At 33.8% G+C, this 72,089-nt stretch overlaps 1 protein-coding gene across 1 annotated transcript; it reads right to left on the reverse strand.

The window, feature by feature from the left end:
• Window positions 1-30,172: 30,172 nt before the first annotated feature.
• LOC120176166 lies at window positions 30,173-32,090 on the reverse strand. The gene is made up of 5 exons (XM_039182653.1): window positions 31,914-32,090; window positions 31,468-31,626; window positions 31,021-31,074; window positions 30,571-30,630; window positions 30,173-30,301 (listed from the first exon to the last, which is right to left on the reverse strand). Exons 1-5 carry the CDS (start codon window positions 32,088-32,090, stop codon window positions 30,173-30,175), a joined length of 579 nt encoding a protein of 192 aa, XP_039038584.1.
• Between the last annotated feature and the right edge of the window lie 39,999 nt (window positions 32,091-72,089).

The following is a 72,089-nucleotide window of genomic DNA, read 5'->3' on the forward strand; positions in this document are numbered from 1 at the left end:
CTTCAATTCATCATTATCGGGAATTCAAAGTCTTTCCCGATAATATAAACATCTGTAAACTCTCATTCTGAAGTCATTGGCCACTTTTTTTAACTTGTGCCATTTTCGCCAAGCATTCCTCATTTCGACCTTGTAGTACTTTTACCCGATCCAAAAGCATTGGCTTTAACTTAAGTTCAGCAATCAATGCACCATTTTCCTTTAAAGACATATGCGCATCTAAAGTCTGTAGAGTTGCAAAAGTCTTTCGACTGAGCGTATCAGCTACCACATTAGCCTTTTCAGGATGATAATCAATAATCAAAAATCAAATCATGATCCTTTAAGTGCTCAATCCATCTTCTCTGTCTCAAATTCAACTATTTCTGAGTCAGCAAGTACTTTAAACTTTTGTGATCCGTGTAAACATGGTAATGCTCACTGTACAGATAATGGCGCCAAATTTTCAAAGCAAATACTACTGCTTCCAATTCCAAATCATGTGTTGGGTAATTTTTCTCTTGATTTTTCAACTTTCTTGAGGCATAAGCCACCACTTTCCCTTCTTGTATCAACACACATCCCAGCCCATTATGGGATGCATCACTGAAAATGAAATAATCTTTACCTGACTCAGGTTGCACAAGCACTAGGGCCTTCGTTACTATTCTCTTTAGCATTTCGAACCTTACTTGGCATTTTCCCGTCCAAACAAAAGGCACATCCTTACATAACAACTTAGTTAGTGGTATAGCTAACATTGAGATGTTCTTCATGAACTGCCTATAATAACCAGCAAGCCCCAAGAAACTCCGAACTTTCGTAACATTCTTTGGGGGTTGCCAATCCACTATGGCTTGAATTGTTTTAGGATCTACTCTTATGCCATCCGCAGAGACTATATGACCAAGGAAAGCAATCTCAACTAACCAAAATTCACATTTGGACAATTTTGCATACAACTTCTTTTCATGAAGTATCTGAAGAACCACTCGAAGAAGAGTACCATGTTCCTCGCTTGACTTTGAGTACACTAATATATCATCTATAAATACCACAACATATTGATCCAAGGTTAGAATACTCTGTTCATTAAGTCTATATATGTTGTCAGAGCGTTAGTCCATCCAAATGGCATTACCAGAAATTCGTAGTGTCCGTACCGAGTCTGAAAAGTTGTCTTTGAAATATCATCCTTCTCGATCTTTAACTGATGGTACCCTGACCTTATGTCTATCTTAGAGAACATTGTTACGCCTTTCAATTGATCAAACAGGTCATCAATCCTCGGAAGAGGATACTTGTTCTTTATCATTACTTTATTTAATTGATGATAGTCAATACATAACCGCATAGATCGGTCCTTCTTTTTCACAAATAGCACATGTGCTCCCCAAGGAGAAACACTGGGTCTGATAAATCTTTAATCAAGCAGCTCTTGCAACTGTGCTTTTAATTCACTTAAATCCATTAGATCCATTCTAAACGGAGCCCTAGAAATGGATTCGATACCCAGGTAAACCTCAATCCTAAATTCTACTTCACAATCTGGAGGTAAACCCGGTAATTCTTCCGGAAAAACCTCTAGAAATTCCTTAACAATTGGAATATCGTTTAATCTCACCTCCGGCACTCGAGTGTCTATCACATTATCCAGAAAAGTTACACATCCTTTTGACATCATTTTCTTTGCAGTTATGGTCGATCTCATATTAGGTGGTGATTTCGCTTTATCACCTATCACTATAATTTCGGAGCCTTCCGCATCCTTTAAGAATAATCTCTTCTGGAGACAATCTACCCATCCACGATGTGGAGACAACCAATCCATGCCCAATATGATTTCAAACTCATCAAAGGGAAACTCAATCAAACTTATCGAGAACACAACCCCTTGAATCTTAATTGGACATTTTCTATACACCCAAGCGACCCTTGCACTATAACCCATACAGTTTACCACTATCATTTCACTAAAAATTGGTTCTAAAGGAATTCCTTTAGTTCTAACCAACTTTGTACTAATATAAGAGTGCGTAGAACCAGGGTCAACTAGAACAAAAACAGGCTCATCAAAAATATGGAATGTACCTATTATGATCTTCGGATCATCCCAATCCTCACTGGTCCTTATATTATAATTTCGGGCCACTCCCCAAGTCTCTTATCGTTGGCCAGCCTCATATTGACCGCCTAATCTTCCCCTTCCTCTGCTTCTACTAGGTGTTGCTACTGATCTCTCAGTTTACACTGATCTATCTCCAAATCTTTGTGGACAGTTCTGAGCATAATGACCCGTTTCTCCACACACAAAAAAGCGCCAGAGAGCACTCCACATACTCCCCGGTAAAATTTACCACATGTCAAACATGGATTACTCCTTTCTCCATAAGATCTACCTGAGCTAGCAATAACAGATTGTGATTGTTTAGTTTTCTGAGAAGCGGCAGTAGAACTATCTCTGTCAGTAAATCGGGAACTCAATCCCTTGTCTCTCTTAGCATGATGTAAAGTTGAAGACATTCCCACTTTTTTCCATCTACAAATTCTGCTCCGCTACTAAAGTCTCGTCTTGAGCTTTTTTAATAGCCTTAGCTCGGTTAATAACTTCTTGTAAGCTATGCAAGTTTAAGGCCAACATCATCTCTTTCAACTTAGGCCTCAGACCCTCAATAAACCAATCTCATTGAGCTTTATCATTAGGAAATACCTCGGTAGCATAACGACTAAGCCTGTTGTATTTATCCTCATACTCGTACATTGCTCGATCTCCTTTTTTCAAGTTAAGAAATTTCAACAGCATTGACCTCATAAACTGCTCGCTACTATACTTGTTCTTGAACTCATCTTGGAAGAATTGTCGGTTCATTTGTTTAGGTGATGCATACATTGTCGTATTTGACCAGCATACCCTATCTGATCCTCGAAGTAATAATACAGCTCCCCCCAGTTTTTCATGATCGAAGCACTGTAGACTTTTCAACATCACCATAACATTGTTCAACCATAAATCAGCATCCATCGGACCTTCCCCTTCTTCTCCGCGGAACTCGAGAGCTCCCAAACTTCTTAACTCCTTAGGGATTAACATTCATGGTACTGGAGGAGCAGGGGGAGGCGGAGGAGGTTAGAACCTTGTTAATATAGCACAGAGAGCTTGCATAAAAGCTCCAAACTCTGGCACGTGCATACCCTGAAGTGTCGATGCGCTGGCATTCTCAGACGAAATCGGATGTTCACTATTCTCTTCATAACTTTCACTACATGGTCCATCTTTATTCTTTCGTTCAGTTGCTCTTCTCGAATTCATAGAATCTGACATCTAGTATAACATACGTAAAGATAATACTTAAGTTAGTAAGGACAGACATCTATCATATTCTTTCTATACCCTATTAGTAACCATGACATCTTAGTGGCATGTAAAACTCTTTTTACATTAAAATACACTCGCCTGTAGCTATGATACCAAAAAATGTAACACCCATCTCCCGTATACCTTTCCATACATGAGATACATATGTCACATCACAGTTAAAATTGTTCCGCATTTAAAAACCCGTAAAATTTTTGTTCCATTTTATAAATCATTTTAATTTACTAATAATAAAACATGCATTAAACTTAAATTGATAAACAAAAAGTAATGTTCAACCACTTCACCATTTTACATCATGTTAAATCAAATGCTTTTCTGAGTATTTTTACTAAATCTATTACATGCCAACTAAATACATCAAAAGTAGACATGAATGGCGTACTGTTACTGACAAGGCGACACTTGTTTTGATGACCAATGATCTTCTTACTACGCTTGTACTATAACATATGCGTGAAATAAACACACGTTAAGTATTTACTTAATGAGGCAAGACTAATAGTACAATGAAATCATGATATTATTATTTCATATCAATTAAATATCAATTCATTATTTTCAAGTTATTATCATTTCGTTGCGATGCACACGTAGTGCCTATACAGTCATTCATAAACATATTATGAATTACGTGGGTTGCACACATAGTGCCTAAACGGTTGTTCATCAACATATGATGAATTATGTGAGTTGCACACATAGTGTCAAAACGGTTGTTCATAACATATGATGAATTCCGTGAGTTGCACACATAGTGCCGAAACGATTGTTCATCAACATATGATGAATTCCATGAGTTACAAACTTAGTGTCAAAACGGTTGTTCGTCAATATATGGTGAATTTCGTGAGTTAGACACATAGTACCCCTACAAAAATTCATAATTCATTATAAATTTCTTATTTTTCCACAAATGGTACCATTTGGTAATCACCATACATATATTAAGAAATCATACATCTATGACTATCATCACATATAAGTACATAATACAATGCACTCGCCTGGCTTGCCTCGCTATTGTATCCCAAAATGAAAATCTGATTACACAGTTACTTTGCTTTTGCCATTCGTTTTGCTTAACTCGGGAGCTTGATTTCGATCTACTCAAGTATCCATTAAAAACACGTACAATATCAATTGTTAGTACATTCCCTAACATTTATACTTAAACAATACTCAAAAGTACTATTATTAAATTTTCTGTAACAATCTCAGCATATCTTGTAATTTCTGGCTCAATAGTATTTATACCCCTACCATGGTATCGATACTACTATACTATGGTATCGATACTCTGTTACGGTATCGATACCATTTCTATATTCTGATATCAATGGTATCGATACTTTCCTCATAGTATCAATACCCCCTCTCGGTATCGATACTACTTGCATCAGTATGATACTGCTCAGCTGATTCTTCAAATTTTAAGCCTATAGTATCGGTATTGTTCTATCAATACCGATTCCCTTACCCAGATTTTTCATTTTTCATCCCGATTCTTACCCAAATTTGGTCAAATTTCCTTATGTTTACACAAACACCGCTATATGTTGTGATTTGTAGTGGCATTTTATCTATAAATGCCGCTAATTATCATGTCTTTAGTGGCATTTTTGTCCATAAATACCGCTAATTCTCTTGTATTTAGTGGCATTTTTTGCCACAAACACCGCTAATTCTATTATTTTTAGTGTCGTTTTTTCCACAAACACCGCTAATGGCAGCTGTTATTCTAAAGTTGTTATTCTCTTGTTTTTACTAATGAGTTTAAACCTTGGGCCTGATGGCATTATTTAAAGGGCTTGTAATGGAAATTGCTATTTTGTAGTAACCATATGCCTAGTTATCTCAAGCAACATTCTTTTTGGAGATAGAGAATATGAAGGTGAGTAGTTTATTAAATAAAACAATTTATCACCATCCATCGTACATGATATCTTTAAAGAATATTAAGTTCAAAGCTAACAAACAAAACTTTCATATCTTTAAATAATATATTTGCACTCCTTGTAGCCCCCAAAGCTTTAAACAGACTGAAGTATACGAGAGAATATTGTTCAGTGCATGATAAGGTATCAAGTGGAGCACATAACATTGCATAACATGGAACTAGCTCTTATATAGTCACTTGAAAACATTCAAGCGGTAGAGTCCTGTAAGCTTTCGCTCATGGTAAGTCATGTTCCATTTCAAATTAAGAAGCTACGGACACTATCTCCTCTCATCTTGAATTAACTCATCATATTCTTTACTTAAGCCAGGTGAGCAACCAGTCCTCACCCACACATTATTCTCCATTAAAAGATGAAGAGCAAGGTAAGGTCATCTACTCTGCATTCTATGAGGCAGCTTGTTACCAAGTTCAAAGATTGGTGGAGAAAATTTCAAAACCTGAAATGCCCCCTGATATTAAATAATGAAAAGTTAGAATCTTGAGAGCAAACTTAACTTAGTAAAGAAGAGTCCAACTGCAATAGAAGAGTCGAAAATTAATTAAACTTGTTAACTCAAAAATTAGTGAGATCAAGGATCTAATCAACCTAGAATGGTAGCATAGGACTAAAAAGAATACATAACCATAAGAGTATTTACTAGGAATGTGTGCAGATGGATTCAACATCCCTCTTTGCTCTCTTTTCAAACCCTCTTTCGTTTTTTTCAAAATACATTGTAATCTGCAAATATCTAATGGAGCTAATTAACCCACAGTCAAAGCCTTTTAAAATACAGGAATTATACCTCTACTTTTTGAGACTTAAATCCACAGTACTCAAAGCCTAATCCTGAGAAAAAGCCCAGTAACCAGATTTCCTAAAATATGTCAAGCTAAAACACATGTAAATGGCAAGTATGAATACTTGCATAATATGTATGTGCAGTTAGTATGTTGCATAATATCATAAGTCTTGCTCAAGAAACTGCAATTTTGCAAGGGTGGATAAAAGAATAATAACAAAACAAGTACATGAATAACAAAAACTGTTAGAGGCAGAGGGGGAGAATTTGTGGCAGCACCTGCTATAAATGCTTGAGCAAGTCTCTCGAACTCACTAGTTATTTGTGCATTGTCAATCCCAACTGAACAAATATGTGCAATCAGCATATTGAACCCATCTATAAAGAAAACTTATTCTAGTCAAACAACAGAAAAGATAATGGCAGCTTGAGGCAAAAACATTTTCCCCTTTCAATCTTAATCAGCATTTCCATGGTTTTTTTTACTTTATAAAAATATACCGCTAAAAATATAACTTGAAAGATGAGAATAGAACTATCAGACTGGACATAAACCTGAACAATGAGCATGACCTCTGAAATATCAGCCTCAAAATTTTTGTCTTCAACCTTCCCAACTGATCTTCCTTCTCTGGCCTTGTAGATTGAATATAATTTGAACATAAGATTAAACAAGACTTTACCAAAAATTTGATTTAGTGCATTGAAACAAAAGGCAGCAATAATGCTAGTACTAGCAATAGATCAGTGGACATGTTATGCTCATAGCCATTGCATAAAAGAACATATAGTTAATTGACGCCAAAATCATGTATTTTTTAAATATGTTTCAAATTGGTAAGCCTGAATGCTGCAAAAATTCCTGCAATATTGAAGCATATATGCAAGAAAGTTTTGAAACATTTGGGCAGTCCACAGGTTCTTCAACAGCTATCACACCCTCCCTGAAAGGATTCTCATCTTTAGAGGCACAATCCAGTTTAAAACAAGTTCCCAAGCAAGTTAAAAGTCATTTCCTAAAATTTCCCAGCATGAACCCCACAGTCGGTTTACCCTGATGAGAATATCCAACAAAAAAGTCACACTTGTTACGGTATCCATGTATAACTGGAGATTCGATTATACCTTCAAGTTCACATGGAAGACCACCTATATAAATGGAGATTTTAAAAAGCAATCATTTGAAGAAATTACCAAGTACCATCTAATTGCAAATTCAAATTATTATACTTTAAATACAAGTTCAATGAGAGGATTAGATTTCAATATGTTAAGAGTGAAAGCAAACATTGTTCCTTAGATTTAAGAACCCATTCAGGAAGTGAAACACCGCTAGGTCAAGCTTTGCGTGCATTTCTAGTCTGCCAAAGAATAAATAACAATAAGTCAAATATAATTAATAATGAAAATCATCATAGCTCAAAATAGAACCAAGAAAAAAGTGCTTCTAATAATTGTTTTGAGCATTTTCAAGACAGAATTCTTCTTCTACTCCAACTGATCAATATAAGGCATATGAGCAAGTAGGGTGATTGCATCACGTTCACTTTTCACCTTTGAGGTTGAATTATCATGTGCAGAACCATCATCATATGGCACACCATCTTCAGCCTCATTTGAAGCATTTAAAACACTTGCATTCACCTTAACCAATGCGTCTTCACTATTCTGTTAGAAGCTCAGAGTTGTAGCCATTGTTGATTTCACCATCCAAATGTACCAAGCGGTGGTGGGATTATCCTGTTTAAAATTTATAACCAACATGTATCTCTCTTCGAAATGTAACACTAAAAAACATTATTTAAAAACCCTAGATTTAACCAATAGCTTCTACCAATGTCGAAATGTTAAAAAATCTGATCTTCTACCGAGGGTCCAAAATCAAAACAAAAAAGAATTAGGGCTTGCTAAAATTGTGTTACAATGGAGGGATCTGTTGAAGTAAATAGACAAAGAATGAAAGAATTTTTAAGGGAAGGAAATGATTAATTAGATTAAAATAAGAAGATAAAAAATAGTGAAGAAATGAAGAACCTGATTTGATGGAGTTGCTCTAGTACTGAGGATGGAGGAATAAGAGATTGAAAAGTTATTATAGTTTAATCGTGGAGACGAGAAAAATTGAGATATAAGATTAAACAATTTACGGTGCTTGTTTCCTAAAAAAGTCATTATATATCAATTTATAGCGGTGTTTGTTTTAAAAAACGCAACTAAAGTACGTGTCTATAGCGGTTTTTTTCCAAAAAAAACCTATATATATCAGTTTATAGTGGCATTTTTTAAAAATTCCACTATATATTGATCTATAACAGCGTTTTTCATATAAACGTCACTATATTTTAGGGGCATTTTTCTAAAAATGCCGCTATATTTATGAAATTAGCAGTATTTCCTCCAAAAACGCACCTAAAATTGCCGCTATAAACTTCTTTTCTTATAGTGATAGCACATTTACCTAATGGAACAAAGCATAGTTAGAAGCACTACAGCAAAAGTGTTCTGTAGCGGCGCTTTTAGCGGCGTTTGGAGAATATACGCCACAAATTTCGGGGATATAGCGGCGTTTACAATTAAAACGCCACAAATTGATACTTTAGCGGTGTTTTTCCAAAAAACGCCGTAGTTGAGTGGTAATTTGGCGGCGTTTATAGCAAAAATGTCGTAATATAGTTATTTATAGTGGCATTTTCTCAACAAACGCCGTAAAACAGTAATACTTTAGCGGCGTTTATGAAAAAACGTTGCAACAGTATTGTATATAGTGGCGTTTATGATATAAAGGACACTATAGAGTGATAAATTACCCGCGTTTATCAAACAAACGCCGTAGAAGGATTAGTTATAGTGGCTTTTTTTCATTAAACGCTGCTATAGAGTATTAATATAGCGGCGTTTGTAGTAAAAACGCCGTAATATGGTTGTTTATAGTGTCGTTTTGGGAAAATGCTACAGTAGACCTAATTAATAGTGGCGTTTATTTTAAAAACGCCGTAAAAACATGTACTATAGTGGCGTTTTTATGTAAAAACGCCGCTAAAGGATAAATATATGCTCTACCCTTTTCTTCTTCCCAATCCCTAAAATCAACGTTGCTATCTTCAAAAAGGATTTTTGTGGTACAATAACAGTGCTCACACGATTCCAAGCGAAGTATTATTCTGTATGTTCCGTGACCAAATCAGCCCTCTCACCGGCGAACAGTTATCTAACGATTGCACGGTTTGATCCATTCTCTCACTACTTAACTTTTTCATTTACTTTTTGTTTGTATTCTGAAAATGGGTAAAACCCAGAAAGCTAACGTAATTTAGAACAATAATAGCGTTCGAATAGGAAAACAATATATATACATACATACTGTTTTACTGGTTTACTGTTTGGGAGCAATGTTTTTCTACTTTCGAATAGAAAAGTAATAGTTTTCGAATAGGAAAATAATACCTTTCGAAAACTTGAAAAAATGGTTATGGTACAAACAGCAGGTGTTGCCTTGAATAAGGGAAATTATCGTTGGAATGTCCACCTGGCGTATTTGCTCTGACGATGGATCAAATTATCGTTGGGAGCCTATGGGTCCGAGCTTGCCATCAAAACTCGATGATGAGCCGAAAGGAACTCATATTGCTCCAAATCCTTCCATGGCTGATCTCCTAATTGAAGGTAATAATAGGTGAAAGTTTATGCCTCTATATTTTAATTTTGTACTCTAAAATTTCATAGCTCGTACGCATGTAGGATGTTCAAAGTTTATTGAGAATGATGATAGAGGAGTGGATAAATACTTGATGCATAGAACTGAATTTGGTAACTCTGTGGCATTGAAAGAATCTTCAATTGCAAAAGCAGTATCTATCCTCAATAAAGACGACGTTGCCTCAACTGTTACTCCAAGTAAAAGTTTTTATCATCTATTTAAAAAAAATTTAATGTTTGATTCTGTTCGCAAGCCACTTCCAATCAAGTTTGATACTATAGGTGGAAGGTCTTTATCTGTTTCAAGTGAAGCACTGAAGCGCACAATGAGTCTTCTTGGTGAATCGAAGGTTGGAGATTTATTTGGTGAAATGGATGAAGAGTATCTCCATATAGAGTTTACACGAAGGAAAAACTTAACGATACATCGTCAAATAAGGAAAACAGCTTTCCTACGTCCTTTCCCCATGAAGGAGCACAACTAAATTCTAGTGAACAATATGGTGAAGACTGTTTTTGCATAACTTTAATGTTTGTAAATTTTAATGTATTTTGTTGTTAAGTACTTTTATGCATAACTTATGTTTTAATTAAAATGTATGGCTGATGTTAATTAGATAAAACTACATGATAGTAAAGTTAGTTTATATAGAGCAGAAATTAAATATTTAAAATCTGTTAATCTTATATAAACAAAGGTATTTAGCAGCGTTTGTATCCAAAAATGCCGCTATAGACCTGACCTTTCCGTAATAGTGTTAATATATAGTGGTGTTTGATCATACAAACGCCACAACAAAAAGTAATTTTGTGGAGTTTTTTACAAATGCCGTAATAGGGTTACTATATAGTGGCATTTTTTCAAACAAACGCCGCAAGAGAAAGTAATTTTGCGGCGTTTTTTAACAAACGATGCATTAGAGTTATTATTTTGTGGTGTTTTATCAAACAAGCACCGCAGAAGAAAGTAATTTAGCGGCGTGTTTATACAAACGTCGTAATATGTTTATTATATAGTGGCGTTTTATCTTACAAACACCGTAAAAGAAAGTAATTTAACGGCGTTTTTAAACAAACACCATGATAATCATGTAATTTAGTGGTGTTTTCATAATACGCCATATTTATGTTCTTTCGAGGCATTTTTATTATAAACGCCTCAAATATGCAATCCCAAATTTACATTTTCTTCCCATAATTTTTCTGCCGCCCATCTATCTCTCTTCATTTAACATTTTCTTCCCCTAAATTTTCAGTCGTCATCATCGATTGCTCCGTCGTTCCTTTCACCCGTCGATTCATTTACTTCAGCCTTCCCTTTTCTTATTTCCCTTTCCATCTATTCCCACGATCCCCTTTTCTTATTTCCCATCTTTGTCAGACATACCCAAATACCGAAGAAGTTGATGTTGCTCGTCGCCGCTCGAAGTCGTCAAGGCCTCCAATATCACGACATCAACGCTCGACTGTCTGCCATCGTTAGTGGTCTGACTTACGGTAAATTCTCCAGGTTCCTTTTTATCAATTTTAACAATTACTCTAATGTATGTGTTCACTCTTTATGTTTTCGCATTGGTTTTATGTCGGTGCAGCTTAAGTACTGTTGATGATAAATTGCTAGCTATCATGTGTTTTTGTCTGGGGAAATGCTGAAAGTTCCCAAGCATGGAAAGTTTAGCAAGATTTTTGTAGTAGATCAAAGACATGGTTTGCTTCTTTCATTTCCCATTCAGATTCTTAGGTGCACAATGTTGGATATTTATAATAAATCTCTTGAATTCTGATGTTTATGTGCTTCATACTTAACAGCACTGCACATTTGAATTGTGGTATATATCCAGAATTTTACATTTTCTCAACCGAATCCGAGTATTTTTGCAGACCTCAACACAAAGAATCAAGAAGAAACTCCTTCCTATGCAGTCGATGCAAATAGGAGCAACCTCAAAGTAATATTTAGGTGAGATTCAACAAACAACCAATGTTGTATAACTAGGATTGCATCTGCAGCATGTTAAGTTTCGTTTCTAAATTCATCTGAAGAATCCTATATATACGAAAATGAAAATCTTGAGAAAAGAGAAAAACTTAGATCGATGTGTGTCGTGGGCTTGTTATACATGAGTATCTCTGATTACAGATATAGACGGTCAATTATGCCACAAACTAAGATTCATATACCAACTATAAGAATATGTTGTGATGTATATGTAACATGCGGAAGTAGGTAGGAAGACTTGCCTAATATCGTGGTATATGCTATAGCATTATAAGTAAAGTATAAGCCACAACTTTAAACATCAGACGATGAATTGATTTCACACCCTCTTCAAACTAAACTGAAGAAGCATAACTGTAACAGGAAGTAGATCTCCCACTTCACGTATTTGAAGAACCAACATTGGTTCCAAATCATTATGTGCATCATATTTGGAGTGTATAAAGAAAGTAAATTCAATTAAGTCCTTCATGTGTGATTGTGAAATTTTGTACCTGTTTCAGGGGCTCTACTATCTAATATTTCATTAACTTAACTAAGCCTGCCTCCAGGTCACTTCTTTCCTAAAAAATTATAGTCTTAGTTCCCATGAAAACATAAAGCCTTCTGTTTTTCTAGATATTACATTAAACTTTAACACCTTGAAGAGAAATATGCGTTTAAACTCATCAACTGATGGAATATTTTAATTTGTTCATCGAATTGGCCCTGTTGTGTTTTTTGTGGAAAACACTCCTTATGGAGTTATGGTATGTGCAACAACAACATTAGTGTATAATTTAGTGTATAATAATGGCATGTGAAGCAGTAGATTAGTTCTATAATTTAGGAGTGATTAGTTATATACTATGTTTAAGTATTATGGACTATATCTGATAGTTTAATGCTTCTGTTTAGGTTCTAAAGTTATCTATAATATTAGCAATTAACATTTGAAATTGAAACTCCAGAAATACGAAATGGATAAGAGTTGGATTGATTTCTCAAGGGTAAGCGTCGAATATCGAAATAGAGTCAAAAACTTTCTAAATTTAGCTTTTCTAAATGCAAGCCAAGAGAATATGATTCTTTTCCCTTGTAAGAATTGTGTGAACATTAATTGGAACATTCATGAATTTGTGTATGAGCATCTAGTTATTTTTGGATTTGTTCAGGGGTATAGAAAATGGATCTTTCATGGAGAGTTTGTATCAGATAGATCTGCATCCACGAGTTATTCGACTTATCCTACTCCTTCTCACCATCCAACTTCTAGAGAAGATGATATGGAAGGGATGTTACGAGATGCATTTAATATGCACACTCATCATCCGTATGCATCTTGCAGATTCTTTAGCTTGGAAGTCATTTGATAACAAGTATCTAACTTTTTCGAGAGATCCTCAAAATGTCAGGCTCGGTCTTGCAACTGATGGGTTTAATCCGTTCAAAATCATGATTACTTCGTATAGTACTTGGCCTGTTGTCCTTGTTCCATACAATTTGCCTCTCTTGATTTGCATGAAACAATCATCTTTCATTTTATCCATGATAATCCCCGGCGAGAAAGGCCCCGGGAATGATATTGATATTTACATACAACCGCTAATTGCTGAGTTGAAACAGTTATGGGAAGGGGTCGAAACGTATGATATGTTGACGAAGGAGAACTTTAATTTACGCACGACTTTATTATGGACAATTAATGATTTTCCTGCGTATGCAAATTTATCTGGTTAGAGTACCAAAGGTCGTTATACTTGTCCTTGTTGTGCTGCACAAACATGTTCGAAGTGGTTGGTTAATGGAAAGAAGTTTTCTTATATGGGACATCGTCGGTGGTTACCTGATAATCTTAAATTTAGATGTCAAAAGAATATGTTTGATGGTGATGAAGAGTTTCGAAATGCTCCTGACCAAACAACCGGCTCTGAAATATTCAGAATGTTGAAAAATATCAATTTTACTTATGGAAAGATGAATCAACCAAGTAGTTCACGCTCAAAGAAAAATGCAAAGCAAGTCAATGAAGAGGTTGAAGTTGACGAACAAACTGATGATGAGTCTGATGAAGATGATGATCCAAATGAGTTAGACTTGTGGAAAAAGATGAGTATATTCTTCGAGTTACCTTATTGGAAAAAGCAGATTCTGAGACATAATCTTGATGTAATGCATATGGAGAAGAATGTTTGTGAGAATATTATCAGGACCATTCTGAATGATGGTAGAAAATCTAAAGATAATCTTAAGAGTCAACTTGATTTAGTGGAGATAGGAATTCGGCATGATCTTCATCCGCAATTACATCCGAATGGAAGACATTTCTTGTCGCCTTCAATGTTTTCTCTATCGAAGAAAGAAAAAAAAGTGTTTTGCACGGTGTTAAAGGATATAAAGGTCCCAGATGGGTATGCATCAAACATTTGTCAATGTGTTAGTGTTAAAGATCGAAGACTTTATGGTTTAAAGTCACATGTTTATCACATATTAATGCAATATTTACTACCAATAGATGTCCGCGGTTGCATATCGAGTAAGGTGACTTCTTATCTCATTGAACTTTCTAATATAATGAAAGTCGTCTGTGGGAAAGTTCTAATGATTGAAGAAGTTGATAAACTACAAGATCGAGTCGCTTTGACTTTATGCAACTAGGAAAAGATATTTCCACCTTTATTCTTCACAATTATGGTGCATCTGCTAATTCATCTTCCTCACGAAGCAAGAGTTGGTGAACCAGTTTTCTATCGATGGATGTACCTTATAGAGAGGTGTTAATTGAATTACACCTATCAAATTACTACTGATTATACCTTTTAATAAAATGTATTTACGTAGTATGTTGTTTTGTGTATAGGTTCTTGGGCAAGTTGAAGTCTTATTGTCGTAATAAGCGTTATCCAGAAGGATCAATTGCTGAGGGTATTTGGCAGAGGAATGTATGACATTTTGCTCTAGATATTTGGAAGATGTTGAAACAAGATGGAATAGACCAAATCGAAATGATGTGTTAAGTACTAATGACTTACCTGAACATTATTTGTTTGGAAGTTATGGTCAACCATTAGGGAAAGTTGAAATTGTACACTTAGATGACACGTCTTGGGTACAAGCACAGCGATATGTTCTTTTCCATCACGATTCAATAGATCCCTTTCACACGTAAGTCTTTCGGACCCAAGCTATATGAAATCTCTTAATCTTTTATATATATCAATTTTTAACGACATATTATACTTTATAGTGAGTTTAAAGAAGTATTGAGATATCATGCATGCTCCCGAAGATTAAATCAGCGAGAGTTGCATAAGTTATTCACAGAAACTTTTCATGAATGGTTAGGTCAGACGGTAAGCAACTAAATCTTACGGAATACTTATAAATAATATATGTCTTGCTTTTTATATTGACATCAAAGCAAATTAATTCACCATTCATATGTAATAGGTTTGGAGTTGGAGAGAAGTTAGTGAAGATGTTAAATGGCTTTCTCAATGTCCGAATAGAATAGTTAAAAGATATAATGCCTTCCTCATTAATGGGTTCAGGTTCCACACGAAATCTCATGAAAGATTAAGGAGAACACAAAATTATGGAGTCGTAGTTCCTTCATCGACTACAAGTTATGCTACTGTCAGGGACAATAATACGCAGGAGGGAGAGGTCGATTATTATGGAAATCTTACGGACATTATTGAGTTAGATTATTATGGAAAACGAAAGGTTGTGTTGTTTCTGTGTGACTGGGTTGATGTAAACAGATGCATAAAAAGAGATAAATTCAGGTTTACAATGGTGAATTTCTCTCGATTAATTCACACGGGTCAACATTTGATGGATGAATCATATGTATTTTCTTCGCAAGTGAAACAAGTATTTTATTGTCACAATCCAATGGATGATGGTTGGTATGTTGTGCTCTAAAATACACCCAGAGACTTATTAGACATCGGGGATAGAAGTAGAGATGAAATTGAGACAAGATCAGAATGTTTACCTCTACTACCACAAAACTTAGATGAAACTATCATAAATACAACATAATTTCAATGGGTTTGGGAGGACGTTGATGAAGATATTTATAAGGACTGACATTACATAAGAATTTCGTACGATTTTATATCTTCATTTATTTATTTATAATGTTATAACCTTTAACATATTGTCCTTCAATATATTCATTAATTAATGAGTTTTTTTTATTACACATGTTTGTTTATTACAGATATCATGACGAGGAGAAAAATTACTGATTTGCGGGTTGTTCGAGCTTTTGAAGATAATGAAGAAAGAAATAACGAGGAATCAAATGCACCTGATTCCTCCGAAGTTCCTGAAACTGTTGAAGAAGAAGTAGAAATTCAATGTAATCTTCTAAACTTTATTTACTACTTTGTTCATTTTCAAAACTGACATTTAATAATTTCTTATATAGTTGAAAATGCTATAACGTGCAAGACTTGAGGACGTACAAGTTTGAAGGAATTATATCAACTTCCTCCTGGGCATCGTGTCAAATTTTCAAGAAATGATGATAGTCAACCTATTGGCCGAGAAGCACGTCTTCTAGCAGGTTACTTAGGCATAGTTGGATGTAATGCGAATCTGTTACCGATCAATTATGAGTCGTGGCGTGAAATGCCTAATAGTAACAAAAATCAAGCGTTGTATTTTGTTAAGGTAATAATGTCATTATTATGATATACTCTATACAAATTCAATACTAATGTATACTTACGATGCACACTTATTTGTTGTATATGAGAAATTTTCTTTAGAGGTCTCTGACAATTATGTGAAGCAAGCGTTAGGGTAGAGATAGAGGGACCAGAAGAGCTCCTTAAAGAAGAAATACTTCAAGAATGATCTCAGCCTAGAAGAAAAGCTGCAAAAAGTCCCACCTGGAATGCGCAGGTACCAATGGGAAGATGCAATCAGATTTTGGAGTTCACAAAAAGGACAGGTATGATGTATTTTTCATTAATAATTGTAACGAATTATAAATCATCATTAAAACTGTTTGTTTGACATTGTAGGACCAAGAGCATGTTAGTGTTGCTAGCAGGCAACAACAAAAATTTACGCATACGGCTGGATCGAAGAGCTTTGCTTGTATAGCTAACGAGGAGGTATTATAGATTATTGATATTGTTTTTTGTATTCCATGTACATACTAACTCATAGTAATTATATTATGGTGCATTGTAGGAAAATACATACGGTTCTAAAGTTGGCCGAATCCAACTATTCGACATGACACATACGAAGAAGGATGGCACTCCTATGACTACTGAAGCTACAGAAATTATGGTACGTTTATTGGGTAGATGTTTTAAATTTACCTGACTTTATTTATATTTGTTCCATGACATTTTTTCTATTTTAATTATTTATTCACCTTATTATTAGGAAAAATTGAGGGAGAAAAGGGCGGAGTATCACGCTACTAGTTTGAGTCAAGGTCTTGTTAATGATGATGACATTGAAAAGTGAGCTATTAATGACGTTTTGGGTCCTGAAAGATATGGTCGGGTGCGCTGTCAAGGATCATTTGTTACTCCCACCAAATATTTTGGATCCAGTTCATCACAGTACATGTTATCACAGTCTCAATCTTCCCAATTAGAAGTTGGTCGTTTAAAACAAAAGTTGGCTGATATGGATCAACAAATGGCTAACATGAAAACGGAAAATGAAGCAAGGTAAGCAGCGGCAGCACAGAGGGAAGTAACATATCAGCAGAGATGTGAAGACTTTGAAAAACGACTGAATGATATGATGCAGATTCTACAGAAAACTCAACCTCAAAATCCACCATCATAGTCTCATTTATGTTATTAGCATTCTGTTAATGTTACTGAACCGTGTTTAACTGAACTTATATTACGTAAATGAAAACTTTTATTTATTATATTGGATTTGATGTTGCTTGTTATTGATATAGAGTTTGATGTTATTGTTGTCATGTTTCTTGGATAATGAAACAGGTTGAAAAAATAGATTTGGGGTAATCGACAATAATTTTTTAATTGGTTAAGTTCTGTGTTATTTAGCGGCGTTTGTAACAAAAATACTGCAATATGTCATATATATAGCGGCGTTTGTATCTGAAAAACGCAGCTAAATATTAACACTTTTAGCGGCGTTTGTATCATAAAAACGTCACTATATACCAGACCTATTGCGGCGTTTGTATCCTAAACACGCCGCTATAAACCAGTCCTATAGCGGCATTTGTACCTTGAAAACGACGCTAAATACCATACCTATTACGACGTTTGCATAAAAAATGTCGTGAAATATCAACACTTATTGCGGCATTTGTGAAAAAACGCCGTTAAATATTAACACCTATTGCGGCGTTTGTCAAACGCCGCTATATATCGTTACCTATTGCGGCGTTTTTGGTTAACAAACGCCGCTAACTTTAACGGTGCTATTTTCAGCGGCGTTTTTCTTAACGCCGCATGTGTTTTTTGCGGTGCTTAAAAACTACGCTATAGGTAAAAAAACACCGCAAAAAGCCAGTTTTGTTGTAGTGAAGGCTCTAAATATTTAGATGGTTAAGACGGATGAGGGGAAACTCACAATCAGTACAACTATTTATTAATAATAAGTAAAAATGATATATATCAAAAATTGAAAGCAAAGACAAAAGGAACATAATATAAATACCTCTCAAATTTATAATTTTTGAATATAAAGATGAGGTGTAATCAACTACGGCCTGACTCCCTAAAGTCCCCAATGGTGTCACCAAGCTATCGGAACGATCCTTAAACTTTATATGGAGCTAGGCGATGATCGATCCAACTTAATTTTTTTAATAAACCAGTGTTTGAAAATAAAGTGACTTGGGGTCATCATTGACCTTTGGGTTAGGTAGGTCGAACACCTAAAAATGTCTTTTAAAATATTTCTTAAAGAAAAATCAATTTAAAGATAAAACTAGCCCGCATTTAACCAGAAACTCATTTTGAAAAAGGGTTCAGGAGTCAATTACGCGTGGGAAGGATGAGCACCCCCATATCACCCAAAATTGGTACATATCGATTATACGTCAGATTTATATTTGAAAAATTATAAATTTGAATTGTATTTAAATTATGATCCATTTTTAGAAAAATCAAAAAGGGTTCCATTTGTACGAACAATCCTTGGAAACATCTTCCTTGTCAGTTAAGGCGCGTTTCCATAGATTCCCTGTTAAACTAATATTGCCCTGATTTTTAAAAAATTATGTAAAAATAATCATTTGAACAAAAATACTACTACTTTCTACGAACAACCCTCGGGAACACGATCCTTGTTAGTTAATGTGTATTTCCAAAACTTCCTTGCACAAAATGATATTGCCTCGTATTTTAATAAATATCATATACATGCATTTAATATATATATATATAAACAAAAATACAAGTATAAAAAGTATAGGGACTACATGGGCTATTAAAGCATTAATCCATATTATTCTATGATGATTCAACTAAAATAAATACATGACAACATTACAATGGCCTAAGGCATAAATAAAGCAGTTTCGAGCATGTAGCAACCATAAAGAACCAAAATAAAATGGACTATAGATTAACAGTCAAAATCATAAATTTAACCAAAACATGTTAATGGGAAAATAGTGACCAAAACGTAATCAAAATTAAAAGCTTGAATCAAAATATAAAGAAATATGATTGACGAAAACGAAAAAAAAAAGAGTTCTAGAGAACTCTCTCCCAAATCTCAAACGACCACCGTAAGTCGGTGCCTTCAACGACCGTCAACAATGGCTGGCACTCAGAATAAATGGTTTAAAATAATCCTCTCACTCCTCTAAATTCAAATCCTATGTAATTTTTACCTAAAACAAATCCCAAAAACCTAGATTTAACGAAAAAGACTGAATAATCTACCTTCATCCGTCGTAAAAACCATCATCGGATGATACCGTCTCTAAGTTATGTTGGTCTTCTTCCCAAGAGGAACTCCTTCACCGTTTGAATGTTAAACAGGGTGATCTGATCATCGGATAACTAGTTGTCCCCTATCAAGGTGACTGGTGAGGAGAGCTTCGAAGATATGGACGCAGATCTTCACGTGAAAATGCAAGTGTGGCTTCTAGTGACCTACTGATATGGTTGTCTATGTGGAGCTCAAGTGACCATTAGGTGTAACACCCTTAACTCGTATATGTACCCGAATACGAGTCAAAGATGGAACATAGCCTTTATATACAATCTATAGTTGAAAACCCAATACAAATTTGTACTTTCAAAATTTAACCCTTTCAATAAAATAATTTAATCACTTAAAATAATAATACAATATTTAAAAATTCAAATCAATATAAGTTTCAGGCAGCAAGTAGACAGTTCTATAATATTTCATATCATTAAGTAAACTTCCTAAAAACTATCTAATTTAAAAATATTTCTTTATTCTAATTAAAAATATAATTTTTATCTAAAACATTAAACTTAAATTCATTTTGATAACCCTAATGACATATCTTAGACATTTCTTATTCGTATGCATGTTATCTAGAAAATTTAAAAAAAAATAGGTTGTCATTACTAATACCAGTAATTATTCAATTCGAGGTTTGATGCCAAAATCAACTCCTTACTTCACTTACTCTTCTTTAACTAGCCGTAAAAATCATCACACGCTAAGTATTCACTTAATGAGACATTATAAATAAACTAAAGTGATGTAAAATGTTAAACAACTTAACAACGTTAAAACAATATATATATATATATATATATCCTTATAAAAAATAAAAATATCATAACAATTTAAAACGTTAAACTTAATTCAAATAAAATCATAAATGTCCAAACCGATTTATTCAAGCCATTTTTCTTCATCATGGACCTGAAAATCATCATCTCATGATTTTGTCAAAACCATGATAAACATCATCATACATGATAATCATATCATATTCTTTTTCATTCATATACATTTCAGAACTTTCATATTTCATTTTCACCTTTCACTTTCACATTCATTCTCACATCTCATTTTCATAATCAATATCTTCTTCACATTTCAGAATTCATTCTCGATTCAGAACTTATTTCCAAATTCATAACTTATTTTCAAATTCATAGCTTAATTTCAAATTCATAACCCAATGCATATTTATGAGAATGCAAGGTACATAAGTCAAACATAATGTACGCACTAGGAACTACATGGTGCCAAATCATCATCATACGATGCACTCCAAGTGCAAATCATATCATATGCACCAACGGTGCCATACGTAATGTACACAAATGTATCATAACTTACTTAACTTGAACTTTACTCAACTTCCTGGCATAACAAGTGTGCCTACGACTCTCAATGCAACATACAATGGGTTTTTTGATTAATTATTATATGTTATTGAATTATCAAATATATCAATATATCAACATATTCAACTTTTCATATCATAACATAATGGGCGGTTCATACACTAAACTTTTTATTTCCACATAACATTTATATATCATGATCATCATCAATTACTTTTCTTTAAAATACACACATCATATTCATCATGTAATAAATATCATAATTATCATGCTAATTATAATAAAGTTGACCCATTTCGAACATTTATAATAGCATATAACATAAGAGCAACATGAAAACATAGTTTATGACAAAATTTCATATGTTGGTAGTTTGATCTACCTTCAAAAAATATTATTATGTATTAATATATATACTTAAAAATTATTATTTTTGTACCAATAGAAACTATACTCGAATAAGGATCTAACCATATAAGCCATTTTTTCTAGTTTAACTTGTACAATTTATAGTAAATTTTAAAATCTGACTTACAGAAGTTGTTTTGAACAAAATATGTTGCCCTAGTTTTTGGCCTATCATCGGTTAAAAATTCATATATTTTGTATACTTCTCAGAATCAATACTTGTTTCTTTTAAATAAACCTAGACTGATATAAAAATCCAATGATGTAAGAATCGTCTTTTAATCATTTCTATAAAATTTATGGTGATTTTCTAAACTTATTGTTCAAGTCACAAGTATAGGCAGATTTCACTAGTTTGCATCCTTAACTTATTTACTAATTCGATTAACTTTCCACTTGAACATATATACATGAATCAAAAAAGTCAGAAAATATTAGGAGTCACTTATTATCATAGTAACTCCATCACTGGATTATCGCAAGCATATCTTTGCACGATGAGATAAATACAAATTAAATATGCACTCACCTGGTGTCCATAGCTTGCAAACCTTCCTTAAAAATTCACATTCATCCTTAAGCTTCTCCTTAACTTTAATATTGTCTAGTCTTGATTGAAATCAAGATCCAAATGAACACCATTATAAGAGATATACATTTAAAACCACGTGTAAGAATCTCGCTAACATAGACATACATTAGAAAATAAATTCCTTAAAATCTTTCAATGTTCATTTGATACAAATTCTATGTCACAACATAAATGTTGACCTTAACACTTCAATTTGACCATTCAACTCCCTTTTTATCCAAATTCACCCAAACTTCACATAACATTTTCAACTTTACGTATTAACTACTATTTATGAATTCTTTTAGAATTCATCTCAACTTTTCCATTTTATTCTAAATAACCCTTTGCCCTTTATCTTCAATTCAAGTCTCAAACAATTTAATTAAATTTCCACTATCTAATTTCCAGCCCAATACCTCAACAATTCCACTATTACCACTTAAGTCACTAACTTTCTCAATCTTTTCCATTTAGTACTCAAACTTTCCAACTTCCCATAACCCAGTTTCACATTCTAACATCAAATTCAACGCTCTAACACTAATGTTTAGCTTAGTACAACATCTAGTGAACAATTACATATTATCCCCATAACTTTTCAAAATTTTTGAACAAGTCCCCCAACTTTTACGAAATTAAAACTTGGTCCAAATAACTTTCTAAAGATTTTAGAACCTTTGAAACATCATTTCTAAGCCTAGGCAAATTTTTCATAATTTTCCCCCAATTATTTCCTTGAGGCTGAATATTCTAGGTTTTAGAGTTCTTGATTTTCACTTTATTCAAGCATGGATTTCATCTTTAATCAAAATTCCAAGGCTTCTACAATTAAACCCCTAATAGAATTTAACCAAATCACAAACTTTCCTAAACCCTAGGTCATGGTTGAACATCATATTAACTTCTACTCATAACTTTAATCATCACACATGCTTTAGAATTAATCTACAACATCAATAACATAATAATCTTTCATCAAATCTTCAAAATCAAACATGTCCTTCATAAACCCTAATATCAAATATCATCATATAAGTATGATTTCCATGTAATTTGTATATTAAATGATAGATAATTTCAAGAGGATTAATTATCTCTCTAATAGCTAAATCCAAAAATCAAAATCAAAATTTCTCATTACCTAGCTATGTGGGTGCATGACTTGAGCAAGAAGAGGGGCTGAATTTTTTTTATTTCTCTTCATAATTAACATATACACTTGTCTTAATTTAATATAAATGAATTTAAATTTCATTTAATTAGAAATTACCATTTTAACCTTACTAAAATATGATAATTTCCACTTTGCCATTGCTATAACGTCATCCATGACACCATCTTATATATATCATCTTTAAAGTCAAATATGAACAAATAAAAATCTACTTTCCACCTTTTCCCTTGTAAATTTTTGAAAACTACAATTTAGTCACTAAATTTTTCAATTTCGGCTAAACATGGAAAATTGACTTCAAATCAATTAATCCACATTAAATTTCACTATTCTAAAATTTGGAAAAATATTTCTAACCCGTATACGTCTCGAAATATGAGTTAAAGATTTTATATGAGCATTACATACATTCACTGATCATAAACGCTTAAAATTTGTTTTACTTAAAAACATTTTGTTATCTACTTTAAAACCATTTCATTAATTGTGTATAATCATAAAATAACAATATTTGAATGTTCACAACGAATAAAATTTTAAGTAGTAATTAGGTAGTTTAGTGATGTCTCATAAGTTATATAAAATTTCCTAAACACTTGCTTAATTAGGAAAACTAGTTCTCACATAATTATATATAAACTATTCATATATAAATACGGACCTAACTAGACTAACTAAAATAAAATGGCTCTAATTTGCTATTATATACCATTGAAAAACAAATCCAATAAAGCAACGTACATATATAATATACATGTCACTAATAAGTCAAAGATAAGATGTCTTATTGGTATTGATATTAGGAATGATTTTCTGAAAAGAGGCTTAAGAGACTCCTCACTTCACTTTCCTTTCTCTATTTGTACCTATGTATGAAAATCATCACGTGCTAAGAAAAACTTAGTGAGGCGGTAGCATAGCTAAAGTGATATAAAACATAAATTTTATAAAGTATTATAACATAAAACTATAATTTAAATAAAACATTAAAATTTTCAAAAAGAGCTATTCAAATTGTTTTCCTCTTGAAAACCTGGAAATCATCTCATGATTTTATCAAATATCATAAACAATTCATATTTTTTATTCGAACATTCTTCAGAACTTTGAAAATTATTTTTATTCATCATCGAACATTCTTCAGAACCTGGAAATCATTTTTTATCAAATATCAAATATCGTAATAATTTAATAATCAACATTTAAAAATGAAAATCGTTTTTAATTCATCATCATAAAACATAAACTTTGACATTTCATATCTTAAATCATTCATAAAACCTTATATAAACATTATGGAAATAATCCATTTTTAAAATTGAAACATACTTTAAATAGTACGAGTTTGACTTATCAAAAGTCGTCCTCAATCAGAATAACTAAATAAATAAATTACGCTCACTTTGACACTTTATTTATAAGTCGAAATACAAGTCTCACTAAGCTTTAGATTTGATCCTTTTCTTTCGATTGCTTTAACTACATACTTTATCGAAATTCCATACTCTAGCAGTTTACACTACCTTCAAAGATATATTATTATGTATTAATATACATATTAAAAATTATTCCTCTTGTACCACTATAAAATAGACTCGAATACGAAAAGAATCATATAAAGCACACCTTCTAGTTCAACTTGAACAATTTATAGTGAATTTTCAAAGTTGACTTATCCACAATTAAAAATTCATATCGTTTTGTATACTTCTCGAAATCAGTATCCGTTCGTTTTAAACGAAACTAGACTGATACAAAAATATAACGCTGTAAGAATTATCTTATAATCATTTTTATAGAATTTATGGTGATTTTCTAAACTTACTGTTTGAATCATAATTTCTAGGCAACTTTCCTTAATTAGCATCCTTAGCTTTTTGCATAATTCGATTACCTTACTAAATGAACATATATGAATGAATCACAAATCACATATTATTTAGGAGTCACTTACCATAGTATCTCTGTCACTGGCTCATTGCAAGCCAATGCCCATACGATAACATAAATATAAATTAAATATGCACTCACATTTGCCTCGCTATCAAATCTTCTCTACGATAATCTTCTCAATGCCGCACTTTTCTTTCCCTTTCAAATTACTTGGATCATAGATTTATCGTGGTCTGATGTCGCCATAAAATAACATAAAATATTCAAACTATATGTTAGTATCTAACTAACATAATTTAAGTTTAAATATAAAATTCGATAGAAATAAAATCGATACTTAAATCTATATAAAACTAAATCATATTTTCCAACAAAATTTCAAACTTTTCGTTCGATTCCATAAATATTTATTTCCTTCATCAACTCTTCAACTTTTTCCAATTGCATAATCAAGCCACTAATTATGAATTCTTTCTAGAATTATCCTTAACTTTTTCATTAAATTCCTAATGATCTTTCACCATTATGATCATTGCACATTAATTACTAAAATTTCCAGCACCTTAAATATTAACTCAATTCAATACTTTAACCTTCAAAAACTTGCAATTTCATCCTCTATTTCCTTAGACTTTTCAAATTCAACAACCCAGATTAATAATCTTGCAATTCAATCCCAAATCCAATATTTAAACTTAAAAATCAGCATGGTGATATAAAATTTCCAGCATTGAAATTTCATACTAAAGTAATACCATCACATTTGAAAATTCACAATTAAGTCCAACTTTTGAGACTATTTGAATTCCACCACCAAATTTATCCAAATTTGCACTTTGAACCCAAATTACTTATTTAACTTAAAATTTTGGCATTTCAAATATTATAATTCAACATTGAACACTCCAATTATCACATTTATGAAATAATATCCTACAATTCTCAAAACTTAAAAATTATCCCTTTTACTATCTCAAGGTTCTAAATTGATTCAAATTGATCTCCAAATCATATAGAACACTTTTAATATCAATTCTAGACCATAGGAAAATTTTCAACATTTTCCCCCAATTTATTCCCTGTGGTTGAATATAATTAGTAGAATAGGACTTGATTTTTATTCAATTTCAAGCATGAATTCAATCTCCTATGATCAAATTCATGTCATTTCAATCATCATAACATCAAATCCAATTTCAACCAATTTCTATAAACTCTTGACCAAATTGATTATAAGCATTTCTACTTTAATCATCACAAAGGCTTGGAAATTATTCTACAACACTAATTACATAAAAACCATCATTTAACTCTTCAAAATCTAACATGTTCTTCATGAACCCTAATCATGAACATCATCAACCAAACATGTTTTCCATCAACTATTTATACCAAATGATAGATAATTTCAAGTATATTAATTCTTTATCTAATTGCTTAAATCAAAAATCAATCTAGTAAGCTTAAAAATGAAATCAAATTTTTTTTCTTGCCAAGCTATGGTGGTTCACGTTTTGGGGCTGGAAGATGATGCATATTTCTTTTTTTTTCTTCAATTAATATCATATTACACTTGTATTTATCTAATATAAATGAATTTAAAATTCAATTAATGTGAAATTATCATTTTGCTCTTAATGAAACATGATAATTTCAAATTGTCATTGGAATATCTTCCATTTTAATATTCCAAAGTCAAAGATGAACATATAAAAAACCACTTTCCACCTTTATTCTTGTAAGTTTTTGAAAAATTATAATTTAGTCATTAAAATTCACAATTTTGGATTAACATGGAAAACCGACCTTAATTCCATTGATCCATGTTAAATTTCACTATTCTAAATTATGGAAATAATATTTCCAACCTTTATATAACACCTTAAAAATTTTGTGAAATTTCGGTTCGATCCGATTATTCGATTTCTATACCGAACTTTATCGTTTTATAGCTTTTAACACAAATCTCGTACCAAAAATCTGATTACCATGAAATTTTTTGTTTAGGCTAAACTGTTCATTTACGGGATAAAATATATAAAATTTCAAAATTACATTTTTATCCCTAAACTTTTTCAAAATTTATACTTTAGCCACCAAACTTTCAAACATACATTTTAGTCACTAACCAAAATTTGGGTATTAAAAGAGGATTAATTTTCTCACTAGTAGTTAAATCCAAAAATCAATTGAATAAGCTTAAAAATTAAAATCAAAATTTCTCATTACCTAGTTGTGGGGGTGCACGACTTGAGCAAGAAGAGGGGCTGAAAATTCTTGATTTATCTTCATAATTAACATATACACTTTTCTTAATTTAATATAAATGAATTTAAAATTCTTTTAAATAGAAATTATCATTATAACCTTACTAAAATATGATAATTTCCACTTTGCCATTGGTATATCATCATCCATGACACCATCTTATCTGTATCATCTTCAAAATCAAAGATGGACAAATAAAATCCACTTTTCACTTTTCCTTGCAAATTTTTTAAAACTACAATTTAGTAACTAAATTTTCCAATTTTGGCTAAACATGTAAAATCGACTTCAATTACACTGATCCACATTAAATTTCACTGTTCTAAATTTTGGAAATTTTAAATTTTACTGCCTTATAGATTTTAATACAAATCATGTACCAAAATTATGATTCCCACAAAAACGCCATTCTTGGGATGATCTATTCATTTATGGAATAAAATTTCTTTATGGGAAATTATTGCTTTTGGTCCTTGAACTTCTCTAAACTTTATACTTTAGCCAATATACTTTCAAAATTTATTTTTTGGTCACTAACCAAAATTTGGGGTATTACATTAGCATTGTCTCGTCGAATAGTGAACCGCTCACGAGTTTTGAACCGTCAGATGCTTGGGGGTACTAGATTGGAACCGCGGCCGCTAGAGGGGATTATGGTTAGGGCTTAAGGAACTCTAACCCACTGTTCGGTCTATTGGGATACAACTCCAACCGGGCTTCACAAGGTGCTGGACCTTGTAATCTACTGACTTTTGGATTTTGTTTAGAACAAACGGGCTGCTGGTTATGTGTTTTAGGCATCATTTACTTTGTATATGGATTTTTTAATGAACTTTTGGACTGCTTTATAAAACCTGTAAAATAAAATAAAATTAGTGTACATTCTTTTAATTAAAACATGTATATATCAATATATAGCCATAATTTAATATATTACTAAAATCGTCCCTTATTTACTAGTTTAGCATAATTACTAATTAATATATTCTAATACAAACTGAACTTATTATTACAAATATATATATATATATTAATATAAAATTAAATTATAAAAAATGGGACAAAACGTGTGTCTACAAATTTTTTAACAAATTCACAAATTGTTTTATTATTTTTCAAAGGGGTGGAATTTTTCAAAAATATTTTTTCAAAAAGTTTTGTTATATCAGAAAGGGGAGATTGTTGTATAAAAATTTTGATATAACAATAATTTGTAAAATTGGATTTTGGACTTAATCAAATTTGTCAAAAATTTAACAAAAATAATTCAAAGTCCAAATTAACTTGAAAAATATGTTCTAAATGTTTTCCAACTTAGCGAACATTTTAGAAAACATACTCGATCATTTTCACACTTTAAACTCATGTTTCCAAACATTTTTAGCTAAAATGATCTATCCCTTATTAAAACACTACAACAAAATAGAGTTTTAGCGGCGTTTTTTTAGTTCTATGGCGGCATTTTTAAGCACCGCTAAAAAGCACTCGCGTCGATAGTAAAAACATCGCCCATACTAGCGTCGCTAATGTTGGCAACGTTTGTGATATAAAAATGCCGCAAAAGGTCGAGATCTATAGCGGCATTTTTGGATACAAACGCCGCAAAATGTCAAGTTCTCTAGCGGCATTTTTGCCAAAAACATCGCAAAAGGATAGATATATAGCGGCGTTGTTGGATACAAACGCCGCAAAAGGTCAAGATCTATAGCGGGTTTTTGGAAAAAATGCCGCAAAAGGTTAGATATATAGCGGCTTTTTTAGATACAAACGACGCAAAAGGTCAGATCTATAGCGGCTTTTTGGATATAAATGCCGCTAATTACCATTCTTTAGCTAAAATTAATTGATATTTTACATATTACATTCTTCCTATACATCACCTAAATTTAATATCATGTAACTTTATATAAATAACAATCACCATAAATTTTAACAACAAAATAAATTAAAATTTATAAACAATAAAATATATTCATTACTTCGAAAATATTGAGTTCAAGTCCACATATGGAAAGAAAAATAAATTAGTATGCATATAATATAAGCTACAAATGCCATTTGACTGGATTCCTGACTTAAAAGCCATTCCAAATTTTCTTGGAGATTCAACTTCTGCAACTCCTCCCATTTTTCTCTGTCTGCAACCATTTTCAAGGTTATTGGACATTTCTTAATGGAAAGCATAAGCAAAGGATGATCTCTTACAACTTCCCTCTATCTACTGGCCAAGTCTTCCAACATTTTTGAAATTCCAGTGAATACGGGTCTACAAGATGGATCTTGTTGCCAGCATCTCCACAAAATTTGGGTGAGTATGCGTAGGAATAAAAGGCATTAAACCCTGAAATTCACACAAGGAAATATCTCTTTTTCTTCAAGTCTACTATGCTGGTATGAACTAGAAATCTCATAAAGCCAATAAGCAAACTGAACTTTCCAAATACTTTATGCATGTGAATCAAGCGATATATATATATATATATATATATATATATATATATAAGGATAGTGGATATACATGGATATGCATGCTACTAAAACAAACGAGTTCTGCTAAGCTCTACCTTTTAAAAGAATACCTTCTGGACTACGTCCACAGCTTCTTGTAAGGGTGTTAAATTCTCGTATGGAAGCTGGCATCAGTTACAAAAATTAGATTGATTTTTCCTAACCTAAACCATAAACTACTAGAAGAAAAGATAAACCAGAATGAATCAAAATAAATGAGCCAGAGAACTTAAAGGACAAGTTTTTCAAAATCTAAATACGACATCTACGCAAGAATGCCTTCTTCATCATTGAAGCTCAAATTCAATGTCTGTAACTTGAATACTGCACCATGTATGAGCTGCACCAAATTGGATGCCACTCCGGTAGCTTGGACCGTCGTCTGTTTAGTTAACTGAGAAAGAACGGAATAAAGATGGGAAAACTCTATGAATGAATAGAATGTAGAAAACTCGATGAATGAGCCATGGATCAAAGTTAGGAGTCCTAGAGAAAAGGTTCTTGTAATAAAGACAGGAAAAGCATACTGATTGTTTTGTTTAATTTTTGTTCGTTCAACTTTGAATTCTAGTTTTATGACCCGATAGATCAAAGGTGCTCATGGGAAGTGATTTGAAAGCTTAAATACAAGACATATCAATCAACAACAAAAAGAACACTCACCTCAACAGTATCAATACCCTCAAGGACTTGAACCTTCAAGTTGGAAACACCTTCGGCTCCCTACAACAAACAAATAAATCATCCCATCAGATTCAATTATAGTATATACTTTAAACAAAACCAAAGAACCTGCCATCAATAATATCGACAGAAACATAGTAGTACAATTAAACAACAATATGATTATAGATTTTTCTTATTTACTTTTCGATGAGAGATAATACAAGGCAGCCATGTGAAATCTTTTCCTCTGTAAGAAGCCATTTTCTAAGGGATCGAGTGAAACATTGGACTATGATCGGGACACCGGATGAAGTAAGAAGTTAGATTCCTCCCCTTCATTCAATCTGAAGATAAATCTACCAAGTTGCCTGTCAAAATGATCATTTTTGTCTGTAAAACATAAATGTTGCTATAATTTGCTTGAAAGTCAAAAGGTTGATTATATACCTCTAATGCCTTACTCACCTTTGGAATTTCAGCTTCATTCAACATTCCATCTGCCTTCAAACAATCAAGATTGATTGTCAGTGACCTATGAATGAATAGTTCCAAGGGAAAAAATTTGTAGACAAATATACAATTTCAAGCAAAAACTAGTCAATGGAACCGATTTCTGCCTAATTTCAAGAATTCAAATTATATGCAATAAGTAATTGAAAGATGCACCCCTAGTGGAGATTCTTTAAGCACTACTATGAAACATGATACATTTTTCCAGAATTCAGTAACAAATAGATAAACATCTAAGCAAAACTCAAAAAAGAAGTTCAAAATCCAGCATTATCTAAAGCAACCCTTTGACAAAGACAATGACAATTCCCCCTTAGTTAATGAAAAACAAATTGAACTTTTTTTCATAATTTAAGTAGCAAAGTGAAAAACAAAAACCCATACCTGGAAGTACATTCTGAGAGTGTCAAAGGGAGAGATAGGAACAGAAACAAAGTCTTGTTGCTCAGCAACAGCTGTTTCTCCTTCTTCAGTAGACTTGAGTTTCCAAGTCCCATGAAGAGTTTTGGTCGTTTTGGAGGACAATGATAAGTTGTTGGACGACTAGATAAGAATAAACTTTAATATAAACAAGATCGAATATATAATTTCATGTTAGGGATCAGAATATAATATTTTAGGGGACAAACTTATAATAATTCAGAAGAGATAAAAATAAATTATTAATAAAAATTATATAAAAATAGATAAAATATATGAGAATTTAAAATTTTCATGAGAGACCGTTCATATCCTTTTTAGCAATTCAATAATACATTATTTCTCAAAAAATGAGAAAAATATACTCCATTTATAATATTTATCAGTCATAACTTCACATTGTCAATTACCTGAATATGATTCAAACTGTAGTCAAGAAACTTCTCAGTGCGCTTGACGAAGCGATTGAATAGCCCTCCTATCAATGATCGTGGTCCAACTATAGTATTAGATATAATCAGTCGAGGCTGATCAGAGAGAGATATTAAACAATGAGTTGTAAACTGAATGCTGAATTCTAAAACCATGCTAATTAGGAATACTGAAAGAATTTATCAAGAAAATCTACTCACTAAAACATTGAGCTAACTGTGATATGAGGTGAGTGGGATTGTGTGGCCATTCCAACTCTAGACGGTCTTTCTTTTATCTCTAGTGAACTTCATCCTCATCAACCTACATTTCAATTTTAAGCAAACCATTCAATATCAATTAGTTGCATATCAGGTTCAAAATTTGGATGCTAAACTTTGTAACTAAGATTTTAACTATTCATTATATAATGTAAATGAATTCACTCCGAACAAGAGACATAATCATTCAACACAGAAATGGAAGAGTTTTCCATGATTAAGATTAATGAAAAAAATAGATTAAGCTAACAGATATGCGTAAGTAATACACTTGTAATTACTCTGTGAAGAGAAGAGCCAGAAGGAAAGCATTGGCGACGCTTCCTTAATCTCATGAGAGAATCATGAACAAAAGGATTAGATTTTTCAAATTCCTTTTAACCAAAGGAAAAATGGGCACCAAATGATTGCAGTAAACTCATGCGCCTCCATCCAATTCAACCCTTGTCATCATTAGAGATAGGCCGAATGAATATAATAATGACAAACACAAAGTTTCCTAGAAAAAAAATGAAAAAGATGAATCATTTTTCATCTCAAGTGCGCAATCAAAGGCCACTTTTTGCTGTAAGAAACTTTTTTTGCACCCTAAAATAAAAAAGCTTTACAATTTGTAAAGAAAAAAGTCATAAAAGGTAACACCCTTTCGTCTCTGGTTCGACAACGACATGAAATGCAAGACAAAAGGGTAAAAAGTAACCTTTTTTGTTACCTTGAAAGTGATTATCTACCTGTTATTTCATGTATAACAGCGAAGTAGATGGGTTTGAGGTCCGGTAAAGTGAAAGAGCAAAGCAACGAAGCAGATGGGCAAAGCAGCGAAGCAACAGATTTGGAGAAAGGAATTTGCGAGATCGACGAAGCAACCAAAGAAGGACTAAGATCGGCAGAAATTAATTTATGGGTTTGGGGTAAACGACATAAAGGAAGTAAAGGAAAACCATAAAGAAAATAAGATGAAAAAGGGCTAGGGTTTTAGGAGATAAAATTACAAACTTTGCGGCGTTTTCAATTTCAAATGCCACTAATATATTGTCAAGTGCGTCGTTTTAACAAAACGACACTAAATGTTAACCCTATTACAACGTTTTTAGTTACAAACGCCACTAAAGTACTACTATGTTGCGACGTTTGTTGAAAAATGCCACTATGGATGAACCTATTGCGGCGTTTGTACCGAAACGCCGCTAAAATGCTACTTTATAGCGGTATTTTTATAAAAATGCCACTAAAGTACTACTCACATTGCGGCGTTTGTTGGAAAAATGCCACTATAGATGAACCTATTGCGGCGTTTGTATAAAAATGTCGCTAAAGTGATACCCTATCGCGACATTTTTATAAAAACACCGCTAAAGTACTACTCATATTGCGGCGTTTATTGGAAAAATGCCACAATAAATGAACCTATTACGACGTTTGTATAAAAATGCCGCTAAAGTGATACCCTATTGCAGCGTTTTTTATAAAAACATAGCTAAAATTACCATTTTGTGGCGTTTAGTATGTAAACGCCATAAAATGTTTAAAATCAGTGGCATTTACTCCTAAAATGCCACTAAAAGTGCCGTTGTAGAATAGTTTTGCTGTAGTGAAAGGATCAATCCCTTTGACCAAAAGATCGATCCCCTTTAAAAATGATGGATCCCTTGGATTCCAGTAGGTTTTGGATCGATCCTTTTTGCAAATGAATCGATCTCTCGAGGAGAAAGATCGATCCCTTCCCCTAAAGGATCGATCCCTTTCTTGCAATGGCCGAATTATTTGAAAAATGATTAATCCATTTCTCCAAAGGATCGATCCCTTGTGCATTAAATGTTATTTTTTTGTAGGTAACGATTATAATAATCCCCCAATGGCTCCAAACGGATAGAATTGATGGAGAAGTTATAAGTTGACGGTTAAAGCATCCCAAGGTCAACAAAAACCATATTGATCAAATATACCAACATCGAAAAAGTGTCTTGTGCTTTATTTTTTCATTCTTTTCATTGTAACGCACTTGTTAGCTACATTGTTTACTTTTCTCAAGTGTGATTTGGGTTAGTGCTTAATTTGTGCAAACATATTTTCCTTGTGAGGTTTTCTGATTTTTTTTGTTTTACTTGTATTTACTCTTTGGGAGAGTGTGTATTCAAGGTTTTGGGGTATAAACCTTAAAGTGCTTGTAAGGTTACACCTTGTTTTTAAAGGTAAGAAAATCTAGTGGATTGGAGAAATCCTTAGTCTTGATGCTCAGGTAGTGGATGTAGACATGTTTTAGAAGTTTAACTACTCTAAATCGTTTTGCAAATCTTTCTATTTTTCGGTTGTTTCCACAAAATTTTTAAAAAGTCAATTCACCCCCTCTTGGCATATTTCAGTTGTTCGTAAGAGTTAACATAAATGGCTCTTTTGATACAAGTCGAAGCATTACTGCAGTGGGAGTTGTTGCTTGGTACCATAAGGGCTAAGTGTTGGGCGGACTTGCACAGACTACAAGTGTGGTGTTTGATCCTACTTTGACAGACGTTCATGCGTTCATTGATGCGATAAATTTGGTCTCAAAACGGGGTTGGGTTCATGTTCATTTCCGTGAATCAAACGTGCTCCGACCTTATTTAGTTGAGTGAAAAAAAATTAAAATATAAAGTGACAAAAAAAGTAATGTTAAATGTGCTTGATAAAAAAATAATAAAAAATGAGAGAAATATTATTTATTATATGCATAGATAAATCATTTTAATTCATAAAGAAGATAAAAATATAAAAGAAATATAAATTAATTATATTTTCAAAGTTTAATATTATTTTTATTCATTTTTTAACTAATTAATGAAAAGAAAAAGAACGAACCAAAATATCTTAGTGGTTAAAATAAATATTGTTATTTATAGATGCTACGAATTCTAGCACTAGCAACTGCAATAGGGTGTTTGAGCGTTCATTGTCAAATGATTGACAATATTTAAAATAGTTACTACTTTGTAATCACTTTAGTTTAATAGAAAAAAGAATGAAAAGAAAAATTAATTCTCTTTATACCGGCTAAATACACTAATAAAAAGGCGTAAAGTATGCCTTCTTTTTCATATAAGTACCTAAAATTATCTTTTTTTAGCAAAATAGGTATTTTAAATATTTTTTGATCAAATAGGTACATATAGTATTTAAAATTTTCATTTAAGTATCCAAAGTATTCTTTAGTTAATGTCACATGTCAACCTTTTTATAACTTAGGTGAAAAAGTTTGAATAGTTTAGGTACCTGTTTTGACATAAAATACTTTTGATATTTATTTTGATAAAAAAATAATTTTATATATTTATTTTGATAAAAAAATAATTTTAAGTACTGAAATGAAAAAGAGAACATACTTTACATACTTATTTTTAATATAAGTATAACAAAAACAAGAACTTTTTTGTATTTTTATTTTTTAAACTTGATTTTCATTTTAAATTTGTCCTTGTAATTTTCTTTCCCGATAAAGCCATTGTAGTTGATATGAATGTTATTTCATGCCGGTTGCGAAATTCATCGGTGGTAAGTTGGAGCCTTGATGATTTTCTGCATCATGATTATTTTAAGAGTAGGACTCTCATTTTAAATAAATCCATAGGGATAATCCGATGGCTGCAGGGGGAAGTGTGTTGGTATTAATTTGGGTCCTGTAATTTCTATTGAAAAAGGTAATTCAGATAAAGGAAAATACTGGAATTGAGCATGTTGAGGGAGAGTTTGAAGATGTGTCGCTCTTGCCAGATCAGTCCATGAAGAAAAAAAAGAAATTGAAGAAATTCGGGTCTCTTATGGATATTCAGGGGAAGGTACTCTCGAAAGCTGAGAGGAGAAGAAGAGATCGGGCGTTGAAGAGTGCCAAGGTGAAGAAGTTTGATTTTTTATCCTCTGAATTATCAGGTACATCACTTTCAGATTCGGATTTAAAGAAAATGTGGGATACTGCCTATGTTGAAGCGGATGAGACTCTGGCAGTAGCTAAGTTGCTTGGTATTAAGTTTGCTGGTCCTGATAGTAAGGTTATCGAGAAGTTTGTGTCGTTAGAATTGAGTTGAGGGTAGCGAGGGAGTCGTGGAGCATGCGTTAGGTTTTGGCAGTTGGAATTTGTGATCCATGTCTTGATTTTTTGTAGAGGTTCTGGAGCAGGTTTTTGGAGGAGCATTTCGTGAATTTGTTTCGTCTTGAAGTGGGGGTTTACGATATGGGAGGTTTTAAGTTCTTTTCTAGTGCGATAGTCATCTAGATTTTTTGTTTTTTCTGTGTTGGAGTGAGTTAAAGATTGTAGTTAGGCTTCTTTTTTGGGAAGGATTCTGTATATTCATTTCCAAGGCGTCTGGGTGCTGATTTTTTTATGGTTTGTATGCTATTTTCTAGGATATATGTTCTTGATGAAAGAGGAGTGAGGGTGTCTCAGATTTGGTGAAACAAATGGTTTTTAAGGGTTCTAAGTTTGTATTGTGGGAGTAATTTAGAATTGTAGGGGATTTGGTGGAGGCATTAGATTGATCTGTTTGGAGTGCATATGGGGGTATTGTTCATTTCCTTTATCTCTATGCAGTGTTTTTTGGTTTATGCTAATAAAGATCGTTTTAGGGAGGGTTCATGGCAACTTAGATTTATTGTTTTGCTATTATTATAAGGTGGTTTTTAGGTTGTTCCTTGCGCATTTTCAATGCAATTACAGTTGTTGGATGTGTTGTTCAGAGATTTACTGTGGTGTAGGAGGACGTTTTAGTATCGGTTTTGGTATTTTTGTGGTGGCATAATGGGTGGGAAGATGTTGTTGACTGTGGAATTTATTGGCTTGTGTTCACTGTCCATGGTAGATGTGGTTTGTTGGTGTTGTAATAGCTGGGTTTGATGGTCTTTACAGTGGTTGATCGGTTGGTGATTGTTGATTTGTTGTGATTGTATTCTCTTGATGGTTGGGGCCTTTATATAGAGCTTAGTGATGGATTGCTGATTGCATCTTGGTTCTAGTTCGGTAGCGGTTTCTTCATCAAGTTTTCTCTTTTGTTGTCCGCTCGGGAATTTTGGATCCCTTTTGCTATCTCTGTTCGCTTTTGGTGATTCTGTATGCGTAGACGTTGTCGAGATAGCCTTTTCAGTTGGAATTGTTTTGTTGTTTTCTAGTTTTTGTATGTTCAGATGGCTATAGTTTCTTGCTCATGTTGGTCGGTAGTGCTACTTACTCTTTAATTGCTTTTTTAGGTTATGGTGATCCTCGTATGTATGGCTTTCGTTTCTTGTATGTTTTGTGTGTCTTGTTCTCTTATGTAGTGCTCTTTTCCTCCGACTAGTTTAGGGAGATTTTTAATGAGGCTCATAAGTTGTATGTTGACTTTTGATTTTTATAAATCTTCATTCTTATCAAAAATAAAATAAAATTTTATTTGTTTCAATTTCTTTCTAAACTATAACTATCATTTTAAATTAGTCTTCAAACTTTAAAATATTTTAATTTCATGTATATATTAATCACGCATCTTGTTAATAAAATTGTTAAGCCAAGTTATATTATTATATATTTGAAAAAATATAAATTTAAGCTAAACTATGATTGAAATTAAATATATATTTCATGTTTGCATTAATTGAAGGATGAAATTAAAAGATTCAAAAGTTTGAAGACTGATTTAAAAAGAGGATCATAATTTAGGAATGAAAGTAGACTTTTAAAACTCCAAGGACTAATTCAAAATGAAATTCAAGGAATAATTCAAAATGAAAGTCATAATTTATGGATGAAACTATAGATTAAAAGTTCAAAAACCAATTTAAAATGAGAGTTACTAGAGGTGGAAAACAGGTTATTCGGATCGGATTTGATTTTGGTTATTTCAGTTTAGACTTAATTCAAGTCAGGTTTTTGTTGGATCATGTCATTTCAAGTTTTGGTTTTATTAAGGTCTATAGTAAGTCGAGTTGAGTCCGGGTGGGGTTGGACTATTTTGAGTTTCGATTTTATTCGAGTCTATAGTAAGTCGTTCGGTTTGGGTATCGGGTCAGATCAATATTAGATTAGTTGATTTTTGGGTCAGGTCAATATTCGATCGATTATTTTCAGTTTGGATCAACTATGGATCTTTAGATCAATCCACGTTGAGTTGGGTATAAGTTAAATCAAATATATATATAATTATTGATATATTTTTGTAAAAAAAATCATGTTTGGGTAAATTAAATTCTAGTTAATTTCGGTTCAGTTTATTTTTTGTTCTTGTTACTTTCGGTTCGGATTACTTTCGGTTCATGTTACTTTTAGTTTGGTTAAATTTGGGTCAATTTCGGTTCAATTCAGGTTACTTTTAGTTTGGCTAAAATTCGGGTTTGTTTCAATTCGATTTTTTCGGGTTTCGGGTCAAATTTTGGTCATCATATTCGGGTCTATATCATATCTCAGTTTAGATAAATTGATTCGAGTAATCATATTCGAATTAAATTTACCACGTTTAGTTATAATAAGAAGATATATTGTGCAATTAAATCTTATTTTAATAAAGATTTTTTATTCTTGGGTATTATATTGTGGAGTTTTTTCTTTTAATGGTTTCTCCTTTTCCGGGCTTCAAATAAATGTTTTTTCAGTCATTTCTCAATTACTAAAATCACTAAAATTTTCAGAGAATCACGTACGCATAAAATACAGGTATCAAACAAAAATAAAGGCTGATCAATGTAGAATTGCCGTATTAAACAAAAAGAAAATAGACTAAGATATAAACTAGGCACTGATTTAGATTAGTTCTATATATGAAAGGACGCATATGGATACATAGAATAACTAAACAAATGATACCCAACTCTTCATTCAATCAGTATAAGAAAAAAATGATATCCAACTCTTCATTCAATTCATATAAGAAAAACTTTAGAACTATTTCATGTTCAAATAACTGCATCTACAAAAAATATATACCATCAATGTTTTAAAAAAATTATAAAAAAATAATATATCTTAATCACCTTATATTATTTAAAAAAAACTTTAAAATATTAAATATACACGCATGGTATCCAAACAGGTATTGCCCCAAACATGTCATACGTAAAATATTGTATTAAATACCCCTATTAATTATTATTTTTTGTACAATAACCTATTAGCATTTTACAAAACGCTAGTTTAGCATTTTACGAAACGCGAGTTTCATACATTTATTATCTCAATACAAAGTTCATTAAACGAATTTTATAAGGTACGAGATAATCTTACATAGATAGTTTGAGGTTATTTTTCTAACAAATTTATTAAAGGATTATTGTTCAAAATAATAATAATTTATGGGTTTTTTATATAATAATGCCTAAAATATTGATATGCATAAGATGTTAAAGCCATAAACGAAGTTAAATGTACTTCCCTTTTCACCTTTCATGATGGAAGGGATTTTAATTACTAAAACATACATGCATGGCCCCTTGCACTGCTCCTCCATGAAAACAATGATTAACCCCCGGATCATATCTATCTCTTCATCATTTACTTGATTCATACATTATAACACAACTGACCTACTTGATGGAGAAGAGTGGAAAACACAATCAAGGGAAACGAAATGATCCTACAGATGAACATCATAAGGTTTCATAACAGTAAACTTCATCTTATTTAACCAATAAACGGGTACTTTACAATTTGTTTTGTTCCCCTTGAATAAGACTGAAGATAAACAGTTTTGTTTTTAAATCAAAGTCCTAGATTTCTAATTGGATCAGATTATATATATACACAGATCCATCAGACAAGGATTCTGTAACACAAAGATGAAATATAAAGGCAATATCATAATATTTCTTTTCTTTTCTGGATTACACAGTTCTAATTACCCGATATCCTATAAGTGTTTTAGTATAAACACAAAGAAAGAGATTAAAAGAAATATCGTATAAAAGGAAGACTGATCTGATAGCATGTGTACAATGTATAGATTGATTGTTTCCGTCAAGTTATTATTTGTGTCAAGCTCATGAATCATGATGTGATGAGTTTAATCCTAAGATCAACGACCAAAATGTTATACTTTTAGGTTTTTTAATAAAAAAATTGGAAGAAGATAGGGTTGAACTTCAAAAACCCTAAAAAACTACGGTTTCATTTATGATAAACATGATAGATCCGTTGATATAGGCACACAAAAAAAACCCCCCACTTCAATACATACACATACATATATATGATGAAACTTTAGATCAAGAAGAGATCAGAGTGTATAAATAGCAGAAAGGACGTTAAAGAGTTCATATGTAGAAAAGAGATATCTCGTATATAACACAGAACACAACTTCCAGTTCCTAGTTTTCTTCAATAACACAGCTAGAAAAGCAGAAAAACCAAACAAAAACTTAAAAGATGTGAGCTAGTACTAAATTTGCTTCGATGGAAGCAAATCTTTAGAACCAAGATGCTTGATTCCCCCAACAAAATACTGAAAATCTAGAAGAGAAAAGACCCATCACTCAAAACCAAGAAAAAAACCTAAGAGGTTGAAAGAGAAAGTCCCTCCTTTTGCTTTTCTCCTCCTCCTTGACCCCCCATTGAAAACAACATCACCTTTGCTTCTTTAGCTGCTTCTGATATATTATTTTCATCTTCTTCTTCTTGGTTTGATGAAATGATGACAGACTTTGAAAATGTGAAGAAGGTAATGATCATAAAGGCAGGTGAGTGGGAACAATGATGGCGATGGAGAGGATACACAGAAAGAGGACTTCACCATCATTGCGGTTGGGTTGAGAGAGAAAAATAAAGTTAGGAAAATTCGAGGTTTTTTGTGCTTTTATTCCTTTTGTCAGATGAGAGAAAACAAAAGAGAGATAAAAAAAAAGAAAATAATAATTGAAAATATTTTATAATATACGATTTTGATCAATTTTTTTTTATTTGTTAAAATGACCAACAAAATCGTAATGTGATCTCTAAATCGCAATGCGATCTCCAGTATCGCAAATCAGTTTTCATATTCGCAACGCGATTTTTACTATCGCATTGCGATTTTCCAAATTCGCGTTGCGATTTTAGAAAATCACAATGCGAATATGACTATCGCAACGCGATAATACAAAATCGCAACGCGAGTTTCAAAATGCCATTAGTATCGCAACGCGTATTTTATTTTCAAATTTCAAACACGAATATTAATATATCTCGTAATCGCAACTCAAAACCTAAAACCCTAAATCACAACTCAGTCCCATCTCCATCTCTCACTCTCTACGGCGACATCCGATCCCATCTCCGGCGAAATCCGTCTATCTCCATCTCTCAGAGCCACCCTCACAATCATTCACGGTCAGAAATGGAAAATCAACCAAATCAACCACCGAGGGTTAGTTTTTTTAATTATTTTTATTTTGAAATTTTTGCATTATTATTAGGTTTTTCATATTGAAATTGATGATAAGTTTACTGGTAATTTCAATAATATATTAACCATTTCACTTAGATTGCTTATTAAATTCATTCGATTGCTGTCAATACTGCTAAAATGTTTAGTCTTTAACCATGTGAAGTTAGTATTTGTCTTTGTTTTGTCTTTTGGAAGTAATGCAATTCATTCAAGTTTCAATTTTAGACAATGACTATTTGAAACCGAGAATCGCAACGCGAAATGAAAATCGCAACGCGAAATGAAAATCGCAACGCGAAATGAAAATTGCAACGACAAAATTGCAAATCGATTTTAGTTTCTCGTTGCGATTTTCATTTCGCGTTGCGATAGTTGTTTTCGTGTTGCGATTTTCATTTTCGTGTTGCGATTTTAAGTTTCAGAAACTATTCTTCTTCTGCAAATTGAAACTTGAATGAATTGCATTACTTCAACCAAAAACACAAAGACAAATACGAAATTCACAATGTTGCAAATTTAAGTTTGAAGAATAAACTACTACTACTCTTTATGTTTATTATTGTTTTTGGTATATCTTCACATTGTAGTTTTTGTATATCTAACTTGGTAAGTTTATTGTTTTTGTAGAACTTTTTTTCGGCTCAATTGACCTTAAGGAATAAAATAAGCCTAGTCACTACAATTGCGTCGAAGCTTTCACATGTACAAAGAAAATTGTTTGAGGATACTTGCTTCGGGCAATGGCTGAAAGTACAACATCCGGGTGGAGATGCTATGTTGATCCATTTGTGGCTTCAGACCATGACTAGCGATCTACCCGAGAGTATAAAACATGGTAATGAAGAGATATGGTTTCATTTTCCACCGGCGTATACGTGTTTTGGTGGGAGGAGTTTTGCTTAATCACTGGTCTACGCTTCAGACATGATGATGTAGGTCCATACACTAGTCATATTACCCGCCCATCATGGTTATCCCGGGTTTTTCCTGAGCTGTCAATGGAGAAGCCGAATTTACACATCAACGACTTGACGAGATTATTTAATAAGAAAAATAGTTTTACTCGGATGGATGACGTCGATGTTGTCCGAGTATGCCTTTTAGTACTTTTGCATGCCGGCTTTTTAGGAAGAGAGGCCAGACAACCTATTCCTAAGGACCTAATATTATTGGTAGAGGACCTAAATGCATGGAACCTGTTTCCATGGGGTTCGTATCTAGGGAAAGCTACCTGGAATAAGTTGTCGTCTGCCTTTGATGACCGAAAAAGTTTGCATGGCGATTGTTCCAAATACACTTTGTCAGGCTTTATTTGGGCCTTTAAGGTAAGAATTTCTATATAATGTTTCCAAAATTATAATTAATTATTTAATAATTACTAATGTTTGTGTATTATATTGTTTGTAGATTTGGATATTTGAGGCTTTTCCCGGCATGCAGACATATGCATTAAAAACTTCAAATGATATTCCTAGGGCTATTTCCTAGAAAAGGAAACGGCGGTTGTTGGATTGGGAAGAGTTACTACGGTATACGACAATAAATGATGTAAGTTAACATAAATACTACCATATATAAACAAGTTATTACTAGTACACGTTTAACTTTGTTTGAGCTTTTATATTGTTAGGAGGCCAACACTCCATTACAGAAGCTGACACCCACGGAGACTGAGCTTGCCACTGATTGATAGCAAGCTAGTAAGCATTTTTTTGATGGCACGGATGATGAGCAACCTCCACTTCGAGAGCCATCACCTCACCCAGAGCCATCACCTGATCGACCACACTATACACCTCTACAATGAGAGCCATCACCTATTCCATCACATCATGGAGCCTCTTCTCCACCATCACCTCATCATAGGCGACCGGCAAAGATACCACGATATTTATCTCTCTGTTCTCCACCTCCACGGGATGAGTTAGGGGAGTTACATGATGAGGTCAATGCCTTGCGTGAGGAGGTCGGTACTTTACGCGATGACAATGGTGCATGGCGTGATGAGGTATCTACTTTACGTGGTGAGGTAGCTGCTCTACGTGAGATGGTAGCATCGTTACAGAATGAGGTTCATACTCTACGCAACGAGGTAAGTTTAAGATTTTTCATATTTAACTTGATTTACTCGTAATTTCACTTAGATTAACCATTTCACTTAGATTACTTAGTAGATTCATTCGGTTACTACCAATATTGCTAAACAGTTCTAAAATAACCATGTGAAGTTAGTATTTGTCTTTGTTTTGTCTTTTGGTTGAAGTAATGCAATCCATTCAAGTTTCAATTTGCAGAAGAATAATAGTCGCAACACGTAACTTAAAATCGCAACGCAAAAATGACTATCGCAACGCGGAAATGACTACCGCAACGCGAATTTGACTATCGCAACGGGATAATCGCAATGAAAATAAAAATCGCGACGCGAATTTAGTTTCACGTTGCAATTTTGGTTTCGCGTTGCAATTTTCTCATTGCGATTTTTATTTCGCATTGCGATTATCTTGTTGCGATAGTCAAATTCGCGTTGCGATAGTCAAATTCGCGTTGCGATAGTCATTTCCGCATTGCGATAGTCATTTTCGCGTTACGATTTTAAGTTTCGTGTTGCAATTTTAAGTTTCAGAAACTATTCTTCTTCTGCAAATTTAAACATGAATGGATCGCATTACTTCAACCAAAAGACAAAGACAAATACTAACTTCACAGTGTTGCAAAATTAAGTTTCAAGAATAAACTACTACTCTTTACGTTGTCCTTGAACATGCACTAAACCTATATGTTGTCCTTGAACATGCACTAAACCTATATGTTGTCCTTTTAAATGTTTATATAAGTGCTTACTTCTGGAATGTTATCTGATGCATTTTGTGAACTATGATAGAATAATGACTTGGGTGAATACCGTGCAAGTTTGAAACATATTTGTCTTTGTTTTCAATGTTTAATATCATGTCTGTTTATTTACTGATTTATGTATTAATTTATTTTTAGTGGCCCGATAAGGTGGATGATTAACGTCAGGTTTTTTTTGCACGACGGGGTTCACGCATCAGACGGCGTGCACGTGTCATTACGTCTCCGTTCACCCCAATAGTGCGAAGACTCTGTAAAAAGAAGCCCGACTCACCTGTCATCGTTCAAGAGGCCTCTCCTATCGTTCAAGAGGCCCCTATCATCCCTCAAGAGTCCCCTCCCACCGTTCAAGAGGCCCATGTCATCGTTGAAGAGGTCCATCCCACCATTCAAGAGCCCGATCCACACGGCGTAATATGTCGAATTATTGAGAAACCCTCTCACGTGCCGGACATGATGGATGAGTGTTGGCTTTCGTATGAGTTACCGGCTAGTACCATTCCGGCAGATGAAGTGGATAGGAGAAAACTACCGGAAACAATTCTGGATAATACCCTTTGGGCTAAGACCGCAGTTGATTTTTATCTACATGAACGAAGCCAGGGGTGTTACACTGACATATACAAACTCAACAATGATATGCATTTGTTGCTTGATCGATCTTGGTAGGGTGTGTTATTAGGGGTTGAAGACAATGGCTATTTCGATGAGGGGTAAGTCTTATATTTTTCTTATATTTCATTTTGATTAATTTTTTTTTAAAATTTATTTAATTCACTAATATATGTCTTTTTTTATAAAACAACATATTGATGCATGGGCGTCACGTCTTCTAATAATAAGGAAAATGAGGAAAAAAAATACGCGATATACAATTATGCCGACGTCTTTTCACGTAGTTCACTTGAAGAATCAACGAGATGAATCATATGTGTTGGGTAATGGACAAGCTAAACTTTATCCTGCATGGTGGGAGGTCGATAAGGTTAGTATTTATTTTTTAAATATTTTAAAGGTGTTCATAAATAAGTGCGCAATTGAATTATTACTTATGATTGCAGGTGTTTATCCCTATTTTGAAACATAATCATTGGTTTCTCGTCGAGCTTCAGCTCACATCCTTGAAGATAATAGTATATGACATCATGATAAATTACATATCATTGTCTGATTTGAGAGATATTATTAAGGGATGGAGCTCTCATTTGGCTAAATTCTTGGATACGATTAATTATTGGACTTATTCTGGAAACAATAAGCCAAAGAAGTTAAATGTTACAGTTATCAGAGACGAGACCACGCCACAACAAACGCAGGGAGCCAGAGGGGATTATGGTCCTCTCGTATGCATGTGCTTGGAGCGTTTGACGACAGGAAGTATACAGTTTCTACCTCCCACCGATAGAGATAGAGGTGCAGTAGGCTTGTGGTTTCGGCATTTTATGGCTAGAGCGATATATGCGAGACGCTACCTACCTGCATCCGCGTTATGAAAGTGTCCATAAACAATTGGTAAGTCAAATGAAAGTGTTGTTAAGTACCTAGAATTCAATAATTTGCTGTTTGTTGGTTTTAGATGTGTAGAAAGTGTTGTTTGAGCAAATGTTTGGTTTCTGCAGGTTAATCCTGAAGTGAGCTGCGTGAAATTGATGTATGGGTGCATAAACAACTGTCTGGGGTACACTTTTTTTTATTGTTTAATTGATTCTTAAAAGTTGATTTGTTTAATTGATGAGGAAAATAAGAATTATTATTATTTTTTGCTTGTTTAATTGATATGTAAAAGTTGATTTGTTTAATTGATGTGTAAATAATTCTTATTTGTGCTTGTTTAATTGATTGAAATGTAAAAGTTGATTTATTGATTTCAATCTGCATCATATTGAAGGTAAAAGACCTGTTAAAGGTACACTTTCGCAATGCTAAACTCAAAATCGCAATGCGAAAGCCAAAATCGCAACACGAAAGTCAATTCGCATTGCGATTTTCACGTTGTAAAAGTCAATTCGCGTTGCGATAGTCTAATATACTTTGCGATTTTCTCGTTGCGATAGTCAAATTCCCGTTGCGATAATCAAATTCACGTTGCGATAGTCAAATTCGCGTTGCGATTTTTGTGTTGCGATAGTCAAATTCACGTTGCGATATTCAAATGAATGTGTAATAAGTGATAGCAACTGAACAGATCATAGCAATGTTCAAACTCAAGTTACTAATACATGCCTAACTGAAAATGTTAAAAGTTTACATATAAAATACACATAATACAACGTTTGCATTTAAAAATCACCTAAGTTAATAGTCCCAAAAGGTGAAGCCGGTTGTGATTGGGATTTTGATTTTGATTGCCTTTTGCTTGACACCATATGAGCTTTGGACTTTGATGAGGATCCATATTTTGGTAGAGGAAAAGATAATTGTGATGGCACTGGTGATCCACATTTCAACCTTGTATGACCACTTTCCTTGTAGTGACTACATGTTGATCTCTTCTTCTCTTCACCCTTAGACGGTATACGATTGTGACTTTTTGGTCGGCCAGGTAGCCTTCTGTCCATGGCTGGTGGCAAAACTGTTTGTAAGTCATCTGGTATGTCCCACTCAGAAGTATGTGGAATAGGGTAGATAATCTCGACATAAGTCTGTCGATATACTTTTGTAGTGTAGCAATCCATAGCGTATGCGCTTGAATCATCTTGGTTTAGATGAAGAGCAACTTTTATAACATGGCCACACGGATAACCAGATGTTTGCCATTTCATACAACTACACGTCTTTGCATTTAGATCGACAAGCCCATTTAAATTATTATCCAGTACTTCAAACAAAGTGTTTGAACATGGTTCAACTCTCTATGACGTTGACTTCATAACACGTTTCGTTATCTTTTTTTCAGTCTATGGTGTAACACGATGTTCCAATGTTCCTGTAAATTTAAATAAATAATACTTAGTAAAATATATGATAAGTTACGAATTTAAAGAAATAATACCTGCATGGTTTCTTTTCTTGTAGTACCACTGTTGAATAGAGGCTCAAAAAAACTCCATTAACATAGTAATGGGTAATTTCCGGGAATGACGACTTAGAGTGTTGATTGATTCTGCACTATTAGACGTCATGAAACCATATCTTGCTCCAAATTGATGCACTCTTGACCATCTTTCAAACCCGACATCTTCTAGTGTTTGAGCACACTGAGGCAAAACACGTCTTAAACAATTTATATGCTTATTAAAATCCACTTCCCGATAAGCTTTTACAATCTTCCAGTATGTCCATTTGTGATTTTTTTATATCAGCAAACCTTGATTTTAGATTTCTATACAAATGAACACCACAAAGTCCATGAAAAGCATATGGGAAACACCTTCTAACAGCGTTGTCAATTGATTTTACCCTATCGGATATTATTGTCAGATTGCTAATAAGACCTATGCAATCCCTAAAATGCCCCATAAACCATGTCCATGAATCAGAGGTTTCAGATTTGCCAACCCCGTAAGCTATTTGCAATATCCCATTGTTAGCATCCATGCCTACTGCTAATAAGTTTACTCCAAGGTATCGACCTTTCAAATGTGCTCCATCAACTATAATAACTGGGCGCATGCAAGTAATAAATGAACGAATCTACAAAATAATATACACAAGAAATATAATCATTTAAATGTGAAATGCATGTAACTAACAAAAATGAGTCAAAAAAAATTATATTGATTTACTAACCGCAGAACCAATGGCGATAAACAGCAACTCAAAGCGTCCATCTCTATGTGTTTTGATATGAGTTAGCGACCCAGGATTTTTCAGCTTTAAATTGTGACAATAAGCCGGCAGTTGGGCAAACGATGCTTCTGGCGACCCCCTAAAACAATTCAAAGGCATAACATTTGGCTCTCCAAGCTTGAGAATATGAGATACTAATCTTAAACCGAGCATTCATGTCAGTCATAATTTCATGTCCCCGATATACCCTGCCATTCAAAAACATTAACTCAGCCAGAAAACCACCCAACGCCTTTTTGTTTGCCTGTCTATGGTGAGGAAAAACTTGGGTTCTTGAACATGTATGTTTATCAATAAAAGTCCTAACTTGAAACATTTCTCAATCTTTTATCCTCTTTACAATCATACGCCACATACAGTTTTTGTCAATCATACACCTTGTTTCGAAACGATCTTTGCTTGATTTGTTAACTTTTAGTTGATAGCCATCTTCCACATATTTCGTATACAAAGCTATCTTCAAGTCTTCCTTTGTATCAAAACAATCATCTTTCTTGATACGAATAATTTTTTTGTAACAATCAACTGCTATCTTTACCAACTCTTCTTCCGGTATCTGAAGTAATTCTGGCATATTCCAGTTATACTCCCGTGGCATTTCCTTCTTTTTTTTTTTCTTCAGGGACTTCTTCTTTTTCTTTTTCTTCTTCAGGGTTATATGAATTACATAATGGATGTTCAACATGTTCATTCACAATCGTAACTTCCTCCTCATTATCATCAACAACATCTTCCTCGGCAGTGGTTGTTTCATCATCAAAATTCGGGTATTGACCAATATCAAAATCATTACACGCAGGGTCTGTTTCTTCTTCTGAAACATCATCAAAAGTATTAACCAAGATCAAAGTTCGGGTATTGACCAATATCAAATTTCGAATACTGACTAGTACTCACAAATTTTTCTGTTGGCTCATCATCGTCTAACTGGTCAATACGAAAACTGGAATTTGGTGCTGAAAGTTGATTGGGATTTGGATTAGGGAAAGGTTGTGGGTTTTGAGATTGTTTTTGGTATTGGAAATATGGTGAAATAAAATTTGCTTGGTAATGAAATTGTGGTGGAACCATTAAATTTTGAGCACCATAAACTGGGGTTGAAAAACTTAGTTGATTACTACCCGCTACTGACCCAACTTCACTACTTCTAGGTTCAACAACATACAATGTAACATCATCTTGCGAAACACTAATGTAAGCAATGAATGGTTCAATATCTTCTTTTATCCAGAACCTTAAGTTAGCGATATCAACCCGTGTCTGGCCGTATTTAGGCGAGGTTGGATTCCATCACATAGCTAGATATGAAAGTTATTGTAGGATAGAATCAAACCTGATTCTGTATTAGTGGAGCGGTGGAGGCCGGAGACTCACACATTCCATCTTCCGTGCGGAGAGTGTACGATTACGCTTAAGGATGTTTCCATGCACTTGGGGCTTTCGGTGGATGAAGATGTGATTTCAGGGATGGTACACAGTAACTGGACTACTTTGTGTCAGGATTATTTAGGAGGTGTCCCGCGAAATTTTAACGGTGGTCGGATACCGTTAAATTGGTTAGATGCAAATTTTTAGAATTTGAGTGAGAACACCTCAAAGGATCAAGTTAAAAAGTATGCACGAGCATTCATACTGCAATTGATAGAAGGGTTGTTGATGCCGGACAAATCGCGTAACCAAGTTCATTGTATGTGGTTGTGGCATCTTGGCAATTTTCATATGGTCGGATCACTGAGTTGGGACTCTACAATTTTAGCATTCTTGTATAGGGAGATGTGTCGAGCGACTGACTATAGGAAAAATGCTATCGATTGATGTCTCCTTCTGATGCAATCTTGGGCATGGTATTGCTTTCCCTTTTTATGTCATGTTGTGAAGAACTCGTTCGTATTTCCGCTACTATTGAGGTAATTACAAAACTGATTTCGTATATTAATCATTTTATCCAATGTATAATAAAAGTTATTTCCTTGAATAGGTGGTCTATTGATAGGAAAAAATATCGGGATCTACCTGATGAATTAGAAATAATCAGGCTACTAATCGATCAGAAGGCTGACACAGAGGTATGTATTTTAATGTTTGAAAATCTATTTTGTATTATAGTTATATAATTAGATTATTATTTTGATAAGAATTATATATATTTGTTTTAGTTTGAATGGGCTCCATATTGAAATGATGATATGCGGATGTGCATCCCACCTGCATTGATGAGCCCATTAGATGTTTGGATGGCGGTGGTCCCTCTCATCTGTTATGCGATTGTCAAGCGGCACACACTGATCGCGTGCTCCAACAATTTGATTTTGTACAACCAATTTCGGAAGCACCTCACAATATGGACCAGTTGCATAGCACATATCGACGCGGCAAGACAGATACAGATTGGCTGGTGAAGCATTATGAGTGGGTCATTATATGGGAGGATCGAAATCGGCGTATTCCCCATAGAGAACCCATTTATGTTGACCATTTGATGGTTGCATATGGTTATTATGAGTTATTCAACTGTAACGGGAAACCGTTTCTACTTTCCAAGGATGCACGAGGACGGAGCATTCATCGACGTCGACAGAGACGTGCACCGTCACAACCCCATCGTCCCCCGACTCATGGACAAAGAGCAGGTGCTTCCGCTTCATCGTCAGCTGCACCACCGAAACCTTCACAACAACCACCGTCTGCAACGACGTATACCCAGCAGCCATATCTAATACCGTTACCGCCTTTCCCTCACCAGATGCCACCGCCTCCACCGTCACAGAGTTATATGACCCCTCTTGGAGGATATTATGGGTCTATTTTTGTAGATCCAACTTGGTGTTCATATGTTAGCTATTTGGTGGGTGTAACCTCATTACCGATGGCCACCGCATAGATACCTCCTATATAGTTTTCTCATTCATCGATGTCTGTGTTTTCTAAGTTTTTCCAGTTTTCTATGAGTGGTGCGTTAGTCAGCCATACACCTCCAGGGTCCTTATTTTATGGAGGTGCTATATCATCATCAGTTCCTCATCAACAAAATGTATCTGCTCCTGACGACGACGACGACAATGATGATGGTGATGATGATGACAGCGAGGAGTCAGAACCAGTTATACGAAGAAATCCTCGAGACAGACAACCACTGTCTTGCGGGACACATTCGCACCGCATACATCGATAGTTTTTGATATTTTATTATATTTTTATTTACTTGTTTATTGGACTTTCTTTATTGTAATTTTTTTATTATTTATCATTTATTACTTAATTTATTTTTCTAATTTTGTTGTACTTTTTGTTAATTTATTTTGTTAATTTTGTTTATTGCCATTTAATATCAGTTATTGTAATTTTTTTATTATTTACCATTTAATACTTATTGTAAGTTTGTTTTATTTAAAATTATATTCAAATACCAAATTGCTATTAGTTTGATAAACAACAACTATTATTTGTTTATTATTCATCAGTGGTTATCAAATGACGTTAACTTTAAGTAAATGTAAATTAAACTACAAGAATTATTATTTGATAAACAACAACTACATCAATTCTTCATCAATGGTTACTTGATGACAAAAGAAGTGGACATGTTCTTCTAGTGTGTCTTGAGTTTCTATAATGCCCACATTTTTGTCGTGTCTAGATGTTTCTCGAATATCCATATCACAATGAATTCGAGTGGATTTTGGACGACCACGCTCCCTCAATAAGTCGGAACTGGTACAATCAGAACTAATTTTGAACCTCATTAGGGTCTTTTTCATTACCTATGGGGGGAACTCAAATTCGTATACCTTAAACACTTTTGATAGTAGGTATACGGGATCCACAAAACGGTTATAGTCTTAATGGGTATGCGAGCAAGCTGCTATCATATGAGAGCATGAATACTTCAGAGCTTGAAAAAACTCACAATCGCACCATCTGTCTCGTAGAGTTACTCTTAACGACACAGCTTCAATCCTTGAAGTGGTCATAACAACTTTTTGACACGAAACAATTCATGCATTCTAGAGAAGCTTGTTAGAGACATTCCATTTGATGCAAAAATTTTTTTAGATCTGTAACTAATCTAGGGTGATAGACATGACCGCCTTACATCCATGTTTTAGCTTGTCCCCCGAGCTTCGCAAAAAGTGCCCCCAAACAAAAATATGTAATTTTTACCAAAGCCGCTACAGGTAAGTGACGTGCACCCTTTAAGGTTGAATTGATTGCCTCAGCCAAGTTGGCGTCATGTATCCATATCGATATCCACCATCATATGCGTTTGTCCACATTTCTTTATCGATGAGGCTGATGTAATCGTATCCTTCCTCGTTCTTCGCCCGTAAATCTTGAAGCATGAATTCAAATGTTTGAGGTAGTAGTTTGTAACCTGAGCATAAAATGTAGAACTTACTAACTTTGTTTCTTTAAAAAATGAAAATGATCGAAAGAAGAAGAAAAAACTACATCAGTTTCACTTACCCATGTGCACAAGTAATTGGCGCTCATCATTCTTCTTGAACCTTCTATGGTAGTTTGCAAAAATGTGTCGGATACAATACCTATGTTGGAAAAAGGGTGGTTGCCACATTGGACCCAAAGACTCCATTGCTGCTTTGATCCCAGTTTCGCGATCTGAAATGACACAGATTTTTTCCCTTGTGATAACATGTGAACGTAAGTTTCGGAGGAAAAAATACCAAGAATTTGTATCTTCTCCTTCAACAAGAGCAAAAGCAACTGGAAGAATGTTGCGATTACCATCTTGGATAACTGCCAATAGTAAAACTTGCTTGTATTTTCCATACAAGAAAGTCCTGACGATCTGGACCACAGGCTTGCAGTATTTGACAACATTAATTCACTGTGGGTAAGTCCAAAAAACCTGGTAGAATTGGAATCGATCGTGAAGAAATCGATCATTATGGTATGTATGGAAGGTTTCAAAATCCACAATTTTCTCAGGATTCAACCTCCACATCACCCTAAACCAACTTGGAAGTTCATTGTAAGATGCATCCCATTCACAGTGGAGTTTTTTAATGCCATTTTGCTTGGCCTTCCATGCTTTTTTTTATGAGACGGAATACCCATATTGCGATTGTATAGCTGAAACCAACACAACAATAGCTATATGAGAGCTTGCTTTTACCATGGGCATGATGGATTGGCAGATCACTTTAAATTCCCAGTTGGGATGATCTTGGTTGATCCCTCCAACACAACATGTGTGAGGACCGTTGTATACCGTTAGTTCCCATCTATTGTTTTTCCTCTTCCTCTTCGATACGTGAACCATCCAATTGTATCCGTTTTTACGTCGGACATAGTAGCATACATATTTTTCTGTCGTAGAGCGGTCGACTCTGGATTTAACATAATTACGGATATTGTAATTTTTTTATAGCCATCATCGCTTTTTCTTTTCTTAAAAACTCCATGCCTAAAGATAACTAACCATTATTTATTGATGAGTAAAATCCATAGCCATTGAGATTAGGTATATCCGCAAATTCTGACCCGTACATTGCACTATAGTCAGCTTCATACATGTGTTGGAGGTTCAGTTTGTGCCACATTTAAGGGAACTTCATCTACATCATCATCATCATCAGAGTTGAATTGCGGTGATTCTGGGTGAATGAATAGTCCAGTCTCAGCACCATCCGCACATGGCTCACGAAGCGGTTCATCTAGTGAAGATGATGATTCCTCCATGCTCTCCATATTTAGGTCGAAGAACCTACTACTTGCATGCCTTCTCCTTGAACTAGAAGGCATATAGACATTGAGATCGAAAAAGCTCGCAGTCGAATGCTTCCTCCTGGAGCTTGAAGCCATCATGTCAAATGGAAATTGCACAGATTGTTGCATCGAGGGCATCTCCATATTAAGGTCAAAGAAATTGGCATATGAATGCCTTCCCCTTGAACTGGACGCGATGTTGCCATACTGATTGTTCGTGGATCCACCTCGGTACAGATCGTAAGGAGTTGCTGATGAATGTCTCCCCATTGAAGTTGATGGGAAGAAACCATGATGCGGATTTCCCATTATGGAATTAAAATCATTACACATTAATGTAGTCGGGCTGTCAACTTGATCAGCTTGTTTAGTCAGCCCATAGTGGGAGCTTAATGACAAACCCCGAACATCACACACTTCAACAAAATTAGCATACATCTCCGTATCGGCGTCTGAATAATTATTTTGAGAATCAACCATCATTTCAACATCATCGTTGTTTGATAGTTCGAACGCTATATAAGTTAACGGAAATAATGATGTTGGAAATCTGTACTGAATGGACGACATTCTTCTAGTACTTCCAACATGAACCTTCATTGAAATCTTCATTATTAGCTCCTCAAGAGTTATATTTCTCTTGAAGGATATTTTAACATAATGATTGGATACGAAAACAACGCTAGTTTCATCTTCCTGAATTTCTCCATCATAATAAACAATAGCTGAAATTCGCGCCATTCTTAGAGTTTGAAAGTGAGATAATCTTATATCTGTAAAAAAACCCTAAAACAAGCCTAATTAAATATATAATATATGAATTAAAATATAACACTATAAAATTGTTACAAATAAATGTATATAATTTAAATAATATAATTTTATATTATTACCTTATTGGAAAAAATATTTCGACGTATGCTTCCGTTTTCCAATTTTACAACCATAAAAATTAATTGAAAATAATTAATACAATATTGTTTTCAAATAATTATATATAATTATAAAAATATTATAAAAAAATTACCTTATAACGAAAGATCGAACGAACTTCTGAATCAAAGATAAGAGGATTGTCGGGTGATATTTACGGGTTGAGAGGATTATTGTATTAATTTTTTGGTTGAGAGGTTGTTGTGTGAAAGTTTACGGGAGAGAGGGGTATTTATAGCCGAGAGGAAACGTTTTAAAGACGAGGAGTGCAGATACAATTATACAAGGTGCGACCCATGCACTGCGCCATTATGACGCGTGTCATAATTATAGGAAGGCGCGACCCATGCACCGCGCCTTACCCAACGTGTCTCCATGTCAGCATAATGCGCTGTGCATGGGCTGCGCCTTACCCCACATGGTGCCACATCAACTTAAGGCGCGATGCATGGGCCGCGCCTTTCTGCAAAGGGTGTTAGTTTGAGAAATAAAGATGGAAGGGTGTCTTACGAGGAAATAAAGAGGGAAAGGGTGATTTTTGGGGAAATTCGCCAAAATCAACTGATCCATCATAAATAAGATGTTCAACTTTTATCTTCATTTGTATGAATTAAATTCTCTCAGCTGCACACTGCAGATATCCTGCAGTAAATATTTTTGGGATATTATCCGAAATAAGAAACATGGGAGGGGCTGAATTTCAAATGCCAATCCCTTTTTTCAATGTCCAAATAGTGTAATTCTTGGATCTACTAAGCTATGAGAGGGCATGAGTTAGAAGTTTTTTTTTTAGGTTTAATATAAAAATAAGTGTTCAAAGTATGTCTCAAAAAATATTTTAGTGTTTAAAGAATTTTTAGTTAAAAATATGTATTTAATATTTTTTCAGTTATATTTTTATGTGACTATTGTTATATTTTTTAATTTTTAATAATAAAAGTATTACTTTTAAAAAGGAAAAAATTTAAAAAAACTTGATATATTTATAAAAAACCCCCAAATTTCACTAAAATTATAAAAAAAACCTAAAAACTAAAATTTCTCATTTTAACACATTATCAACCATCTTCAACAATCATCGTCTTCGTTGAACGGTTGAGTTTTGATCAAAATTGCACAGTGGCTCGAATGGTGGAGGTGATGTGGCTTATAAACGTCGAAAACGGTCGGAATCGACGAAGAACAATGACGGTGGCTTAAAATCTGATAAACTTTTGAACACTTCTCCACGACAAACGGTGGCAGATTACGAAGAAAGGCTAAGGGGAGTTTGATCGGGGGTCGATGTCGGTGTTCATGACTTTGGCGGTGACGGTCATGGTTAGCTAACTGGCGCTATAGAAAGGGGAAGAAGGAGGGGAGAGGGGAGGCACGAGATGTTGTTTGGGTTTTTTTAAATATATATTTTTTAAATTATAAATAAATTCTTAAAATTATCAGAATGTGACACGTATCACTTAACGGAGATTTTTAATGGCAGTTAACAACCGAACACCTAAAAATGTAACGTTGGAAATATTAGACACCTATTTTTAACAAAAACAATTATGTACTAAATCGTTTTTCATGGTATAACTTGAGCACTTATTTTTGTATTAAGCCATTTTTATATATGAAAATTGTCGGAATACGTCCAATAAAGTATTATGAACTAGTCTTTTAACGATTTTATTTATGAAAACATGTCTTAGCCGTTCAAATCAGGTCAACGACTGGTAAGGCTGTAAATGAACCGAATGTTTAGTGAATTGTTTGATGAGAAGTTTATTTATGTTTATTTATTTTTTAAACAAATGAACATGAATAATATTTTTATTCATTTAATTAAATGAACGAACATGTATAATGAGATCGTTCGTTCATTTATGTTCGTAAATGTTCGATAATTTGTTCGTTTATGTTCGTTTACATTTATTTATAGGTATTCACATACGTAATTCCTCTCATTTAAAGATATATTAAAAAAACATTAAATCTTTTAAATTGTTGTTCATTTACATTTATTTATGTCCGTTTGTGTTCGTTTATCAGCTTAACAAACAAACATGAACGAACGCGAACAAACAACAATCTTTAACGAATGAAAGCGAACAATAAATTATGTTCATTTAGTTGTTTGTGTTTATTGTTCATGTTCGTTCATTTGTTTGGTTAAAGTAATATGAACGAACGTAAACATACCATCATTCGCAGGGATGAAACTATATATATAGAGAGAGGCTCTTGCCCTTCCCAAAAAGTTTTGGTTTAATAGCATTTTAGGTCCTTATTAATTTAAATTTAAGTAAATATAGACTTATACACCCCTAATGTTTAGATTAAATACATAATATGTCATTATTTTGAACTTAGAGACCTTACTCCTAATATTTGACCCTGACTTCATCCTTATTCGTTCATATTCGTTCAATTAGTTTAAAGTCCTAATAGTTGCTACTCAAGCAGTTAAAAAATAATGTTATACCTGGAAAGATGGATTTGTACTATATTCTTTCCAACCTCAATTTCGTTCAACAATTTGTTAGTAATACAAATAGCGGAAGACTAACTTTAGGGATTAAGTTATTTATATTTAGTAAGTGGTTATAGAGAATAATTGTTATTATCCTTTTATCCCTTTTATAAAAAAGAATTGTTCACTCTAATCAATTAGAATTTTCTTTTTAAAAAAATATTTTAAAACCGAACGAAATTTAAGAGTGTACGATATTTGAAAAGTTGTGGGATAATATTTATTTTCAAAATTACACTAATCCGAATGAAATTACTTATAAAATTATAACTTTTACCATGATAAAATAAATCACTTCATTCCCTCTATTATTTAATTATTATTTTCTACTCAATACTATCGATATTATTTTACAATACTATTATTTTCTAACACAATTAGTTCGTCAAATTAATTGGAATTTTTTCTATGCACATAATAATGGATTAAAAACATGACAAAAGCATGCTCTGGCCCTTGCCATGTTCCTAACTGTGCCCACCTATCCATATTTTTAATGAAATAATTGTTGAAGTCACATCATATTCAAAAATCTTTTTCCCCCCATCGAATTTTATTTTAATAAATATAATTATTATTATTATAACATCTAAAAATATATATTCAACAACAAAAATCATCAGACCCCTTGCCATGCTCCTAACTGTGCTGACCAATCAGAGTTTGAATCGTGTATTTTTATTTTCTTAAAAGTTATTTCATTTTATAAACATTGATTATAAAATCATCCAAAGCCATCTTATTTAACTTTGTCAAAACAATGTAAAAGCCCTCATTACTTGCTTCAAGGAGAAACATTTGTACTCCCACAAAATTTCCAATGATGTTATCACATAAAAAGGTGAAATGGTATTTAGCTCCTTCGACCACCTGTAGATATCCCCTAGTCTCCACCAAACAAAACTCGTAGAAACTGTCAGCTCTCCATCCATCAAAATCTTTAGACTGCGACTCTCTACTTAAAAGAAGTGAATCACATACATATCATTTATTCCATTAAGTGATCAACAACATTAGTCAAGATCACACCCAAAAATGAAAACAATTATCCTCACTCTTTTATAAAATCAAAGCAACCATCTTCATCTCTGGCCAGTCCATTGAAGCGGGCCAGCGATGCCTAAGAAGGAAATAGGAAAAGGTGAAAGGGAACAATACTAACCACACTATAAGTCCATTTCACCATGGCCAACCTTTTCATGGACTTTTTTACTTGGACCTTATACGTTTCTGTTTAACTAGGAGTCAAAGCATAAGAATAGAAGATTCAAATTGCAACAAGGCACGCCGACCGAGGAGCATCATACACCTCATCACCGACCTTGGCAAGGGGGAAAGGCTCTGTGACATGCACGAAGAACCATCAATGAAGAGACAAGGACTTACGAGCATGGACAATATCGTCTACAAGGGAAGCATAGAAAAGTCTATATAGCTGTTACAACGACTCTCCTAACGACTCACGAGCATTGAGGAGCCTTGCCTACAAATATGTAACAAAAGTTATGGACTAACCCCTTTCTGATAGAAACACCCCTCACGAGAAACTGTCAAACTACTACTAGTAAAGTACTAAGAAAAACTTTTCTGTAACCCTCTACACTCAGCCTAGACGTTACAATCGAATCCCAAAGGTTATATTGATCACCAAAGTGATCCAGAAATCAATTCAAAATTTTTAACAAATAATAAATAACATTTTCAAATAATTTATTCAACTATCTTAACTTTATCAGAAAATAATTTAACAAAATATAAATTTTAAATTTGAGATTCCAATCGACGAGATGACGATCCGATTCTAAAGTTCTAAAATATCTAAAATGGATAAAAAAATGGGGGTAAGCTATAGAGTTCAGTGCGATCAAACTATTTGGATAAATAGAGTATTTAGAAAATCCAACAAACATAATCACAGTTCGAGTCAAAATATCATGGTACCATTAGTATGCAAATGTAAATGCACCCATACACTTTACACTGTCCGAAGAAAAGGTTCCCTAGAACCACTCTATCTACACATAACATGTAAAGGGGGTCTGCCACAAAGGCAAAGGCCACTAAATCCAAAGTGAAATTCACCCCGTCGGGTGAATACATTGAACTTCCCCTATCAATCCTAACCCAATATTACATGGCAACGTGATATTCATATTCGAATTCTGATCCAATCTGAATATGGAAATATTTACACAATTTCAAAGTCTGAATGCATAACATAAATTCTGAAGATGATAATTAGTATGCTGCTAGCTTTATCGATCAACCGAAATATGCCAAGAGGAGGGTGAAATGGCCTTTTAAATTTTTTTTGTAGAAGCAACCAAAAAATGGAAAAATTTGCACAACGATTTAGAGTGGTTCGACTTCTAAACCAAGTCTACATCTACTACCTTAGTATCCACACTAAGGTAAAGCTAGAAACTTTTAAAGAAAGGCTGAAACCCCTTAATTATTTGATGATATCACGTTTGTTGCATTCTTCCTCTTTTTCTTTACCTTGCTTTGTCTTCTCCCCCTCTTCTTCTTCTTCTTCTTCTTTTTCATTTTTTCCCTTCCAAGTCAAGCTAAAGCTAGAAACTTTAAGAAACTCAAGCCTCATTTGAGAATTCTAAAGTAAGAACATCATCATACACTTCCTAAGCTTCAAATTAAGCCCTCTTTTGCAAGGTTTGGGTGTCTTATGCAAAAAGGGGTTTTAGAGGGGTTTATGGAACCTTAGGATTCAGTATGTTTTTTTGGTGAGTTTTAGGTTATAGAAATGTTTCTAACCTCATCCTAAGTACTTTCAGGAGTTGACAACTCCCAATGTAGAGTATCGATATTGTCCATAGGAGTATTGATACCAAGGTATTTTTCAAAACATTGAAGCCAATTTTGGTATCGATACTCACTTGAGTATCGATATTGTTGGTTCAGTATTAGTACCATCGCTAATTTTGGGTAATTTGGTTCATTTGGTTCGGGGGTTTAGGCTGAGGTGTTTTGAGTTCGTATTGCTACAAGTATTCAATGAAAGTGGAAACAAACAAGTTAACTAATTTCTTACCTAGAAATTAAGCAAGATAGGATGACATAAGATTGGCCTTTGTATGATGCTCGAGAAATGACTAGGACACCGGAGTTACTCTAGTATTATGACGATCGTCTTTTGTTATTCAATATATGTATATTGTATATTGGTACGCATATGATGTACGTAAATTATGGGTCATACCGATATGAATTCTGATACATGTAAATTCTGGAATCATACCTTATGCTTGATTAGGCTCGGAATGTAAACTTCTGATGTACATAAGTTTCAGACCTCACCCTGACCTCTCGAGTATCCGAGGTAGACTAAGGGCTATAAGTTTTGATGCACGTACATTTAAGTTCTTACCCCAAAACTATCACATTCTAGATAAGTTAGTGTATTGTCCGAGATGCACCTAAATTCCTCTGACCACACCACTTGCCTATCTCATGTTTGCTATGTACTTTTGCATGTTTACGACTTGCACATCGACATGCTTATGAAATGAATGCATATAGTATTGCATAGTTATTTTTGTGGCACTGAGCTTGTGAGCTCAGCGTATGGAATGTGTTTTCATGTGCACATTAGTAGAGGATCGTCAAGGAGCCTATCGCATCAGTACATTCCAGATCAGACGTTGCAGAGTATGTCTTGAGTCTATTTTAGAGGGCATGTCTTTTATATGGATCTTTGTATGATCGAGTCATAACTCTGTTTTGATTTAAAACTTACTAGTTGTATTTGTATGTATTGGGGGACTCCCATATTTTGTAAACTCTAATTATGATGTTTTATTTACATTGCGATGAATGATTTTAGATGTTTTATAAATGCTTTAAAAGAAATTTTCAGGTTGACCATTTCGGTGGTTTTGTGTGGCGTCGTAATCCACAAATCTTTGGGTCGGATTGGATTAGGGTGTTACAGTAGCTCACAAGTGATTTTGCAATAAATAATTTGATAAATTAAGCACAAAGAATACTTTGATGTTGGTAGGTTGGTTCAATATGATTCTTGTTGATCTTTGGAAGCTTTGACCTTCAATTTATACCTTTTCTATCAATTCTAGACATTTGGAGCCGTTGGAGATCATTATAGCCATTACCTATAACCAAAAACAATATTTAATGCACAAGAGATCGATCTTTTGGCGAGAGGGATCAATTTTTTTCTCCAAATAATTCGACCATTGCAAGAAAGGGATCGATCTTTTAGGGGAAGAGATACATCCTTTTAATCGATGAATAGATCTTTTTGGTGATGGGATTGATCTTTTTCCTTTAGGGATTGTCGCAACCGTCTTTCGGTTGGGCCCCAGAATTGGGCTTCGACTTGAAAAATATGGATTGGAGTCGCCACCGATCATTTATTTAAAGATAAATGGGTTGATCGGATACCCTATTTCTTACCTGATCTGCGTCTTACCAGAAATATGTCGGGCTCGGGAGTCGGTTACGGTCAAGGAAGGATTAGCACCCTTGAACCGCCCTTTCGATACTACGTAATTTCCAGTTGTCTTAATTAAGAAAAATAACAAGTTAAATTAAAAGATAAAATAATGATCCAAAATTACTTACCTTTGACGGATTTACAAATATACCCTTTAAAAGTCAAAATATGGGTTAGAAGAGATGAATAAATGATAAATAAAGTAAAACAAATAAAATAAGGAGATTAAGTAAGAAATAAAGTAAATATAAAATGAATAGAATATATAAAATAAAAAACAATAACACTAATATATGCACAGCAAACAACTAAATAAAAATAAAATGATAATGCAAATAAATAAATAAAACAAGTAAAAGAATATAAAAACATAAAATATAGGATAAATATAAAAATAGATAAATAAATGAGTAAAATATATAAAAAAGTAAAAGCATATATATAAGTAAAATAATAATAATAAAAAAAAGAAAATCAAAAGTAATATACGTATATATACATGCAAAATAGGAAATATATAATATATATATATATATAATAACACTAATAAAAAAACATATATACATATATAATAAAATTAATAGAAAGTAATATGCATATATAACAAGAATAATAAAGTAGGAAAAAATGATTTAGGGGGGAGAATTAAATATTTTAAAAAAATGAACACGCCTCGGGGGTAGATCTAGGTTCGAAACTTTGAAATTCCACCCTTTTTTAGTCATCGGCGCAACCCACGTTTTAGGTTATTCGAACCAAATATCAAGAAAAATAACGTGCACATGCGAGAAATGAACGAACCAATGTAAAAAAAGATGCTACCTTTTATTTCCTTTTCGAATCGTTTACAACAACTTTGCATTTGTATTTTCCGTGCTTTCCTCTATGTTTTGTGTGTAAATCGTGTCTTCAAATGGTGAGTTACAATGGCTATTTATAGTGCTTGTGGATCCTATCTTTAGGAATTTAAATAATAGTAGAACTCTATCCTTTTTTTAGGAGTTTGAATCCTAGCAAAATTTTATCCTATTTTTAGGAGTTTGAATCCTAAAATTCTATCATATTTTTAGGAGTTTGAATCCTAGTAGGACGAAAAATGTGTGTTGACAGCTGCCCCTCTTTGCCCATAGTCGTGTAACGGGGATAGGGCAAAGATTAAAAGACACACTTTTCGTTCAGTGGAGTTGAAAATTAACTCTGATGTTTCAATAACTCCCTGTCGAATTGAGTTACGGATGACTCATCCATCGTGAAGTCGAGTTCATCTTGAAATGATATGAAATTAAAGCCGTAGTTCGGAATTTGAATCGGCACGTGGCTTCCCGTTACCCTTCGGTCTTCTTCTCGGTTTAAAGACCTTGGATTGGAATTGAACTCAGAAATCTTCATTGACAGATAGCTTTTTCTTGACTTAAGCTATGTTGTTTGAAAATGGTTGCTTGTCACTAAGGCACGGCTAACCCAGGTCCTCTTCTCGACTTGAAAACCTCGACTGTAACCGGAAAGTAGTGCGATTGATGTGTCATCGAGTTGAATGGAGTCGAACTCGACAATTTTGATGGCAGATAATCCTTCTTTGAGTTGGATATCCTTCTTCGTGAAGTTGAAATCCAAGTAGCATTGTTCCAAGTCCAATATCCTCCGTCGTGAAGTTGAAATTGGCTCTGGAACCGGGAAATTGTTTGTTGACAACCAGCCGTCCCTTCGTTGTGAAGTTGAACTTGTGATGTCTCGAGTCCAATATCCTTCGTTGTGAAGTTGAAATTGAATCTGAATGAAATTTTGTTGACAAGCAGCGGTCCCTTCGTCGTGAAGTTGAACTTGCGTTGTCTGGAGTCCAATATCCTTCGTTGTGAAGTTGAAATTGGCTCTGAGATTGGGAAGTTTTTGTTGACAAGCAGCGGTCCCTTCGTCGTGAAGTTGAACTAGCATTATCTGGAGTCCAATATCCTTCGTTGTGAAGTTGAAATTGGCTCTGAGATTGGGAAGTTGTTGTTGACAAGCAGCGGTCCCTTCGTCGTGAAGTTGAACTTGCGTTGTCTGAAGTCCAATATCCTTCGTTGTGAAGTTGAAATTGGCTCTGAAATTGAGAAGTTGTTGTTGACAAGTAGCGGTCCCTTCGTCGTGAAGTTGAACTTGCGTTGTCTGGAGTCCAATATCCTTCACTGTGAAGTTGAAATTGGCTCTGAAATTGAGAAGTTGTTGTTGACAAGCAGCGGTCCCTTCGTCGTGAAGTTGAACTTGCGTTGTCTGAAGTCCAATATCCTTCATTGTGAAGTTGAAATTGGCTCTGAAATTGAGAAGTTGTTGTTGACAGGCAGCGGTCCCTTCGTCGTGAAGTTGAACTTGCGTTGTCTGAAGTCCAATATCCTTCATTGTGAAGTTGAAATTGGCTCTGAAATTGAGAAGTTGTTGTTGACAGGCAGCGGTCCCTTCGTCGTGAAGTTGAAATTGCGTTGTCTGGAGTCCAATATCCTTCGTTGTGAAGTTGAAATTGGCTCTGAAATTGAGAAGTTGTTTGTTGACAACCAACCGTCCATTCGTTGTGAAGTTGAACTTGTGTTGCCTCGAGTGCCACGATATCCTCCTTCGTGGAGTTGAAATCGCAGATGGCCCCTTCGTTGTGAAGTTGAGCCTTGACTTGAATATCCTTCGTCGTGAAGTTGAAATCCAAGTATTGTATGTTGCGGGTGGACACAATTCCCTTCGCCGTGAAGTTGAAACCGTGGAGACCCCTTTATTGTGAAGTTTGGCTTTGAGCTAGATATCCTTCGTCGTGAAGTTGAAATCCACTCTCGAGCAAATCGTGTCGCTTTGAGTTCAATATCCTTCTCCGCGAAGTTGAAATTGACTCTAGCTAAAACCTGAAAAAGTTATGCATGTATGTGATGCTATGGATGCAATGCTCTTAGGTGAGCCTAAAATGCATATGCAACATATGTTATCTTGGGGCTCTGGAGAGAAATCTCGATCTCCAGTTGCCTGTCTGGAATCTTGATTCTTGAATCTTCAAATTTTGATCCCTGATCTTGAATTCTTCAAATGTTCAAATCTGATGTGCACATTCTATTTTTGATTTGAGAAATGCTTCTCGACTATCTCAAGTATGTGCCTGAGTTGAGTGTAACGGTTCAGATGATGCTTCAAAAGAATTTGTCTTGAAAGAGATAGAATTCGTTTCAAGGGAAACGATCTCAAAGATATATGTTGTTTCATGAGAAACGGTCTCAAGGGAAACAAAATTATGTTTTAAGGGAAATAAATTTGAAGATTTTGTGTTTCAAGAGTAACTGTCTCAAGGGAGACAAAATTTGTTTTAGGGGAAATAAATTCAAAGGTTTTGTTTCAAGGGAAACTGTCTCAAGATAGACGAAAATTGTTTCAAGAGAAACTGTCTCAAGAGAGACAAAACTTAGTTCCAAAAGAAACTGTCTCAAGGGAGACAGAATTTGTTTCAAAGAAAACATATTCAAATATTTTGTTTCAAGGGAAACTGTCTCAAGAGAGACAAAATTTATTTCAAGGGAAACTGTCTCAAGATAGACGAAATTTGTTTCAAGAGAAACTGTCTCAAGAGAGACAAAATTTGTTTCAAGGGAAACTGTCTCAAGAGAGACAAAACTCTTATAGTGAAAACGGTCTCAAGCGAGACAAATCTTGTTTTAAGAAAAACAATCATGAGTGAAATAAATCTTCTTTCGAGTAAAACAGTCCCAAGTGAGACAAAGTTTGTTTTAAAAAAGCAATCTCAAGTGAGATAATCATCTGCATTAAATGAGACTGTCTCAAGCGAGACAGAATTTATATTGGAAATGTCAAATCTGAAAATGAATGTCGATCTTTCTGTCTGTCGAGTTGGTTGAAGTGTAGTTTCTTGCTGCTGAGCTAAGCAACCGACATCAATCTGTAAAGGTGCTTTTGAATCGAGTATCCTTCGTCTTGAAGTCGAACTTGACTCTAAAGCTGTAAAAATTATATACGTGGAAAGAAAATGATAGATATGACGCTCTAAAATGTATGCATAAGATGCATGTAACATGAATTGGTTATATTTTATCTCCTGAAAAAGGTCTGATAATTCGCATTAGGATGTTGAATCCCCAAAGATGCCTCAATATCAAAAAATACCCCAATATTTGATGTTGAATCTTCAAAGATACCCCAAATGTTCCTCATTTCTTGCTTCATCATTGATTCTAAGCATGAGCTTTGTGTTTGAGAGTCACATGTCATTTACCAAGATCCACTCTAGAGAGACTGTCTTGTTTGAAAAAAAAATGTTTTTCTTTCTCTTTTATTTTCAAAGTCATGAAAATATCAATTAAAAGAGTTTCAAAAAATGTTTAATCTCAAGTTTTAAAAATATTGCCCCTATCACGGTTTTACAATTGAGACGAATCATAAAACTAGAGTTCATCGGATATTAAAGAATTAATTACAATGTTAATCCTTCAATAAATTATAGCTATTTGACAACTGCCAAGATCCAAGCTATCTTTGGGAGATAGTCAAGTAAGGAAAGGATAAAAAGTCTCAGGTTATTGTGTTTGGTCAAAGGTTTGGCATTTGATGCTCAAAGGTTTGACATTGGATGCTCAAAAGATTGATGGGGTAGCTTGCATGCTCCTCTGCTGGAAGTGTTCCCTGACTCCCAACCTTTGTTGTCACACTCGGATTGTGCGATGCCTTATCAAGGAATTTACGTGATCGCCTCAGTTGCACAATTTTTATATTCGAGCCGCCTTTTCAGGTTTTCAACTCGAACCCTCCTTTGGTTTCAAGACGTTATTCAGGATTTACGTCTTGAACCCCCCTTTGTTATTTTTTCTACCATGCATTAATTACATTGTTTTTTTGCAAACAAAGAATAAGCCTGATGGGCGGGATGAAATCTGAAGATAGTATCTTCTGTTTAGAAATCCATGTATGATTAGAAGGGACTTTTAAGGCACGTAATGTAGGCCAAGGCTCATGGTTATGAAAGAAAATGATAAATAGGCCCAAACAAGTGTTTCAGGGTGTTGAACCAAGGATCAATTCATTCTGATGCCTTCAATCCTGTCTTGCTCAATTTGGATCTGCTCATATGTGTTTCTCTGGATTTTCTCTGGATGTTCCATGATCTTCGAGTGAAGTGATTCAGAGATTCGGGAATGATTGTGCTTGATCAATCTCATAGTTTGAAGCTTGATGTGCCATTTGTCTTTAGGGAATCTTTGCATGTGCTTTTTGTCCCTTTTTCTTTTTGATTTTTGCTTTTTTTTTCTTTTGTTCTTGTTTCTCTTTTTCTTTGTTTTTTTTTTTTGCTTTTTTGCTTCTTTTCTTTTTTGTTCTTGATTGGATCTTCACACTTTCCATTTGGTCCACCTTTTGGTGTCTCCTTTTGATTGATGTCTTCACTCATGTGAGCAGATTTCTTCCACCTTGCCCTCCAATGTGGAGGGTGATCCTTGGTTAGGGTTGAATCAGAAGAAAAATACTACAGGCTCAAAAGGGGACACAATGGATATATATTTTCTCCTGTTGTAAAGGGATAAAGAAAGAAATCCGTTCATCATTTCATACTTGGAAGTCCTCACAGAAGAGGTATCCCCAGGGGGATAGATTTTCATGATTAATTTCATTCACATGAAAACAATGTAGTTAATGCGTGATAGAATTATTTCGAATGAATTGTTTTTTTGCTCCTTGCTCCCAACATATCTCAATGTTCAGGCTCCCGGCGAGATGCCCCAAATTGTGTCTTAGAAGAATGCTCATGTTCAAATGAACAACTCAATACCTTGGGTATTAAAATTTCAATTTTGAGTCTAATGGTGTGACTTTATTTGACTCAAAGAAAGGTATGGGTGTATCAAAAAGATAAAGACAATGTTCAAGAATTTCAAAGGGAAGTTATGTCAAAATTTGGTCTTTTTGGTAATGATCAAGGTATTTCATTTTGGGGTTTGAGACATGATAAGAAAGGTCTAATCTTGTCATATTTCAAAAATCTATAATTCTTGAAGAGTTAAAAGAATCCTTAATTCATTTAATATTCGAAGAACTAAAGATTAAAATTTGTTCAATTGCTCAACCTTAGAAAGTATCATAAATTCAATCGTTTAAAAGATTAAGCAAACATGAAATATCAGTGACGTGTTCAAACAAAACAATCCTCTAAGTGCAAATGGTATATGTCATGCCCCCTTCTTCGGCTGTCAATGCCCCTGAATCCATCAGGTTTTGGATCTTGCGCTTCAGCGCCTTATAGTTCTCAGAGGAATGTTTGGAGCATCCTATGTGGTAACTACAAATAGCTTCAACATTGTAGCCCTTAGGATATGTGGACTTTTTTCTCAGATCATCTTGGCAGGTTTAGTCGTACAACCAGCTGATTGGGCTCATTCGTTGTGATAGTTTTTTTATGATGTTACAATCTTGCTTCTATGTGGTGTCATGTGGTTAAAACCACTTCATCGAATTCTCCATGAAGAGATTTCATGTTTATGAAAATACTTAAAAAATGAAATGTATATGCAAAATGCATGAAATGTTCGAGGCATTGATCCAAAAACATGTATGTTATTGTAAATAACCTTTATTGGGACAAAAGTGTTTTATCTTTTAAGAGACAATAAACATATTTAAAGGTACATCCGGACTAAATCCTCTAGGCCCGGAACCGGTTGACTAGTCATTTGCCTTCGTCTTTTACCGGTTGAATAACCTGTTGAACCGCTCCGTCCTCTCTGGATGAACCGTGAAAATGTTGAGTTTTTTTGTATTGGTTCCCAAAAAGTGTCGAATGACTTCATCTCTGCCTTTCATCCTTTGTTGAATCGAAAATTCCATTGAAATCCTCCATCAAAGGGATTATTCGAAGTTCATTTGCTTGTTTCTTGAATTTGTCGACAGTGACTTGCCATCTTGTTCTTGTTGTCTTTGAATGGACTCTCGAGGTCAGTAACCTTTTTCTCGTCTTGCCCCTGCCACCTTTGTCAACCCATTTTTGAAAAGTTAACTTTTGATGTACTTGATTGTGGGCACCATGAATGTGACACATAGTTGTCTTGCAAATTGTCCTCATTTTCTTTCTGAGCCCTTTTCGGACCATAGCCGGACCCCTGCGTTCTTATCTCTTGTATTACAACCCCTTTGTCCATTAATGCAGATTATTCATGTTTTAACAAACAAGTTTTTGGTGGATCAACACCTCTTTTAAATGATGCAAATAATGAAAACAAAATAAAAGAGAACAAAAGTAAAATAGAGTTAGTGAGATAAATCAAAACAATAATAAAAACGAAAAATCCTACCCCACATGATATCTACCCCGCATGCTTTAATTCCTACCCGGACATGATCTCTATCCCGCATGCTAATTTCACACAAATCCTAACCGCATATTTGTCTAGTTCGCATGCTTTGAACAGAAAGTAAAGAAGGAAATAATTCCGGCATCCTAGGGTTTGAAATGAGGTTTTGGGGTGGGCTCTAATTCTCCATCATCTCCCGGTTTAGGTTCTAAAAAAACGGTACCCGAGTTCTTCTTGTTGGTGCCCCCTTTGGCTTACCAGACCCTTAGTCCTAAACCCATCACAGGCTTGTATGGACTAAGTTAAACTCGAGAGGAAACATTCCCTTATGCCCACACGGAGAATATATTCACACGAAGGTATAAGGTATATGTATCCCGAAGGCTACTTGCTAGGCCCACACGGAGAATAAATTCACACGAAGGCGTCACTTTCACCCCCACTTAAAAGGAATTGGAGCTCGGGTATAGAGCCTTAGATGAAAAAAAAAACTTTGAAGGCTGAAATCATGAGAAAACGATTAGTCCAACTATTTACTCGAAAATATAATCAAAAGTAAGTAAAAAGGATCGGAATATTACCTTAAAATTTAAACTTACCCTTTTCATTAAAAAGACAACTGGAAATTACCTTAGCCTGACTCACTTACCTGTGTCCCCAGCGAAGTCGCCAAGCTGTCGCAACCGTCTTTCGGTTGGGCCCTAGAATTGGGCTTCGACTTGAAAAATATGGATTGGAGTCGCCACCGATCATTTATTTAAAGATAAATGGGTTGATCGGATACCCTATTTCTTACATGATCTGCGTCTTACCAGAAATATGTCGGGCTCGGGAGTCGGTTACGGTCAAGGAAGGATTAGCACCCTTGAACCGCCCTTTCGATACTACGTAATTTCCAGTTGTCTTAATTAAGAAAAATAACAAGTTAAATTAAAAGATAAAATAATGATCCAAAATTACTTACCTTTGACGGATTTACAAATATACCCTTTAAAAGTCAAAATATGGGTTAGAAGAGATGAATAAATGATAAATAAAGTAAAACAAATAAAATAAGGAGATTAAGTAAGAAATAAAGTAAATATAAAATGAATAGAATATATAAAATAAAAAACAATAACACTAATATATGCACAGCAAACAACTAAATAAAAATAAAATGATAATGCAAATAAATAAATAAAACAAGTAAAAGAATATAAAAACATAAAATATAGGATAAATATAAAAATAGATAAATAAATGAGTAAAATATATAAAAAGTAAAAGCATATATATAAGTAAAATAATAATAAAAAAAAATAAAATCAAAAGTAATATACGTATATATACATGCAAAATAGGAAATATATAAATATATATATATATATATATATATATATAATAATACTAATAAAAAAACATATATACATATATAAAATTAATAGAAAGTAATATGCATATATAACAAGAATAATAAAGTAGGAAAAAAATGATTTAGGGGGGAGAATTAAATATTTTAAAAAAATGAACACGCCTCGGGGGTAGATCTAGGTTCGAAACTTTGAAATTCCACCCTTTTTTAGTCATCGGCGCAACCCACGTTTTGGGTTATTCGAACCAAATCTCAAGAAAAATATCGTGCACATGCGAGAAATGAACGAACCAATGTAAAAAACGATGCTACCTTTTATTTCCTTTTCGAATCATTTACAACAACTTTGCCTTTGTATTTTCCGTGCTTTCCTCTATGTTTTGTGTGTAAATCGTGTCTTCAAATGGTGAGTTACAATGGCTATTTATAGTGCTTGTGGATCCTATCTTTAGGAATTTAAATAATAGTAGAAATCTATCCTATTTTTAGGAGTTTGAATCCTAGCAAAATTTTATCCTATTTTTAGGAGTTTGAATCCTAAAATTCTATCATATTTTTAGGAGTTTGAATCTTAGTAGGACGAAAAATGTGTGTTGACAGGGATAGATCCTTTTGTGAAAGAATGGATCCAAAACCTACTGGAATCCAAGGGATCAATCCTTTTTCAAGGGGATCGATCATTTGGTCAACGCGATCAATCTTTTTGCTGGGGGATCGATCCTTTGAGCAAAAAACCCTTGAAAACTTAACTTTAAAGCACAAAAACAATCGATTATGTTTTTGAAAAGGTTCGACTAAGTTGGAAAACATTTAAAACATATTTTTTAAGATAATTTGGACTTTGAATTATTTTTGTTAAATTTTTGACAAATTTGATTAAGTCCAAAATTAAATTTACAAATTATTGTTAAATCAAAATCTCAATTCAACAATTTCCCCCTTTTAGATACAACAAAACCCTTTGAAAAATTGTTTTTGAAAAATACTCCCATTTGAAATTTAATAAAACAATTTGAGAATTTGTGAAAAATTTTAAGCTCCAATTTTTATTTTTATTTTTGAAAAATCATTTTTTATTTAATACTCATTTCTCCCCCTTTTTATTATATAAAATAATAATTCAACAATGTTAGTATCATATAACAAAGGAGATAAATCAATTAAAATAAGCTAGAATCAAGAATAAGCATGTTAAAGTACCAAAAGCATAAATATCCCAAAACATCAAATGCATATAAGTTCAAATATCCAACATAAAAATATCCAAATATCAAATAAACATAGGTTCATAATACCAAACATCAAAAGTCAAATATCCAAATGTAGAAAAGTCTAAAAATGCAATAAAATGATATGATATGCATGAACTAAGGTGGTGATGAAGGAGGAAAGGAAAATGTATTAAGCTGATGCTGGATCGCTCGAACCTTCTCGATCATATAAGTCTCTAACGCATCATGACGACGCTCGATCGCATCAAAGAGAGAGTCAACATGAGCTTGGAGAGAACTTATTGACTGAAGTATCCTCTCCTAAAATCCTCAAAAGAAATCCTCGGGAGGTGTCGGACCTACACGAGTCACTCTCTGGCTCCCCTCCAATGT

The sequence above is a fragment of the Hibiscus syriacus genome, unplaced genomic scaffold (assembly GCF_006381635.1).
Source record: "Hibiscus syriacus cultivar Baekdansim isolate YM2019G1 unplaced genomic scaffold, ASM638163v2 tig00112230_pilon, whole genome shotgun sequence".
Taxonomy (NCBI): domain Eukaryota; kingdom Viridiplantae; phylum Streptophyta; class Magnoliopsida; order Malvales; family Malvaceae; genus Hibiscus; species Hibiscus syriacus.

Excerpts from the sequence above, each read along its gene's own strand:
- LOC120176166 (XM_039182653.1), bottom strand. The coding sequence starts at position 32,090 with ATGGTTTTAGAATTCAGCATTCAGTTTACAACTCATTGTTTAATATCT. Across the intron at positions 31,627-31,913 it reads ACAGTTTGAATCATATTCAG|TCGTCCAACAACTTATCATT; the intron begins GTAATTGACAAT and ends ATTCTTATCTAG. Across the intron at positions 31,075-31,467 it reads CTCTCAGAATGTACTTCCAG|GCAGATGGAATGTTGAATGA; the intron begins GTATGGGTTTTT and ends GATTGTTTGAAG.